The sequence below is a fragment of the Moschus berezovskii genome, chromosome 9 (assembly GCF_049115385.1).
Source record: "Moschus berezovskii isolate FMDL1 chromosome 9, NW_MosBer_1.0, whole genome shotgun sequence".
NCBI classification, from domain to species: domain Eukaryota; kingdom Metazoa; phylum Chordata; class Mammalia; order Artiodactyla; family Moschidae; genus Moschus; species Moschus berezovskii.
The window spans coordinates 80,158,516-80,230,604 of record NC_142468.1 but is presented as its reverse complement, the minus strand read 5'-3'; the positions used below and the strand labels follow the sequence as shown (position 1 = coordinate 80,230,604).

Genomic DNA, 72,089 nt, shown 5'->3' with positions numbered 1-72,089 from the left:
TCTCTTAGAAACAGACAGAAGTGCAAACATGAAATATTTTGCAGGTGACTTCAAGGAGCTCACGGACACTCTGGTGCCTTTGATGAGTGTCCTGGCTTGTGTCTCTAGATGAGTCACCTCAGCCCTCTGAGCCTCAGTCACTGCTCTAAAGTGGAGATAATGAGGCTGATCTCACAGGGTTGAGAGAAGATCCAACCAGTTCAGCACGAACACCCAGTGTTCAAATCCCGTCAGTTGCCATCCCCATCTCTACCTGAGCCACCTTGTGGCTGGGGTCCCAGGCCAGCTCATGTGACTCTCAGACCCTTATTTTCTATAAGCCCTGGTTGCCCCACCAGGGAAGATGTATTATTGCTCATTTAACAGAATGGATCAAGTGAGATAGTGAAAATCCTCAGGAAACACTAAAGCCCTGGAAATGTTTCCCAAGACATCTCTGAGTGCCATAAATTGCTTTACTGTTTCAATTTCGGCTATAAAGAACATTCTGCAGACCCAGGCCTAAGGAGTTCAAAGATAATGCAGGTCAAATCCCATTACGCCAAATCCTATTAGAGTGCCACCCTCTCATGTAGGAGGCTTCTCTCACTGCTGGCTTATGGCCTCCCTGGGGAGGTCAGGCCAACTTGCCTTGTCTCCTGCCAGTCCGGCACAGAGCCTGGCACATTGTGGGAGCTCCAGGACGAAAATCTCCTCTCACTTGCAGTCACGAACTTGTTGTCTGGTTCACAGGATTTCTGTTTTAATAAGATGCCAACATTTAATAGTTGAGAGAGTTCATAAACAAATTGAGGTTTTTGGCTTCTCTTGGAAAATGGATGCTTTATACCCTTAGGTCTAGTTTCCACATGTGGAGACAGTCAGCTGGGGATGAATTGCAGCTGCTCCTCATCTCTTCCAATGGCACCTGTCACGTGTCCTCTAGTCCCTGCAGCCCCCATAGTTCCTATGCATACACGGCATGTATGTCTAACTCCAGCCTCAAATCAACAGACATGCGAGCCAGGTCCCCTATTCTGTATCCCAGGAGCACTATAGAAAGCCCATCCCATGAACCAACTTCTATAGCCCATAAGAAAGTTCCATGAGCTAACTACTAACCACCCCATGGCACAGATGCTAAAAGGCTCCAAAAGACAAAGAAACCCACCCAAGACCACAAAGCTTTGATAAGAGATGAGAGACAATAAGATAGATATTTACAGACATATTTGAGACTCAACCATGAATTCCTATTAACTGAGGATAGAGTAACCTATAACAATGGTCCTGCTTATTGAAAGCAAAAGTCATTGCAACTATACTCTGCCCTAAAACTCTGAGCCAACCAGACCTGGTCTCGAACCTGAACTCTGCTGTATGCAACCACAAGACTTCACTTCCTCTATCTTGTGTCTCTCAAATGGAGCCTGGAAGAACTTCCTTTCAGGGTTCTTCCCTAAGCCTTCATGATCTTTGGTCAATGAATCCAGAAAATGCCACCCTGACCCAAGAATGGAATGAGAGTCAGCGTAAAGTTTTGGCTTGCTTTGGTTCTATACAGCCTCTCTGAGGAGCTGTAGAACAAAAGGCAGTTTCTTAAAAATCTTTGAGCCAGGCAGTCATAGTTGAAAATGAGGCCTAAAGAAGTTATTCGGAGTATCCTATCTGATTGGAATAATATGATGAGGGAACGGTAATTCTCTGGGACTTATACTGGTAGCCAGAACTCGTTGGGTTTCCCCAAGCCTTGTCTTCTTCCTCCTGGCCCCATGGGTAGGCTGCAGGTTCCAGACAGCTCCGTGCAGCTCAGTTACCAAGTTCAGGCCAGAGTAATGTGAGCAGAAGTTATGCATGTCACTTCTAGGACTGCCCACAAAGCCCTTCCCTGCATTGTCCCCCATGGCCTCCATGCTTTTTTGTGGCCTGCTGCAGGCAAGCATCTTGGAGGTCAGGCTTTGAAGCTGGTGGATGGTGGAGCCACTAAATGGCAGAAACCTAAGTCCCTGCACCAGCAGTTGAAGGAGAAATGTGCACCCATCAGAAATATCTATTCTGAACAAAAATAAACTGATTTTTTATGACCCATTTTATATGGGAGGGGGGCATGCTTGCTACAGAAGACAGTGTTGACCCAGACTAGTACAAAACCAATATTTCTGCTATGAAATGAGGAAGGTAAGAAGTCAACAACTGTCCCTCTGGGTTAGACCACAGACTGTGTGGCTTAAACAATAGGAATTTATTTCCTCTCAGTTCTAGAAGCTAGAAGTTCAAGATCAGGTGCCAGCAGGTCTGGTCTCCTCTGAGTCTCTCTCCTTGGCTTGCAGATGGCAGCCTCACAGTTTGCTCAGCGAGCGTCTTCCCTGTGTGCACGTTTCTGGTATTTCCTACTGTCCGCATCCTCACTGCCTTTCATTAAAACAATACCAGCCACATTGGGTCAGGGCCACTCATATGACCTTGTTTCACCTTCAGTTCAGTTCAGTTCAGTCACTCAGTCGTGTCCGACTCTCCGCGACCCCATGAATCACAGCACGCCAGGTCTCCCTGTCCATCACCAACTCCCGGAGTTCACCCAAACTCATGTCCACAGAGTCGGTGATGCCATCCAGCCATCTCATTCTCCGTCATCCCCTTCTCCTCCCACCCCCAACCCTTCCCAGCATCAGAGTCTTTTCCAGTGAGTCAACTCGTCGCATGAGGTGGCCAAAGTATTGGAGTTTCAGCTTTAGCATCAGTCCCTCCAATGAACACCCAGGATTGATCTCCTTGCAGTATAAGGGACTCTCAAGAGTCTTCTCCAACACCACAGTTCAAAAGCATCGATTCTTCGGCGATCAGCTTTCTTCACAGTCCAACTCTCACATCCATACATGACCACGGGAAAAACCATTGCCTTTACTAGATGGACCTTGGTTGGCAAAGTGATGTCTCTGCTTTTTAATATACTATCAAGGTTGGTCATAACTTTCCTTCCAAGGAGCAAGCGTCTTTTAATTTCATGGCTGCAAGCAGCATTTGCAGTGATTTTGGAGCCCAAAAAAACAAAGTCTGACACTGTTTCCACTGTTTTTCCATCTATTTCCCATGAAGTGATGGGACCAGATGCCATGATCTTTGTCTTCTGAATGTTGAGCTTCAAGCCAACCTTTTCACTCTCCTCTTTCACTTTCATCAAGAGGCTTTTGAGTTCCTCTTCACTTTCTGCCATAAGGGTAGTGTCATCTGCATATCTGAGGTTATTGATATTTCTCCCAGCAATCTTGATTCCAGCTTGTGCTTCTTCCAGCCCAGTGTTCCTCATGATGTACTCTGCATATCAGTTAAATAAGCAAGGTGACAATATACAACCTTGATGTACACCTTTTCCTATTTGTTTCACCTTAATTACTTCTTTAAAGGCCCTATCTCCTTCCTGAGGCACTAGGGTTTAGGGCTTCAACACATGAATTTGAGGATATCACAATTCAGCCCATAAAACCCTCCCAGACTGAATTTTTGGATACTAAGACACTTCACTATGATTCTCCATGGCTTACTTACTGTGTCATTCTAGGAAAGGGGAGGCCTCAGATGTAGACACTAGCCTTCCAGTCAGTATAAAGGACTATTTACCTTCTACCCCTGCCAAACAAAATACATTGACTTCTGATTTTTGTCAGACTTTTGTATAAATGTTTAGCCACCAAGATTCAGTTCTCCCAAATTTTATTAACTTTTGATTTACTAAAATGTCTAATCATTAGACACAGTAAGATTGGGTCTGAAGCACATACAAAGGCCTGGGGAACAACAGCATCTGTGGATTCAGGCAGATTTGAGGTCCAATCCTGACATCACCCCAAGCACGAGCTGTGTGAGTGTGGGTACATGCAAAACCCTCTCTGGGCCTCATGTCCTTCATCTGCAAAGGGAAAGAGTAGTTTCACTGGCTAGAACTTTAGTTAAAGTGACAAAATCCTAAGCTTATGAACTTGAGCAAAGATAAATTTCTGGCCTTTGGTAGGTTGACAAGGCTTTAAGGAGCATTCACTCACAATGACTAAGAGAACAGGAGAAGAAGTAATAGCAACCAAATCAGGGATGCTGGGAAGAAAGTGGGTTGATGACATTGATGATGACTGTCTTAGCAGACCAGAAGAAACAGCTTCTCCTCAATTGTGGGGGAATGCGTTCAGTTAGCACCATAATCTCTAGAAAAGCTCATGAATTGAAGGCACCAAGTACCTCAGACAAGGATGTGAAGGTAGCACTTACAACAGAGGATTGGTGGAAAGTCTGAGACAAAGATGGAATCAAATGATTAAACTTAGTACCACTAATAGTAGGACTTTCTGAGATTATTATAATAAAAGGACTTTCAGAAGAGGTACACAGATTATACTACCAAGTCTTCTTGCAATTATATTTAACATGAATCTAATAAACCTTTAGACTGAGCTTTCAGTCCACAGGGAATTCAGGAGAGAGAGGAACAAGTCAAGTAAGAATAATCAGCACACCTAGATTGTGGGATATTTTGCAACAAAGACAACTGGCCTGGCCTCTTCGGAAAGTCAATGTTCTAGATTTTAAAATCTAGATGACGAGTCGCCCGGCTCCGGCACAACCAACCACTTGCAGAATCGTGGCTGAGATGAGCTACCCCGCACCCAGGGTTAGGGCGGTGGCCGAAAGGAGCTGTACCACATCCAGGAGGCGGTGGCTGCTTGGGCACTGGAGGGCCGTGAGGAGCTAATCCACATTTGGGGCAGGAGGGGCGGCCTTGAGGAGATACCCCTCGTCCAAGGTAAGGTACAGCGGCTGCGCCTTGCTGGAGCAGCTGGAAAGAGATACTCCACGACCAAGTGGAATATAAGAATCCAGTGTTCTGGAGAGGAAGGAACAAGATGGTGGAGGGATAAGACGGCGAGACCACTTTCTCCACCACAAATTCATCAAAAGAACATTTGAACGCGGAGTAAAGTCCACAAAACAACTTCTGAATACTGGCAGAGGACATCAGGCTCCCAGAAAAGCAGCCCATTGTCTTCTAAAGGAGAGAGAAGAAATCCAGCTCCACCCATACATGCTTCCCTAACCAGGGAACCCGGACAAGTCACCCGTCCAACCCCACACACAGCGAAGAAACGACATAATAAAGAGAACTCCACAAACTGCAAGAAGAGGGAAAGGCCACCCCAAGCAAAGCAATATAAGCAAGATGAAGAGGCAGAGAAATACCCAGCAAGTAAAGGAACAAGATAATTGCCCACCAACACAAACAAAAGAAGAAGATATAGGGAATTTACCTGATAAAGAATTTCAAATTTTGATGGTGAAAATGATTCAAAATCTTGAAAGCAAAATGGAGTTACAGATAAATAACCTGGAGAAAAGGATTGAGAAGATGGAAGAAAGATTTAATAAGGACTTAGAAGAAATAAAAAAGAGTCAATATACAATGAATAATGCAATAGATGAGATCAGAAACACTCTGGAGGGAACAAACAGTAGAATAACAGAGGCAGAAGACAGGATAAGCGAACTAGAAGATAGAATTGTAGAAATAAATGAAACGGATAGGAAAAATATAAAAACGAATTAAAAGAAATGAGGACAATATTAGAGACCTCTGGGACAATGTTAAATGCTCCAACATTCAAATCATAGGCGTCCCAGAAGAAGAAGACAAAAATGAAAGGCCATGAGAGAATACTTGAGGAGATAATAGTTGAAAACTTCCCTAAAATGGGGAAAGAAATAATCACCCAAGTCCAAGAAACCCAGAGAGTCCCCAACAGGATAAACCCAAGGCGAAATACTCCAAGACACATATTAATCAAATTAACAAAGATCAAACACAAAGAACAAATATTAAAAGCAGCAAATAACACATAAGGGGATTCCCGTAAGGATAACAGCTGATCTTTCAACAGAAACTCTTCAGGCCAGAAGGGAGTGGCAAGACATACTTAAAGTGATGAAAGAAAATACCCTACAGCCCAGATTACTATACCCAGCAAGGATCTCATTCAAATATGAAGGAGAAATCAAAAGCTTTACAGACAAGCAAAAGCTGAGGGAATTCAGCATCACCAAACCAGCTCTCCAACAAATGCTAAAGGATCTTCTATAGACAGGAAACACAGAAAGAGTGTATAAACTTGAACCCAAAGCAATAAAGAAAATGGCTACGGGATCGTACTTATCAATAATTACCTTAAACGTAAATGGGTTGAAATTTTCAAAAAGGCTAGGAAACAATTCTCATAGCCATCAATAGTTCAGTGTTGAGTTCATGAATAGTTTTTAAAGTTTGGGACAAACTGTAGTATTTGCTATTTGAAGTACTATTTGTAATTGGCATATTACGATGTAACATTGGTCTTCATTTCCAACTTAAAACGCCTAAAAATGCCTAACAGGTTTTTAGATTTGTGAATCTTAGTTGAAACGTATTTTACGATGTTACTAAACCTGCAGAAATATTGAAATATTTCAGAGAACTTATTCACTGTACATTTAATTTATTTTATTTATAAAAGTTATGAACTGTAGAAAGTTTTACTTGTTGGGTCAAAGGCTTGTTGCTTCAAATGCTTGTTGCATTTGAAGTGCTAGTTACAAATACCTTCAATGTATAAATGCTATTAAGTTTTTAAAGGATTCTGGAGTATAAGTAAGTTTGTTTAAAGAAATTTAGTCTGTTCAACTTGAAAAAAATAAATAAATAAAATTGGATTATTTGATTTAAAAAAAAATAAAATAAAATCTAGATGACATATAAACATATATGACAACCAAATACCATGGATCCTGGTTTTTTAAAAATAGGCTGTAATTAAAAAGAATGAAATCATTCCATTCACAGCAACATGGATAGACCTGGAGATTGTCATACTGAATGAAGTTAAGTCCGAGAAGAATAAATATTGTATGACATCCCTTATATGTGGAATCTAAAAAGAAATTATATAAATGAACTTACAAAACACAAAAAGATTCATAGACTTAGAAAATGAACTTATGGTTGCCAAGGGGAAGGGATATTTAGGGAGCTTGGGATGGACATGCACACACTGCTATATTTAAACTGAATAACCAACAAGGGCCTATTGTATAGCACACAGAACACTGCTCAATGTTATGTGGCAGCCTGGATGGGATGGGAGTTTGGGGGAGAATGGATACATGTACATGTATGGCTGAGTCCCCTCAGTGTTCACCTGAAACTGTCACAACACTGTTAACTGGCTATACCCGAACACCAAATAAAACGTTTTAAAAAAAATAGGCTGTATGGAGAAGTTTGGGTACAGATTGAATATTAGATGATGAGGCAGTCAGCCTCCAAGACAGATCACAATGATCACTTCCTCTGCACCTTAATTAGGGGGCCCTAATGAAGTCCCCTTTCATATTATGCCAGGGTTGGTCTGGTGTCTAACACTATATTGCAGAAGGGACGTAAGTCACTGCCACAGTTAGGTTATAAAAGGTTACAGCTTCCATCCTGGGTGCTCTCTAGCACTCTCTGGCTCTAAGATCCCGTTTTGGGCAAAGCTAACTGCCATGCCATGAGGACACTTAGGTAGGCTATGGATGGGGCAATGAAGCAAGGACCTGAGGCACCCAGACCATGCAATGAGCTTAAACGTGGATTCTTCAGCATCATTCAAAAGTCTTGAGATGACTGCAGCTTCAACCAATAGGTTTACGGCAACTTCATGAGAGACTCTGAACCAGAACCACCCAGCTAAGCTACTCTCAAATTCCTAAATTTAGAAAACAGTTCCATTTATAATTGCATCAAGAATAAAGCAGGTAGGAATAAATTTAGCCAAGAAGGAAAAGACTGGTACACTAAAAACTATTAAATGTTGCTCAAAAAACAAAAGAAGACACAAATAAATGTAAAGACATGCCATGCTCATGGGTTAGAAGCTAATATTGTTAAGAGTACTACCAATGGTGATCTGTAGAGTCAATGTTTCTATATCAAAATCCCAAAGCCTTTTTTATAGAAGTAGAAAAATCTGTCCTAAAATCCATATAGACTCTCAGGGAGCTCCAAATATTCAAAAAAATCTTGAAAAAGAAAAAGGTGGATAATTAACACTTTCTGATTTCAAAACTTACTACAAATATATATATCAATTAAAATAGTGTGGTACTGGCATGTGTGTGTGTGTGTGTGTGTGTGTAGTCACTCAGTCGTGTACGACTCTTTGCAACCCCATGGACTGTAGCCTACCAGGCTTCTCCATCCATGGGGTTTTCCAGGCAAGAGTACTAGAGTGGGTTGCCATTTCCTTCTCCAGGGGATCTTCCCCACCCAGGGATCAAACCCAGGTCTCCCACATTGTAGGCAGACGCTTTACCATCTGAGCCACCAGGGAAGTCACTGTGGTACTGGCATAAATACAGACATATAGACCAGTGGAATAGAATAGATTGCCCAGAATAAATCCTCATATATATGATCAAATGATTTTTGACAAGGGAGCCAAGATTATTCAATGGGAAAAGTCTTTTTTTTAAAAAATGTTGGTAAAGTTGGATAGCTACGTGCAAAAAAAAAGAAAAATGAGGAAACTCTTAGAAGAAAACATAGAGGGCAATATTAATGACACTGGATTTGTCTGATTTCTTGCATGCATTACCTAAAACACAGGCAACAAAAATAAAAATAGGTAAAATGAATGACACCAAAAGTTAAAACTTCCATGCATCAAAAGACACAATCAGCAGACTGAAAAGCAACCTATGGATTGAGAGGAAATGTTTGTAAATCATACACATTATAAGACATTAATATCCAGAATATATAAAGAACATATGTCAATATAAAAAGGAAATATGTCAACAATAACAAATACAACAACCCACTTTAAAAATGAACAAAAAACTGTTATGGACTGAATTGTGTCCCACCCAAAATTTGTATGTGAAGTCCTAACTTCCAATGTGATTGTATATGGGAATGGGCTTTTAAAGAAAATAATTATGGTTAAATGAGGTCATAAAGTGGAGCCTTAATACAATGCAACTGGTATCACACACAGGAGAAGGGATGCAAGGACACCGTGAGAAGGTGACTATATTCAAGTCAAGAACAGAGTCTTCATCAAAAACTAAATTTTCTAGCACCTTGATCTTGGACTTCCAGCTTCCAGAACCACGAGAAAATAAATTTCTGTTGTTTAAACCACCCCGTCTGTGGTATTTTGTTATTGCAGTCTGAGCATATTAAAATAATTGACCTTCGAACAACACAGGCTTGAAGTGCATAGGTCCACTTTAACAGCATCATCTTTTACGATTTTAAATAGCTCCGCTGAAATTCTGTCACTTCCACTAGCTTTGTTCATAGTAATGCTTCCTGAGGCCCACTGGTTCTAGGTGAGTGATCACACCATCATGGTTATCCAGGTCATTAAGACTTTCCTAGTTCTGCGTATTCTTGCCACATCTTCTTAATCTCTTCTGCCTCTGTTAGGTGCTTATCATGTCTGTCCTTTATCATGCTCATCCTTGCATGAAATGGTCCCTTGAAATCTCTAATCTCTAGTCTTTCCCATTCTATAGTTTCCCTGCTTTTCTTTCCCATTCTATAGTTTTCCTGAAGTCCTTTGAAGAAGGCCTTCTTATCTCTCCTTGCTATTCTCTGCAACTCTGCATTCCGTTGGGTATATCTTTCCCTCTCTCCCTTGCCTTTTGCTTTTCTTCTTTCCTCAGCTATTTGTGAAGCCTCCTCAGACAACCACTTTGCCTTTTTGCATTTCTTTTTCTTTGGGATGGTTTTGGTCACTGCCTCCTATCAATTCAGTTCAGTTCAGTCACTCAGTCGTGTCCGACTCTCCGCGACCCCATGAATCACAGCACGCCAGGCCTCCCTGTCCATCACCAACTCCCGGAGTTCACTCAAACTCATGTCCACAGAGTCGGTGATGCCATCCAGCCATCTCATTTTCTGTTGTCCCTTTCTCCTCCCGCCGCCAATCCCTCCCAGCATCAGAGTCTTTTCCAGTGAGTCAACTCGTCGCATGAGGTGGCCAAAGTATTGGAGTTTCAGCTTTAGCATCAGTCCTTCCAATGAACACCCAGGATTGATCTCCTTTAGAATGGACTGGTTGGATCTCCTTGCAGTCCAAGGGAATCTCAAGAGTCTTCTCCAGCACTACAGTTCAAAAGCATCAATTCTTCGGCGATCAGCTTTCTTCATGGTCCAACTCTCACATCTGTACATGACCACTGGAAAGACCATAGCCTTGACTAGACAGACCTTTGTTGGCAAAGTAATGTCTCTGCTTTTTAATATGCTATCAAGGTTGGTCATAACTTTCCTTGCAAGGAGTAAGCATCTTTTAATTTCATGGCTGCAATCAGCATCTGCAGTGATTTTGGAGCCCCCAAAAATAAAGTCTAACACTGTTTCCACTGTTTTTCCATCTATTCCCCATGAAGTGATGGGACCAGATGCCATGATCTTAGTTTTCTGAATGTTGATCTTCAAGCCAACCTTTTCACTATCCTCTTTCACTTTCATCAAGAGGCTTTTTAGTTCCTCTTCACTTTCTGCCATAAGGGTGGTTCCATCTGCATATCTGAGGTTATTGATATTTCTCCAGGCAATCTTGATTCCATAAGAGCAAATAAAATATTGCAGAAATAAAGATTAGTAAACTCAAAGATATTGCAATATGAACTATCCAAAATAAAACACAGAAAGGAAAGGGGGAAAACATTAAGAGTATCAACAAATCTGTGCTGACAAAACTGATAACTCATATGAAATGCACCAATGTCATGAAAGACACAATCTATATTAACTCACTCAAACAAAAATAGATAATCTGAATAAGTCCAGAAGACTAACACACATATAATTTAAGTCACCAAAGGACTGGAGGATGTGAGGAAACAAAAATTATTTTGAAGAAACAACAAACAATTTTTTCCAAATTTGGTAAAACCTGTAAAACCACAAATTCAAGAAGTTCAAAGAGCTCATACACACACACACACCCTACGTCTGAAGAAAATTGCACCAATGTACATTATAATAAAATTGATCAAAACCAGTAAATAAGAGAACTATTTAAAGCAACTAGAGATAAAAGGCACACCATATTGCGAGGAACGAAGATAAGATGACAGATTTCTAATCAAAATTATGGCAACTAAGAAGACAGCAGAGCAACATCATTAAAGCCCTCAGGGATCTTGTCAACAAAGTCTATACCCAGTGAAAATATTTTTCAAAAATGAAGATGCATTAAAGACAAAAGCTGAAGGAATTCACCCCGGCAGACCCACACTACAGGAAAAGTTAAAGGAAGACTTTTAGGCAGAGAGAAATAATACCAGATGGAAATCTGAATCTACACAAGGGAATGAAGAGCAACAGAAATGATAACTATATGGGTAAATACAAAATATTTTTTTCTTATTTTTTAAATATCCTTAATAGATATTTTACTATTTAAACAGTAATAATAATATATTCTGGAGTTTAAAACATAAGCAAAAGTAAGATACATGACATTAATAGCATAAAGAATATGAAAGGAAAAGTGGAAGAACACTAATGTAAACGTTTTATACTATATGTGAAGTGGTATAATAGTACCTGAAGATAGACTGTAATAAGTTATACACACTGAAATAATCACTAAAGTAATAAAAAGTATAGCTAATAGCCCAGTAACGTGAACTATATAATTCGTTCATTTCACATTTGTGAATTATTTTAAAATTTATCCAAAAGAAGTAGGGGGGAAAAATGATAAAAGAACACATAAAAAACAGAAAGCAAATAGCAAGATGATGAACTCAAATGTAACCATATTAATAATCACACTCAAGTGTAAGTGGTCTAAAATTAAAATGCAGGGATTATCAGATTACATTTTATAAAAAGGCAGTCTAGACTACATGTTATCTACAAATAACACATTTTAAATATGAAGACACCAATAGGTTAAGAGTAAAAAGATAGAAAAGATACAGTATGCTAACACAGGTCAAAAGATACCTGAAGTGGCTATATTAATATCAGGCAAAGTAGATTTCATATCAAAGGATATTACAAGAGAAAAAGACCATTTAAAGTAAAGGGGCCAATTAATCAAAAGAACATAACCACCTCAAACAGTTATGCACCTAATGCCAGAGTTTTAAAATACATAGAATGAAAACTGATAGCACTGCAAGGAGAAATAAACAAATGCACACTCTTACTCAGAAACTGTAAGTCCATCAGTAACTAACGGGACAGTTAGACTGGAAACCGGTAAGAATGTAGAGGACTGAGCAACACTTAACAACTTGGCCTGATTAGCATTACAGAGCATGCCGCCCAAAACCACAGAACACACATCTTCTTAAGTGTGCATGCAACGCTTACCAAGGCAGACCACACGCTGGGCCATAATGCAGGTCTTAATAAATTTAAAAGGAATCGAGCTATAAAAAGTGTGTTTCCTCACCAAAGTAGAATAAATTAAAAATCAGTTATAAAAAGATCTCTGGGAAAAAACACCCCAAATATTTGGAAACAAAATATTCCATTTCTAGGTAACCCATGAATCAAAGAAGAAATCAGAAAGACATTAGAAAGTATTTTGAACTGAATGAAAATACACCATATCAAAATCTGTGCAAGGCTGCTAAATCACTATTTGGTGGGAAATTTATAGCACCTAATGCCTTTGTTAGGGAATAATAAAGATTAAATTAGTGAGTTCAACTTCCCCTGGTATAAAACTAGAATAAGAAGAAAAATTAAACCCAAAATAAGCAGAAGAAATGAAACAACAAAGAGTGGAAATCAATGAACTACAAAACAGAAAAAGAACAGAAAATAAAAGAAAAAACATTGGTAACTTCTAGCCAGATGAATTGGGGAAAAAATAAATAAAACAAAAATTACCAAACTTACAAAAGAGAGAGTTTAGATTATTATAGATTCCACAGGTATAGAAAGGATAGGAGAATAATTTTATAGCAATAAATCTGAAAACTTAGGTGAAAAAAACAAATTAATTGAAGGACACAAACACAAAAACTCAAGAAGAAACAGTTAAGAGAATAGCTTCCAATATATTTTATAAATTGAAATTATAGTTCAAAACTTCCCACAAAGAATACTCTAGGTCCACAGGGCTTCATTTGTGAATGTTATCAAACATTTACAGGGTAAAAAAATGCCAGTTCTATACGAACTTTTCCAAAAAATTGAAGAAGAGCAATGTTTTCCAATTCACTCCATGAAGCAAGCATTCAGTTCAGTTCAGTTCAGTCGCTCAGTTGTGTCCGACTCTTTGCAACCCCATGAATCACAGCACGCCAGGCCCCCCTGTCCATCACCAACTCCCGGAGTTCACTCAAACTCATGTCCATCGAGTCGGTGATGCCATCCAGCCATCTCATTCTCTGTCATCCCCTTCTCCTCCTGCCCCCAATCCCTCCCAGTATCAGAGTCTTTTCCAGTGAGTCAACTCGTTGCATGAGATGGCCAAAGTACTGGAGTTTCAGCTTTAGCATCAGTCCTTCCAATGAACACCCAGGATTGATCTCCTTTAGAATGGACTGGTTGGATCTCCTTGCAGTCCAAGGGACTCTCAAGAGTCTTCTCCAACACCACAGTTCAAAAGCATCAATTCTTCAGCGATCAGCTTTCTTCACAGTCCAACTCTCACGTCCAAACATGACCACTGGAAAAACCATAGCCTTGACTAGACGGACCTTGGTTGGCAAAGTAATGTCTCTGCTTTTTAATATGCTATCAAGGTTGGTCATAACTTTCCTTCCAAGGAGCAAGCGTCTTTTAATTTCATGGCTGCAATCAGCATCTGCAGTGATTTTGGAGCCCAAAAAAATAAAGTCAGACACTGTTTCCACTGTTTCCCCATTTATTTGCATGAAGTGATGGGACCAGATGCCATGATCTTAGTTTTCTGAATGTTGAGCTTTAAGCCAACTTTTTCATTCTCCTCTTTGACTTTCATCAGGAGGCTTTTTAGTTCCTCTTCACTTTCTGCCATAAGGGTGGTGACATCTGCATATCTGAGATTATTGATATTTCTCCCGGCAATCTTGATTCCAGCTTGTGCTTCTTCCAGCCCAGCATTCTTCATGATGTACTCTGCATATATGTTAAATAAGCAGGGTGATAGTATACAGCCTTGACGTTCTCCTTTTCCTATTTGGAACCAGTCTGATGTTCCATGTCCAGTTCTAACTGTTGCTTCCTGACCTGCATATAGGTTTCTCAAGAGGTAGGTCAGGTGGTCTGGTATTCCCATCTCTTTCAGAATTTTCCACAGTTTATTGTGATCCACACAGTCAAAGGTTTTGGCATAGTCAATAAAGCAGAAATAGATGTTTTTCTGGAACCCTCTTGCTTTCTTCATGATCCAGCGGATGTTGGCAATTTGATCTCTGGTGCCTCTGCCTTTTCTAAAACCAGCTTCAATATCTGGAAGTTCACGGTTCACGTATTGCAGAAGCCTGGCTTGGAGAATTTTGAGCATGACTTTACTAGCATGTGAGATGAGTGCAATTGTGTGGTACTTTGAGCATTCTTTGGCATTGCCTTTCTTTGGGATTAGAATGAAAACTGACCTTTTCCAGTCCTGTGGCCACTGCTGAGTTTTCCAAATCTGCTGGCATATTGAGTGCAGCACTTGCACAGCATCATCCTTCAGGATTTGAAATAGCATTACCAGACACCAAAACCAAAAAAAAAAGACACTATGAGGAAACTACAGACTGATAACTCTCAATAAGCACAAATTTTTTTAAAAGCCTAAACAAATTTTATCAATTTGAATCTAAGAATATACTAAATGGATAATATATTATAACCAAATGGATTTTATGCCAGGAATTCAAGGTGGGTTTAATGTTTAAAAAGCCAATCAATGTAACTCCCAATATTAACAAACAGAAAAACTGTTCCTCAACATTCAGTTATGGTCCTTAATTAATTCTCACTGAGACAGCTTGGTACAACCCATCTCTGGCAATTTCTTTAAAGGAGGAATGGATGTGCTGCGTGGCCTAGCCCAGACCAAGTGCTCCCCTCTGGAGTCAGGCTGTAGGGGTAGGCAGTGTTTTCAGAGTCACATAGCTCTCTAAATGAAAATCATGGCTTTGGGAAGGAAGAGAGGGAGATATGTCATTAGAACCTCCTATTTTCCTTTGCTTCTATCTGCATATCTGTTTAATTCTTTCAGTGTATCAGGCTGAAGAATGTGTCTTTCAGATTATAGTCAGATATTATGCTAAGAAGATAACAGAGTTGTCAGCTCCAGTTTTTTTTTTAATCCCAAGAAAAGGGGTGATTGCCCTGGTTTCGGTCACATGCTCATGCCCGGCACGAGCACTATTGCCAGGGAGGTGGGATACGTGCCTGGCACAGCTAGCACCAAATACCTACCCTGAGCCAGGAAAGGTGCTAGATTTACAGCATCTGCTTGGGTAGACAAGATAATAGGAGTCCAGTCGTTTAGACAAAGTCCATGAAGTCTCTTCTTTGGCAGCGTGTCTGTAATACCTAATTTCTTTCCCAACCTCCCAACCCTACCTTGCTCCAAGTTTGCCAAACTGAAGGGCAGACCTTGGGAAAAAAAATAAAACAAAAATCCTTGGGTGACTTCTGTGTAAGTGGGTTCTGATTCCCTCTTTATGTCGCTCATCTCTCTCATTTAAAATAAAGAAATCGAATCAGAAAGTGCTTAGGTGAGCTACCATATCCCTGAGACTCAGATTCCTCATCTGTCAGGTGGGGTTAGTAATAGTCCTCAACTCGGAAAGTAATTGTGCATGATATGAACTGAGTCAATGCATGTGAAACAGATTCTGAGCATACAATAGGCACTTAACAAATGGTAACTATTATGCTCCATTCCACACTTCAAAAAAAATTGTCAAAAGGGAATCTCACTAAAAATAAATTGCCCAAGAACATTCCAAAGTCTTCCCCAGGGCCAGGAAAAGACCACACCACTTTTTTTCCCAAGAAGCACCTGCCCCCAGGATGTTACCCTCTGCTGTCCCCACCTGCCCCTCTGAACACCCATGCTGACCCCCGCCCCCCAGTTTCTCAGAGCTCTGATCTCCACGTTTGCCTCCCACCACCTCCGTCCCCACCCTCCAATCATCTGTGCTGCCCACCCTGACAAGCTGTCTCCCTAACACCTCACCTACTCACGTCTTCATTACTTTATTCCTCTACCTTTATTTCTCACGCAGAGGAAGGTGGGAGCAGAGATGATCACACCAGTAGGAGGCCTGGGCACTGGCTGGGACGCACCCCTGGCCCTGGTGCCACACCCTCCACACACACCCTGTGGCCCTCTGGCACTCCCTTCTCCCCCCATCCCTCTCAGTCACCCTGTCTGGGAGGGTGCGTTAACTGGGAGACACAGTCCCCTTCTCTGAGGTGGGTCAAGGAGAGACGCAGTAGGAAAACCACTCACAGAATCCCTGACCCTCCCCTGCTCCCGGCTCATTAGCCCTGTGACCTTGATCCTACCTTTTTTTTTCTCCTCTTCCCCCAAAATACTTTAAAAAGTATAACAGTACCAGCCCTTACTTCACTGGCTCTGCTTCACCTCCTGGGAGCCCCGAGGGCAGCACTGTAGAGGAACGTGGCCTGATCTTTTATAGCCTGGGTGACTTTGGACAAGTCTCTTCACCTCGCTGAGGTGCAGTTCCCTCATCCGTGAAACGGGGATGACCTGACGCCCATCTCACTGGCTTGCTTTGAGGGTCAGAGCAATCGCAGGATGAGGAGAATACAGCCTGGTCACACTGTTTGCTGTGACAAAGGAAGACTGCCTCAAAGGAGGGTTTTGAAAGAAACAGAATAAAAACGTAATGGACACTTCTGCTTCCAGCCAGATGAGGTAATAGAACAGATTTACTCTCTCATCTGACACAACTGAAAAATAAAACCCCCAAAACATGGAACAACAGTTTTCAAGCCAGTAAGGGCGTAAGGCAACAAAGGATAATGACCTCCACGAGAGACAGAAAACAAAACGGAGTGAGCCCTGCAACTGCCCTGCCTCACGGCCTGGGGAGAGAGTCCAGGCTGCGGTGTGAGGAATGGGAAGGAAGGCAGAGGCTGGCAAACAGCTTGAGCTGAGAGGTAAGAGAGACTGGGGTGTCATCAGTACCCAGCACAGAATACCCACGAGGAGAAAGAGTGCCAGAAAGAGAACTCTTGAGGCCTCTGGAGCGTTTAGCAGAGCACTGAGCGGTGCCTGCAAGCACGTGAGGAAACTACGTGAGGCCAGGGAAGGAACGTCCAAGGGATGAAAGGGACAGCCCCGGCCACACGTGGGGTCATGGGGCTGGAAAGAGGGCTGTTCCTACCAGCCAGACTGTACAGCTTGCCTTTACAATGAGGAATGCTTAACCCTTCACTCTCCATGCTCTAGTCCCATGAAGCAAATCTGGAAAGCAAGACACACAAAAGAAACTAGTAATTTAGCTGCTTTCCAAAGTAAAGTTGAAGAATATTTTTTTGTTATTAAACTAGATTAAAATAGCCAGAAACCAACAAGGTAAAATTCACAGTGTTTGGCATCCAGCAAGAGGGTTAATAGGCATGAAAAGAGGTGGGAAAATATGACCCATAAACAGAAGAAAAATCAATTAAAACCAATCTGGAATTGACACAGCTGTTAAAATTAGCAAAGTGCCTCGAGAGTTCTCTTTCTGGCACTCTTTCTCCTCGTGGGTATTCTGTGCTGGGTACTGACGACACCCCAGTCTCTCTTAGCTCTCAGCTTGGTCTCTCAGCTCAATATATCACATTAGAATATATTTTAATATAATACCACATTATAATATATTATACTATATATTTAAAATATTCCATATTTTAAAAAGTTAACTGAAGCCATGTAAGATATATTTTTTAAAGAGACCCCAATTTTTAGAGATAAAAACTACAATGTCTAACATTAAAAATATACTGGTGGAATTAACAGCAAATTAGTTATTGCAGAAGCAAATATTAGTGAACTTGAAATAGCAACTGCCTAAAATTAAACACACAGAAAAAGAAATAAATTTTGAGAATTAAAAAAGTACCAGTAAACTACAGAACAACTGAAAAGGCCCTAATGTATATGCAGTTGGAGTTTCTGAAGAAGAAGGGGGAAGACAGAAAAATCGTTAAAGAAATGACATCCAAAACGTTCTAAATTTGATGAGAAGATAAGCTCACAGATTCAAGAAGCTCAACAAATGCTAAGAATAAGAAACAGCAAGAAAACTACCCCAGGATACATAATAAACTTGCTCAAAACCAGTAAACAAGACAGACTCTAACGGAGGAGGGGAAAAGCATATCGCATATGGAAGAACAAAGACAAGAATAACAACCCTTCTCATCAGGAATAATGCAGGCCAGGAGAAGGAGTGTGGGGCAATATATTTGAAGCAAAATACTAAACCTAAAAGTGGGCTTCCCTGGTGTCTCAGTTGGTAAAGAATCCTCCTGTAATGCAGGAGACCCTGATTCCATCCCAGAGTCGGGATGATCCCCTGGAAAAGGAAATGGCAACCCACGCCAGTGTTCTTGCCTGGAGAATCACATGGACAGAGGAGACTGATGAGATCCAGTACATGGGATTTCCCAGGGGTTGCAAAGAATCAGACACAACTGAGCGACTGAACCACCACCATCAAACCTAAAAATACACTTGTTGTTGGGTCAGAATACTTAATGTGATTAACATGTCAGTACTCCCCAGATTGATCCATATATTCAACACAAGCCAAACCAAAATGTCAAAAAGCTTTTTGTATAAACAGTCTACCTGATTCTAAACTTCATATGGAAATGCAAAGGAAATCCACACACACAACTCTGAAGAAAGAAGAACAAAGGTGAAGGGTAAGACCACCTGATTTCAATAATTATTATAAAACTGTATTAATCAGGAGGCTTCCCACGTGGCGCTAATGGTAAAGAACCTGTCTGCCAACGCAGGAGACCTAAGAAACACAAGCTCAATCCCTGGGTCAGGAAGATCCCCTGGAGAAGGGAGTGGCAACCCACTCCAGTATTCTTGCCTGGGAAATCCCATGGACAGAGGAGCCTGATGGGGTATAGTCCATGGGGTCACAAAGAGTCGGACATGACGGAAGCAATTTAGCATGCATGCATATTAATCAGGACAGTGTAGTATCAGCATCAGAGTAACCATACAGATCAGAGGAACACAAGAGAGGACTGAAAAATTGGCCCACACATATACAGGTTTTGACAAAAGTGTCAAGGAAATGCAGAGTAGAAAAAGACAGCCTTCTCGACAAGTGGTTCTGGGACAACTGGAAAGTCGTATGCAAAAACAAACAACAACAACAAAAAAACCTCTGGCTCCATACTTGTCACATCTATAAAAGTTAACTCAAAAATGTATTAAAAATTGAAATGTAAAGCCTGAAACTACAAAAATACCAGAAGAAAACATAAGAAAAGAAACTTTGTGGCCTTCGGTTGATAGCATATCAAAGACTTCTTAGAGCTGACACTGAAAGCATGACTTGTAAAAGAACAAATTGACAAGTTGGACTTCATCATAAGTAAACACTTCTGCTCTTTGAAAGACACTTTTAAGAAAATAAAACTAACAAACAACAAGTAAAAAACATTTGTGAAACATATTTCTGATAAAGGACACATCCAGAATAAAGAACTCTCAATACTCAACATCAAGAAAACAAACAATCCAATATTTTAAAACATAGGGAGAACATCTGAACAGACTTTTAACCAAAGACGATATCAAGATGGCAAAAAAGCACTTGCAAAGATGTTTTTCGGTCGCTAAGTCATATACAATGCTTTGCAACTCCATGAACTGCACATGCCAGACCAAGATGTTCATCATTAGTCATTAAAGGAATGTTCACCAGTCCAGATTCAACGAATGATACAGGATGCTTGGGGCTGGTGCACGGGGATGACCCAGAGGGAGGATAAGGGGAGGAGGGAGGTGGGAGGGGGATTCAGGAAGGGGAACTCATGTACACCCGGGGCGGATTCATGTCAATGCATGGCAAAACCAACCAATATAATACTGTAAAATAATTAGCCTCCAATAAAAAAAAAAAAAAACCACAATGAGGTACCACTACACACCCTTTAGAGGGGCTGAAATTAAAGGCTGACCATAGCAACTGTCGGTGGAAATATGGAGGAACCAGAACTCTAAGGCCAATGAAGTTAAACACATACTTAAACATACATTTACATATGATCCAGTCATTCTGCCTCTAGGTATTTTTTCCAAGAGAAAAGGAAATATATATCCATACAAAGACTTATATACAAATGTTCCTAGCAACTTTGATTCTAATAGCCAAAACCTGGAAATGATGCAAATGGCCACCTACAAGAAATGGATAAACAACTCATGGTATATTCATCTGATGAAGTACTATTTAGCAACAAAAAGGAAAATATTTATACAAGCAATATCATGGATGAATCCCAACATAATGCTTTTTGAATGAAGTAAGACAAAAAAGAGTATATGCTGTATGATTCTATTTATATGAAACTCTAGAAAATGCAGTCTAATCTACAGTGACGCAATAGATCAGTGATCACCTGGTTTGGGGGGAGGGGGGAGAAAGAGGATAAAGAGACATGAAGAAATGGTTGTAAGGGGTGAGTATGTTCACTGCTCTGATTGTGGGGATGGATCTCATGACAGACTGCATATACCAAAACTTACAAACCCATAGACTTTAAATATGTGTAGTTTATTATATGTCAATATGAACATCAAAAAAGCTATTTTAAAAAGGTGGATGAATCTAGAACCTATTATACAGAGTGAAGTGAGCCAGAAAGAGAAAGATAAATATCATATTCTAATGCATATGCATGGAATCTAGAAAAATGGTACCAAAGAATTTATTTGCAGGGCAGCAATAGAGAAAGAGACATAGAGAACAGACTGATGGACATGGGGAGAGGGGAGGAGAGCATGAGACATATAGAGAGAGTATCATGGAAGCTTACATTACCATGTGTAAAATAGACAGCCAATGGGAATTTGCCGTCTGGCTCAGGAAACTCAAACAGGGGCTCTGTATCAACCTAGAGGGGTGGGATGGGGTGGGAGGCGGGAGGGAGGTTCAAAAGGGAGGGGAAATATGTATACCTATCGCTAACTCCTTGGAAGGAAAGTTATGACCAACCTAGACAGCATATTAAAAAGCAGAGACATTACTTTGCCAACCAAGGTCCGTCTAGTCAAGGCTATGGCTTTTCCCATGGTCATGTATGGATGTGAGAGTTGGACTGTGAAGAAAGCTGATTGCTGAAGAATTGATGCTTTTGAACTGTGGTGCTGGAGAAGACTCTTGAGAGTCCCTTGGACTGCAAGGAGATCCAACCAGTCCATTCTAGAGGAGATCAATCCTGGGTGTTCATTGGAAGGACTGATGCTAAAGCTGAAACTCCAATACTTTGGCCACCTCATGAGACGAGTTGACTCACTGGAAAAGAGTCTGATGCTGGGAGGGATTGGGGGCGGGAGGAGAAGGGGACGACAGAGAATGAGATGGCTGGATGGCATCACCGACTCGATGGACATGAGTTTGAGTGAACTCCGGGAGTTGGTGATGGACAGGGAGGCCTGGCGTGCTGTGATTCATGGGGTCGTAAAGAGTCGGACACAACTGAGCGACTGAACTGAACTGAACTGATGGCTGATTCACGTTGAGGTTTGACAGAAAAAAACAAAAAAGCAATTATCCTTCAATAAAAAAGCAAATAATAATAATACAGATATTGCTTAAATGTGACAGGAATCTAGTCTATGAACCTCTGTCCTCCAATGAGGCACTTAGGCAGTTCTAGAAAAACAGGGTTTGATGAATAGAAGCCAGAAGTGAGTGTGCAATATTACACAGATGTGCCAGACAGGCAATTAATATAAATATTATGTTATTTTCTGAATTTTGTGATGTTTGTAACTATTGCTTTTTCCATTCTAAATAAATGGTCATTTTCATGCCTCAAATTAAAGGTATTGCTTATATTATGATGCATATGGTACAATCCACTTTAGGTCTTTTTCTTAACTTTTATTTTGAAATCATTTTACACTTCGGAAGGGTTGCAAAGACAGCACAGACAGTTTATAAATATCCACCACTTCACCGAGCTCTCCCTAATGTTAAGAACTTGAGTAGCCTGATACAATTACCAAAATCTGCAGTCAAATCCTCCCCTCCTCACTCTCTGGGACAGTTAGCTGCAGTCCGGCAGCCTTGTCCCCTCCAGTAAGCAGGTCTAAGCCCCAGCCTCTCTTCCGGCTTTATGTCTGCTGCTCTGTGTGCAACTGACACTCCACACTCGGGACTGCTCACCATGTCCACCCCCAGCTCCATCTCTCATGTAATGCATATGAGATCTTAAACTAACTGCACCCTACATGTCTAAAACTGAATATTTTATTTTCACAAAATCCCCTTCCTCCTATTATCCTGAACTCAGAAAATGGCATTGTCACCTGGCATCCAGTCAGACATCTCAAAGTCTTCTCTGATTCACCTCTCCCTCTGAAAGTCTACATGATAAGTCACCACTCAAGTTCTTTTCATTGTTCCTCCGTTTGTTGCTCAAATCCCACCCATAGGTCCCATGTCCACTGTCAACACCTTGATTTAGGCCATGATGTTAGGGCTGTTAGGACACATTTTAAACATTCCCGTACTTCTAGTCTCCTACTTCTGACCCAATTGCCCTGAGTGATCTTTCTAAAATGAACACTGGCCAAAATCACTTCCTTCTAAAAACACCACCACCAACGACAACTCTGCAATGGTTTCCACATGCCCAAAGGGTAACATTCTAGCTCCAGGTATTGTATCCAAAGTCCTTTTAAAAGAACCTTTGACGTCCTCTTCCCAGGTGGTAAACAACTGCCTGCCAACACAGGAGACGTTAGAGAAGCAGGTTCAATCCTGCATTGGGAATATCCCCTGGAGGAGGGCATGGCAACCCACTCCAGGATTCTTTCCCAGAGAATCCCATGGACAGAGGACCCTGTCCATAGGGTCGTGAAGAGTTGGACAAGACTGAAGCAATTCAGCACACATGCTCCTCTCTAATAACCATCAGGTCACTCCTAGAAGGAGTCATCAAGTGCAGTGGAACTCCTCTCCCTCCTGAGCCCACCAGATATCCTCATGCCTTTCCCCTGTTGTTCTCTCAGCCTAGGTCCTTTCCCATCTCTCCCACTGGAGACTCCTATACAAAGCGCAGCTCTGTTTTCACCCTCAGAATGAAGCTTTCTCAAAAATAAGAGGCAGAAGAGAAAGCCTACTTTTGTGTACAGAGCCCTGTACACATACCTTAGAGGAAGCTTTCTGTGTGCCTTCCTCCACAATAGGTGAAAACCTAAAGGGGAAAATTTTTACTTATCTTGGCCCCCAGCACCAGCCTAGGACTTCGGGCTTTATAGAGGCATTGATGACTGGATGAATAGATAAATAAGATGTATTCATGGATAGGTGGAAAGGGAAGTAGACTGATGAAAAGATGACTGAAGGACGGATGGATGGATGAAGAGATCGTAAGCAGTTCAAGGGCAAACAATTTTTCTTACTCATTTTCACATGCTCAGTACATAGGGTCTAGAATTACAGTAACAGATATTCAATATATATTATTGAAGGAGAGGATGAATGATTAAGGACCAGGTTATTGTGGTAAAAGTTTCAGACTGAGAGCCATAACACCTGATTTTCAGCTCTATTCATATACTCAAGATACCTACGTGAACATGAGCAACTTAACAAAGTATCTTCAAGTTACTCTAGTGTAAAATGGGTAGACTGGGTTAAATTATTTCTAAGGTCTTCTCCAAACACTCTTGTGTTCCCTGATTTGAAGCCATGCAAATCTAAGATAAGGCTATGGAATGGGAGGAGGGGCCACATTAGAGCAAATGTGTGTTTACTGACAACTTGTCCTAATGCAGAGCTGATACTCGATCTCTGCCAGCAATGGGGGAGAAGAGTTAACACACTCCAGATGAGATTCTGTTCAAATTGTCTGGCTGAAAGCCTGTGGTGGAAATGAAAGACAGGCTGAGAGGAGAGCCCGAGGGGTAATTAAGAGAGAAACATGAACCTCTGTGAGGCTGTACCCAGCCCAAGTTGAAAGGAAGGCGGGAAGGGCCAGGCTACAAAGCCTCCTGTACAAAGCCTCCCAGGGCTCTTGGCTGCTGGCCAAAGGCACCCTTTATCCAGAAGGATGGTTGTTTGTTCTCAGGGCACGTGGTCTCTCCTGCCAGAGATGCACCTGGACTCCTAGTGTGCTCTGGAGTAATAATCGTACTGAGAAGGCGTCTTTCATTAGTTACAGGACAATATGTGCCAGGCACTGTCTACACATCACATCATCACTTCTTCCAATAATGCTGGCAGGCAGGAATGATGACCTTCACTTCATCAGGGAGAAAAATATAGCTAGTAAGGGGTTGATTGAGGACTTGAATCCAGGGGGCTTTGGCTACCTGTGGACAGATGCCCTGGAACTGGTCAGGTAAAAAATCAGAGACTTCGGATTTCATTTACTTTTTCAGTTCAGTTCAGTCACTCAGTTGTGTTCAACTCTTTGTGTCCCCATGAACCGCAGCATACCAGGCCTCCCTGTCCATCACCAGCTCCCAGTGTTCACCCAAATTCATGTCCATTGAGTCAGTGATGCCATCCAACCATCTCATCCTCTGTCGTTCCCTTCTCCTCCTGCCCTCAATCTTTTTCAGCATCAGGGTCTTTTCAAATGAGTCAGCTCTTCACATCAGGTGGTCAAAGTACTGGAGTTTCAGTTTCAACATCAGTCCTTCCAATGAACACCCAGGACTGATCTTTAGGATGGACTTGTTAGATCGCCCTTCAGTCCAAAGGACTCTCAAGAGTCTTCTCCAACAGTTCAGTTCAGTTCAGTTCAGTCACTCAGTAGTGTCTGACTCTCCGCGACCCCATGAATCACAGCACGCCAGGCCTCCCTGTCCATCACCAACTCCCGGAGTTCACTCAAACTCATGTCCACAGAGTCGGTAATGCCATCCAGCCATCTCATTCTCGGTCGTCCCCTTCTCCTCCCACCCCCAACCTTTCCCAGCATCAGAGTCTTTTCCAGTGAGTCAACTCGTCGCATGAGGTGGCCAAAGTATTGCAGCTTCAGTTTGAGCATCAGTCCTTCCAATGAACACCCAGGATTGATCTCCTTTAGAATGGACTGGTTGGATCTCCTTGCAGTCCAAGGGACTCTCAAGAGTCTTCTCCAACACCACAATTCAAAAGCATCAATTCTTCGGCAATCAGCTTTCTTCACAGTCCAACTCTTCTCCAACACCACAGTTTAAAAGCATCAATTCTTCGGTGATCAGCTTTCTTTATAGTCCAACTCTCATCCATACACGACCACTGGAAAAACCATAGCCTTGACTAGACGGACCTTTGTTGACAAAGTAATGTCTCTGCTTTTTAATATGCTGTCTAGGTTGGTCATTACTTTCCTTCCAAGAAGTAAGCATCTTTTAATTTCATGGCTCCGATCAGCATCTGCAGTGATTTTGGAGCCCCCAAAAATAAAGTCTGACACTATTTCCACTGTTTCTCCATCTATTTGCCATGAAGTGATAGGACCAGATGCCATGATCTTAGTTTTCTGAATGTTGAGCTTTAAGCCAACTTTTTCACTCTCCTCTTTCACTTTCATCAAGAGGCTCTTTAGTTCTTCTTCACTTTCTGGCATAAGGGTGGTGTCATCTGCATATCTGAGGTTATTGGTATTTCTCCCAGCAATCTTGATTCCAGCTTGTGTTTCTTCCAGCCCAGTGTTTCTCATGCTTATAAGTTAAATAAGCAGGGTGACAGTATACAGCTTTGAAGTACTCCTTTTCCTGTTTGGAACCAGTCTGTTGTTTCATGTTCAGTTCTAACTGTTGCTTCCTGACCTGCATACAGGTTTCTCAAGAGGCAGGTCAGGTGGTCTGGTATTCCCGTCTCTTTCAGAATTTTCCACAGTTTATTGTGATCCACGCAGTCAAAGGCTTTGGCATAGTCAAAATTTACGTATATTTGACACTGGTTTTTCTGCCGTTTTAAAACCCAACTTGTACATCTGGAAGTTCTCAGTTCACATACTGAAGAAGTCTAGCTTGAAGGATTTTGAGCAGAACCTTACTAACAGGTGAAATGAGCCCAATTATGTGGTAGTTTGAACAGTTTGGCATTGCCCTTCTTTGGGATTGGAATGAAAACTCACCTTTTGCAGTCCCATGGCCACTGCTGAGTTTTCTAAATTTGGTGACATATTAAATGCAACATTTTAACAGCAACATCTGTTTGGGATTTGAAATAGCTCATCTTGTAATTCCATCACCTCCACTAGTTTTGTTTGTAGTAATGCTTCTTAAGGCCCATTTGACTTCACACTCCAGGATGTCTGGCTTTAGGTGAGTGACCACACCATCCTGCTTATCCCAGTTCTTAAGACCTTTTTTGTATAGTTCTGTATATTCTGGCCACCTCTTCTTAATCTCTTCTGCCTCTGTTAGGTCCATACCATTTTATGCCCACCCTTGCATGAAACGTTCCCTTGATATCTCCAAGATTCTTAAAGAGATCTCTAGTCTTTCCCATTCTGCTGTTTTCCTATATTTCTTCACATTGTTCATTGAAGGCCTTTTTCTCTCTCCTTACTATTCTCTGGAACTCTGCATTCAGTTGGGTGCATCTTTCCCTTTCTCCCTTGCTTTTCGCTTCTCTTCTCAGCTATTTGTAAAGCCTCCTCAGACAACCACTTTGCCTTCTTGAATTTATTTTTCTTAGGGATGGTTTTGGTCACTGCCTTCTGTGCAATGTTATAAACCTCTGTCCATAGGTTCTTCGGGCAATCTGTCTACCAGATCTAATCCCTTGAATCTATTTGTCACTTCCACTGTATAATCATAAGGGATTTGATTTAGGTCATAACCTGAATGATCTAGTGGTTTTCCCTACTTTCTTCAATTTAAGTCTGAATTTGGCAACAAGGAGTTCATGGTCTGAGCCACAGTCAGTTGCCAGTCTTATTTTTGCTGACTGTATACAGCTTCTCCATCTTCAGCTGCAAATAATATAATCAATCTGATTTCAGCATTGACCATCTGGGGATGTCAACGTGTAGATTCATCTCTGTGTTCTTGGAAAAGGATGTTTGACGTGGCCAATGTGTTCTCTTAACAAACACTGTTAGCCTTTGTCCTGCTTCATTTTGTACTCCAAGACCAAGCTTGCCTGTTACTCTAGTAATCTCTTAACTTCCTAATTTTGCATCCAATCCCCTATGGTGAAAAGGACATCGTTTTTGGTGTTAGTTCTAGAAGGAGTTGTAGGTCTTCATAGAACAAGTCAACTTCAGCTTTTTGGCTTCAGTGGTTGGAGCATAGACTTGGATTACTGCGATACTGAATGGTTTGCCTTAGAAATGAACCGAGATCAATCTGTCATTTTTGAGATTGCACCCAAGTACTTTGGGTGCAATTTCAGGCTTCTCTGTTGACTATGAGGGCTACTCCATTTCTTCTAAGGGATTCTTGACCACAATAGTATATATATAAAGGTCATCTGATTTAAATTCACCCATTCCAGTCCATTTCAGTTCACTGATTCCTAAGATGTCGATGTTCACTCTTGCCATCTCCTGCTTGACCATGTCCAATTTACCTTGATTAATGGGCCTAATATTCCAGGTTCCTATGCAGTATTGCTCTTTATAGAACTGGACTTTACTTTCACCAGAGATCAAATTGCCAACATTCGTTAGAACATAGAGAAAGCAAGGGAATTCCAGAAAAACATCTACTTTGGCTTCATTGACTACATGAAAGCCTTTTATTTTGTGGATCACAACAAACTGTGAAAAATTGTTAAAGAGATGGGAGTACCAGACCATCTTGCCTGTCTCCTGAGAAACCCGTATGCAGGACACAAAGCATCAGTTGGGAATGGACATGGAACAATTGACTGGTTTCAAAATGGGAAAGAAGTACAATGTTGTATATTGTCACCCTGCTTATTAAACTTATATGTAGAATTCAGTTCAGTTCAGTTCAATCACTCATGGACTACAGCATGCCAGACTTCCCTGTCTGTCACCAACTCCCAGAGCTTGCTCAAACTCATGTCCATCCAGTTGGTGATACCATCCAACCATCTCATCCTCTGTTATCTCCTTCTCCTGCCTTCAATCCTTCCCAGCATCAGAGTCTTTTCCAGTGAGTCAGTTCTTCTCATCAGGTGGTCAAACCATTGGAGTTTCAGCCTCAGCATCAGTCCTTCCAATGAACATTCAGGACTGATTTCCTTTAGGATTGACTGATTTGATCTCCTTGCAGTCCAAGGGACTCTCAAGAGTCCTCTCTAACACCACAGTTCAGTGCTCAGCTTTCTTTATAGTCCAACTCTCACATCCATATGTGACCACTGGAAAAACCATAGCTTTGACTAGACAGACCTTTGTCGGCAAAGTAATGTAGTACATCATACAAAATGCCAGGCTGGATGAATCACAAGCTGGAATCAAGACTGCCAGGAGAAATATCAACAACCTCAGATATGCAGATGACACCATTCTAATGGTAGAAAGAGAAGAGGAACTAAAGTGTCTCCTGACGATGGTGAAAGAGAAGAGTGAAAAGCCTGGCTTAAAACTCAGTATTCAAAAAACTAAGATCATGGCATCTGGTGTCATCCCTTTATGGCAAATAAAACGGGGAAAAGTGGAAGCAGTGACAGACTTTATTTTCTTGGGCTCCAAAATCACTGCAGGTGGTGATTGCAGTCATGAAATTAAAAGACACTTGCCCTTTGGAAGGAAAGCTATGACAAACCTAGACAGCATATTAAAAAGCAGAGATATCACGCTGCTGACAAAGGTCTGTATAGTCAAAGCTACGGTTTTTCCAGTAGTCATGTGTGGTTGTGAGAGTTGGACCATAAAAAAGGCTGAAGAACTGATGCTTTTGAACTGTGGGGTTGGAGAAGACTCTTGAGAGTCCCTTGGACTGCAAGGAGATCAAACCAGTCAATCCTAAAGGAAATCAACCCTAAATATTCATTGGAGGAACTAATGCTGAAGCTGAAGCTCCAATACTTTGGGCCACCTGATACGAAAAGCCGACTCATGGGAAAAGCCCCTGATGCTGGGGAAGACTGAAGGCCGGAGGAGAAGGGAGTGGGAGAAGATAAGATGGTGGGATGACATCATCAACTCAATGGACATCAATCTGAACAAACTTTGGGACATGAAGAATGACAGGGAAGCCTGGTGTGCTGCAGTCCATGGGGTCACAAAAAGTCAGACATGACTTAGCAACTGAACGACAATATAATTGGCATATAATATTACATCAGACATGACTTAGCAACTGAACAACCAAAACTGGCATATAATATTACGTTGACTTAAGGTGTGTTACATAATGATTCAATATTTGTATACATTGCAAAATCGTCACAAGTCTAGTTAACATGTCACAAAACATAGTTACAATTTTTTTTCCTTGTGATGAACTTTTAAGATCTACTCTGTTCAGTTCAGTTCAGTTGCTCAGTCGTGTCCAACTCTCCGCGACCCCATGAATCACAGCACGCCAGGCCTCCCTGTCCATCACCAACTCCCAGAGTTCACTCAAACTCATGTCCACAGAGTCGGTGATGCCATCCAGCCATCTCATTCTTGGTCGTCCCCTTCTCCTCCCACCCCCAACCTTTCCCAGCATCAGATTCTTTTCCAGTGAGTCAACTCGTCACATGAGGTGGCCAAAGTACTGTAGTTTCAGCTTTAGCATCAGTCCTTCCAATGAACACCCAGGATCGATCTCCCTTAGAATGGACTGGTTGGATCTCCTTGAGGTACAAGGGACTCTCAAGAGTCTTCTCCAACACCACAGTTCAAAAGCATCAATTCTTCGGCGATCAGCCTTCTTCACAGTCCAACTCTCACATCCATACATGACCACGGGAAAAACCATAGCCTTGACTAGATGGACCTTTTTTGGCAAAGTAATGTCTCTGCTTTTTAATATATTATCAAGGTTGGTCATAACTTTCCTTCCAAGGAGCAAGCGTCTTTTAATTTCATGGCTGCAATCACCATCTGCAGTGATTTTGGAGCCCAAAAAAATAAAGTCTGACACTCTTTCCACTGTTTTTCCATCTATTTCCCATGAAGTGATGGGACCAGATGCCATGATCTTAGTTTTCTGAATGTTGAGCTTCAAGCCAACCTTTTCACTCTCCTCTTTCACTTTCATCAAGAGGCTTTTGAGTTCCTCTTCACTTTCTGCCATAAGGGTAGTGTCATCTGCATATCTGAGGTTATTGATATTTCTCCCAGCAATCTTGATTCCAGCTTGTGCTTCTTCCAGCCCAGCTTTCCTCATGATGTACTCTGCATATAAGTTAAATAAGCAGGGTGACAATATACAGCCTTGACGCACTCCTTTTCCTATTTGGAACCAGTCTGTTGTTCCATGTCCAGTTCTGACTGTTGCTTCCTGACCTGCATACAGGTTTCTCAAGAGGCAGGTCAGGTGGTCTGGGATTCCCATCTCTTTCAGAATTTTCCACAGTTTATTGTGATCCACACAGTCAAAGGCTTTGGCATAGTCAATGAAGCAGAAACAGATGCTCTTCTGGAGCTCTCTTGCTTTCTCCATGATCCAGCGGATGTTGGCAATTTGATCTCTGGTGCCTCTGCCTTTTCTAAAACCTGCTTGAACACCTAGTTCACGGTTCACATATTGCCGAAGCCTGGCTTGGAGAATTTTGAGCATGACTTTACTCTACTCTGTTAGAAACATTCAAATATATAACACAGTGGTGTTAACTACAGTCACCATGGTGTGCATCACATTTCAGAGCTTATTTATTTCACAACTGAAAGTTTACACCTTGGACCCCCTTCAACCATCTGGCCCACTTCACCCACCCTCCACCTCTGATAACCACCAATCTGTTCTCTGTGTCTATGAGCTTGGTTTGTGGTGTATTTTTTGATTCCACGTATAAGTGAGACCGAACGATATTTGTGTTTCTCTGACTTATTTCATTTAGCATAATGCCCTCAAGTTTCATCCATGTTGTGGCAAATGCCAAGATTTCATTCTTCACTGTGGCTTAAATTCATTGCATATATAGTGTCTGTGTGTGTATACATATATACCACATTTCTTTACCCATTCATCCATCAGGGGACATTTAGACTATTTCCATATCCTGACTATTGTAAACAATGCTGCAGTGAACATGGGGTACAGATACCTTTCTGAGTTAGCATTTTCATTTCATTTCCTCTGATTAAATACCCGGAAGTTGATTTTCTGGATCAGAGACTTCAGACTTCATGCCACACCAAGTTGTAGCAACACATGCTGGGGCCTCCGCTGTGTGCTTTCACATTGGTTCAAGCCCACAGCGCTGGACCATCACCCCCAATTTGTAGATAGGGACACGGCGTCACAGACCGACAGGTGAAGTGACCTAGCCATGGTCACCCAGTCTGTAAATGGTGGAAGTAGGATTCTCTGGGAACTGGAGTGCCAAGCCAGGACTCTTAGCTGGTGGATTATTCTGTTCCCATGTGGCAGGCGTAGTGGTCATCTGTATATTTCATGGAAACATTGATTCTTTCTCCCTCTGGTGACTCCGTCTGAATTTTCTTTGGGGAGCCACACCTACCACAGCCCACCATCACCACCACAACCCATGTGATTTAGGCAACACTGATATGCCCTGTACTCTCCCCATCCTGTGCAGGGTAGACAGATGACCTCCCTGGTCACAGTGAACACACATGACCAAGGCTGTCCAGTGAGAATTTCCTTTCTACTTAAAGCAGTCAGAGCTGTGTCTTTCACCTGCACCTAAGGGGCTCCAAGTCAATACTGGTCCATCATGAGATTGAATTTTCATCACTTGTTTCCTGCTCACCCATTAGGCCCTGGTCATGTGAGGGCAGCAGAGACTGGCTGAAAGCAAACACTGTGCCTGATTTCAACCATCCCAGATGAATAGTTGTTGGATGAATAAAACTAAAACTTGATTCAATGGTCCTTTGTCGAAGTTGGAGACATATTGGGTTCAAGAAATCTGAATTCTCTAGCCCAGTTCACCCGTCCATCCTTCTTCTCCACCATCTTTCAAGGCCTAATTCAAAGTCTGTCTCCTCTGAAACTGGCCCCCAGCCCCATCCCCACTCCAAAAGTGCTCTCACCCCCATCAGAGCATCCATGGAATATTTCTGCCTTGTGAAATAAATTAGCATGCTGTCTGATTTCTCCTATTCCACTGAGAAGGCCTGAGGACAGGGTTCAAAATGGAGTCATTTATGTATCAAGCCAGCACCTGGCATCCTCCAGGGCTCAGAAAATATTTTTCTGAATCCAAGGGCTCATTTCACTCAATAAACACTTGCCAACCCCTATATGCCAGGCCGTGAGAATACAGAGGTGACTATGACATGATGGCTAAAAATGATGAGAAAAAGAGCTAACATTTACTGAGCTTTTACTTAGTACCAGGCAATAATCTAAGCATGTGTGTGTATGTCCATGGGCACATACGTGTTACGCACTCAATTCTGTCTGACTGTTTGCAACCCCATGGACTGCAGCCCGCCAGGCTCCTCTGTCCATGGAATTCTTCTGGCAAGAATACTGCAGTGGTTAGCCATTCCCTTCTCCAGGGGACTTTCTCAACTCGGGGATTGAACCCAAGTCTCCCGCATTGAAGACAGATTCGTTACCATCTGAGCCACCAGGGAAGCCCAGTCTAAGCAGTTACATGTATTAATTCATTTAACCCTCAGAGCAAGCTAATAAGGAGCTATTATTATTCTTCCCATTTTACAAATACTCAGATGTCAAAGAATTTGCCCAAGCAAGGTCATAGACATGGCAGGCAGCAGAGTTAGGATCTAAACTCTGGCAATCTGGTTTCATACCCATGTTCTTAACTAGTCCACTAGGTCATGAGGGGTCATAAGCTGTTTTGTCGTAAGCCTAACCTTCTCCTTCCTAAAACCTATACACCTCACTGCTAGAAAGAGGGGTTAAAAGTAGAATTGGCCAGGTCCAATACTGCTGACTGGAGAAGGAAATGGCAACCCACTCCAGTACTGTTGCCTGGAGAATCCTAAGGACAGAGGAGCCTGGAAGGCTACAGTCCATGGAGTCACAAAGAGGCGTACACAACTAAAGTTACTTAGCAATGCTGCTAACAAAACAGAGTTTGGATTTTGGAGTGAGATACACTGGTTTCAATTTCCCAGCATTGATCTTTGGATCTATGAATCCTTTTGTAACCTCTCCAAGTCTCAGTTTCTTCAGAATGAATACCCTGTGGGCAGTTATGAGGGTTGAAAGAACTAATGCATGAAAACCAACACAGAGCCAGGATGCTGTCACCGGTACCTTCTGTCATTCTCAAGGAATAAAGCTATTCATCTATGGATAGGGCTTGGTACAAGGTACATCATCAAATATTATAAACGCGCTTCCAGTATTTTTCCTTCCCTCACTATATTCTGTAACCTTGAAAGAGCACCCACACTTCTCTGAAATGATTCAACCAATGCTGCTTACCAGCCTTCAAAAATGGATTAAAGATTTGGAATTCCCTTTATTTCTCCACCCACAGGATCAAAGGGTGCAGACAAGGGCTGGGAAGCGGGGGTGGAAAGCAAGATGGAACAGGCCCCAAGTTCTGAACTGGCAGAAGAGCAACTGCGGTTCAAACTAGGCTCTGTTGAGCTGCAGGGTGCAGGCCAGCATGTTCTGCTCTGCCTTCGCCCTTGAGAAATAAACACAGCTGCCAGAAAGGGGGATGCTTCAGCCATGGCTAATCCTGGGCCACAAGATGAGCAAGCAATGAGAGGTGCCCTGCAATGCGAAGTGTTTTTCAAAAACGTCAGCAAGTACACAAACCAAGGAGAGAGGAGACAGTGCAATGCAAATACACAATTAGGCTTCAGGATAGGAATAAAGGTTGAATGCACAGATCCATGCCAGCCTTCCTGGCTCGCTGCCTTCCTTTTGCAGCCTTGGCTCCACTGCCCTCTAGTGGCCAGACAGGGACTAGCAGGCAGGTTTTAACCTAGAGTCCTAGCTCAGGGCTTCCCAGTTCAATCGGAGGTAAAGAATCCACCTGAAATGCAGGAGACCTCGCTTCGATCTCTGGGTCAAGAAAATCCCCTGGAGAAGGAAATGGCAAACCACTCCAGTATTCTCACCTGAGAATTACCATAGACAGAGAAGCCTGGTTGGTTACAGTTCATGGGGTTGCAAGTCAGTCCTGACTTAGCAATTAAACAAGTCGTAACTCACAGGGCTTGGAGCCTCTCAAAGAACCTAGATCCCCTCCTCTCCAGCCCTCAACCAGTGGCCTGGTGCAGCCCCTCCTTCAGCTCTCCTTTGTGCTTCTACAGCAGCCTCCTCATTGGTATTAGTAAAAATAAAACAACCTACTGAACGCTGACCACAGGCACTGTGCTAAGTGCTTACACACATTGTCTGACTGCATTCTGACAGCCACCTTGAAACTGGGTAGGATCACATTTACTGATGAGGAAACAGGCTCACACAGGTTATAGAGAAATGGCCAAGGCTACGTGGCCAGCTACATGTGGAAGATCTAAAGTTTACACCCAGCAGCACCCTGGGTCAGGCCCTACATACATGTACCTGCCAGGCTGAAAAGCAGCAGCAGTAGCATCCCCTAGGAACCTCCTAGAAACCCTAGGACTCTGATCCCTTGTAAGGGAATTAAAAACTCCAAGGATGGGAGCTAGGAATGTGTTTTAACAGACTGTACCCTCAGCAGCACTCAGCCCAGGCCTGACACAGGGTTGGGTACTCAGTGAATGGGTCTTTTTGCCCTTCATGTGTCATTTCAGTTCACTAAGCCAAACCTTCTCTTCTCTGGTCTCAGCATCATGACAACTTTGCACAAGGCTCCAGACGGGACCCCAATGTGGATGGATGAGTCTTCGAAGGCTCCCAAGCCTTCACATCGGAGTGGCTGTGAAGGCACACCTAGCCTGCACTGACCCTCAACTTCTGGGACTGTGGGCCCACATGCAGGGCATAGCGCAGTGGAAAACAGAAACTTCAAACTAGCGTGCCGAGCCGGTGACCCTGGGCAAGTTCCCTCACCTCCCTGCACCTCGGTTTTCATCTGAAAAATAGGTCCAAGGTACAGCTGTCTGATATTCCCTTGTCTTGTACCAGGCTCAGCACTCAGAGGAAGCTCCGACATTTGGTCAACCCGACAAAGATTCCTTCCCACACAGAAAACAAGGGGGCCTCCCTCTGCTCCGTGTTGATCACGGCACCTTAGCTGCCACTGCGGAGATGCAATGCATCAGAAATGTCCAATAAATCTTCACAGGCCTGGTCACCATCCACTGGAACTCCATGGTGACATCTCATTTCAGAGAGAAACTTTCCTCCAAGTTGACTTTAATCCCCACTCTGGGTACAGTGATGACCAGGGACAAATCAGCCTGTGCCCCGCCAGATCGCCTTTGGTCCTCCAGGAGATGTTCTGACAGATTCTGTGCTGTACCCACCACTGCCTGTCCTGTATCCCAGCAACTTTCTCAAGAAGGGAACGGGAAACAAAGTTTAGCAACTTGTTCCTGGCAAATGCATAGGGACCCCAGGGATGTTCCTGCCACTCCAGCCAAGGCGAGCTCCAGCCGGTGACTCTGTGCTGTGACACTGCTGGTCGGGCGAGCATGCTTTCACACTCTGCCTGCTGCTCCTAAGGGATGAGAGAAGAGATGCTGGATGCCTTGTGAAGTTCAACATCTTGTGGTTCCATGTCAGCAACAATTTCAAACATGTGCACTGCTAGTAAATTTGCAATCACTGGCTGAGCACATCTCAGTTTAGTGTCCCTAAATGTTAACAAAGGGCCTTAGTTCAAAAGTGGGTATTTTAAGGTTCGTTAAATATTCATTTTCTCCAAGTCCCTGCCCATCCAACCCCACCCTTTTTTTACAAAATGTGATGAGCTTAGGAGGCAAGAAAGCTCTGTATAGTACAAGGGTTTATACAGACGTGGTATTAATACCTACGTAACAACGGTAGCTACTTACTAAACATCTACAGTGTGCCAGGCATTCGACACAATTCATTTAACTCTTAGAAGCTGTACAGCCATTACGGATATACAAATGTAAGCAACTGCAGCTATGGAGGTGAAGCAATTTCACCAGTCTCCCAGTTAGTGGTAACAGAACAAGAACTTCCCCCAGCACCTATCAGACTCTGCCCTACTCATCAGGCCACACTACCAACCCGTCCAAATTGAAGTTATCCACCCTCCCTCTCCTCCCTAAAGGGAAAGGGAAAGTCGCCCAGTCGTGTCCGACTCTTTGTGGGTACCTTTCCCTTCTCCAGGGGATCTTCCCAACCCAGGGACTGAACTCAGGTCTCCCACGTTGCAAGCAGATTCTTTACCAGCTGAGCCACTAGGGCAGCCCAAGAATAGTGGAGTGGGTAGCCCATCCCTTCTCCAGGGGATCTTCCTGACCCAGGAATCAAATCAGGGTCTCCTGCATTGCAGATGGGTTCTTTACCAGCTGAGCTACCAGGGAAGCCCAAGCCCATCTCACATCCCACCAACCCACCCTACATCCCAGGACCCTGCCACCACCTCCAGCCCACAGCACCCCATCTCCCACATCCTCGGCCCAGTAGTCACACCCCCACAGTGAAGACTCGCACTGTGTGCACCTCCTCCCCGTCCAGTCCCTTCCAGAAGCCTCAGCTAACAGAGCGTTACCCTCCCTGCTCTTCCTTCACTGTCACACACGCAGTCCTCACTTCTGCTCCACTTGTCACAGGCACACACATCCATCAGGAGCCCCAACGGATGCCGCAGGAAGATCGAACATTTCTCCTCTGGACCTCCCGCCAGGCCCAGGGTGTGACAGATAAGCCTCCTCCCTGCCCAGCACCTACTCCTGGAAGGATGAACTGGCTGGCACAGCGCGGGCACTTAGAGCCGAGAAAGCTGACAGGCTGATGGCCTGTCTCTGCCAGCCAGGTGGCCTGTGTTCTCGTTAGAAGCTGCTCCTCCTCACAGGGCAGGGCTGTATGAAGCATCTCCACGGGCCAGGTGCTGCGCTCGGCGCTTCACAAACCCTTCACCTCCTCTCATTCTCCTAACAACCCAAGGAGAGGGGATCGATGGTCTCCACTTCATGGATGAGGGGCGTGGTTCAGATCAGTCCGTGCTGGAGCCGGGATCAGACCTCGTTCTGCGCAAGTGTGACGTCGCCTGATTTGCAGAGCAGCAGTCGGGGGAGGAAAGGAGGTGCTGTGTCACCTACGTGTGGGACTTCTGAGGGTCCGCTGCACCTGCACAGGTACACCCTCCACGCCTTCTAAAGACAGGTTTACGTCTTAATTCCATCTGTGTGCTTCTCTCCTTCCAATGAGGCCAACATCTCTTGGTCCCTTTTCTGACTAGAACTCTCCAAGAGTAGAAAACACACCTCTGACAGAAAAGAGCTTCAGTGTGTAAGGGGAACAGCTAGGAAGTCATTCCTGGCCCTTCTCAACTGAGCTCACCCACACATCATACACCAACCAGCTACATACACGAGCGCGCGCATCAGAACTGGCCTCTTCTGATCTGCCCTCTGGCCCTCCACATCTCAGTCTCCTGACTGGAGAGCACAGCCTGCTCCTGCCCGCCTGCTCCTTGGATCTAACCCTGCTCCAGCCTCCCAACACTCTGCCAGGAACCTGCCCACTCCCACCGCTCCCCCCCAACACAGCTCCTTGCACAACCCTCCCCCTCCACACATCAGGGTAGAGGGAACAATCCTCAAGGCACACACGCACACCTCACACAAGCTTCGGCACTTGGTAAATTCCATCCTTCCCTGGCTCTCATGCGACAGAAAATCCAGGATCTCAGCAAGAGACAACATAATCTCAATCTGACTTGTAATTCTAGTCTATTTAGCAATGTGTCATCAACACAGCAAATCTGAACTTCTTACACAATGAGGTGGCTAGTTGGTTTGAAACTAAAGAAACCATTTTCCAGGGAAGGTGGAGGCAGAGGCTGTTCCAGGCTGCAGGAAATACTACCGAGCCTGCAGATGGAGCTCAACTGATCATCTGCTAACCTGCGCCAAGACTTAACAGCTCAGAGCCAAGGTTTATTCGTCTGTCAAATGGGAAGCACAAATGGAACCAGAATAGCCATTGCAACAGAAGGTATATGGGCCTTTAAGCAAACCTAGATCTGAATGCTGCTGCTAAGTCACTTCAGTCGTGTCCGACTCTGTGTGACCCCATAGACGGAAGCCCACCAGGCTCCCCCTTCCCTGGGATTCTCCAGGCAAGAACACTGGAGTGGGTTGCCATTTCCTTCTCCAATGTGTGAAAGTGAAAAGTGAAAGTGAAGTCGCTCAGTCGTGTCCGACCCTTAGCGACCCCACAGACTGCAGCCCACCAGACTCCTCCATCCGTGAGATTTTCTAGGCAAGAGTACTGGAGTGGCTTGCTATTGCCTTCTCCGAATATTGTCACTTAATAAGTAACACTGAGTTGAATTCCCTGAGGCAGTAAAATGGTGATAACACCCAACTTCTGAAGGCTGTTGCAAAAATGGAGTGAAGTGATCATTACGATACCAGACACACAGGGTATGTCCAATAATTAAAAATGCCTATTAAGACTTGGTGATTTATACATTGCCAAACATGGTGCTGTGCACCTTGAATGCTTTTATCTGGTCATACTCAATTTGTCCACCGCTCAAGATTTTTATAAACATGTTTTTATATAAAAAACGTGAGTACAAGAAAACTTCTAGAAGGGTATATATAAAAATGCTTATTAGCAGAAAAATGGTTATCTCCTGGTGTTAGAAATATGAGTTTTCTTTTTGCTTACCGGCTTTTTCCAAATATTTCCACATCACTTTCTGAGGTATATTTGATTTGGTTTTTCTTTTCAAAGCTGAAATCCATTAAAACACAATGGCATCAAGATGCTGCTCACAGGTAAGAACCCCCTACATGAGCCATTTCTTCTGGTGGTAAGAGCTATTAAAAACTGTGCCTTCCCTGAGGGAGCTGGCATGTGCTTATTTTAATAAGAATTAGCTGACTTAGCCCCTTCTTCACGTTGCCACTGGGGAGTACAGAGCCAAATTTTAATTCAATCATTCAATTAGGTTCTTAATCCCTGCAGGTTTCTATTTTAACTCCCCCCAGTCTTGACTTCCTATTCTAATTTATAGGTCGTATCATAACTTTGTATTTCTTACTTATATTTTTAATATATAAAAATTAAATATTTTACTATTTTTCTTCAATGTTTATCATAAATCTGTGGCCTACAAATCTTTGCAGAATGAGGCCAGGTACACGTGGACATAAACAAGCTATGACTTAACATGTTATCAGAGTGCTATTGTTCATGCATTTCATGCTACAAACCACCAGTTCTTGCTTACATTAAATGATAGGATTCAGTTCAGTTCAGTTCAGTTCAGTCGCTCAGTCGTGTCCGACTCTCCGCGACCCCATGAATTACAGCACGCCAGGCTTCCCTGTCCATCACCAACTCCCGGAGTACACTCAAACTCATGTCCACAGAGTCGGTGATGCCATCCAGCCATCTCATTCTCGGTCGTCCCCTTCTCCTCCTGCCCCCAACCCTTCCCAGCATCAGAGTCTTTTCCAGTGAGTCAACTCGTCGCATGAGGTGGCCAAAGTATTGCAGTTTCAGCTTTAGCATCAGTCCCTCCAATGAACATCCAGGATTGATCTCCTTTAGAATGGACTGGTTGGATCTCCTTGCAGTCCAAGGGACTCTCAAGAGTCTTCTCCAACACCACAGTTCAAAAGCATCGATTCTTCGGCGATCAGCCTTCCTCACAGTCCAACTCTCACATCCATACATGACCACGGGAAAAACCATTGCCTTGACTAGACGGACCTTGGTTGGCAAAGTAATGTCTCTGGTTTTTAATATACTATCTAGGTTGGTCATAACTTTCCTTCCAAGGAGCAAACGTCTTTTAATTTCATGGCTGCAATGATAGGATTACAACCTTTAAATCCTATCTGAAACCTTTTTTTAAATACAGTACTACAATACCTCCCTATAATGACTTAAGAAAATAATAAGGATAATATTACCATAATTTTTACAGTCCTAGAAGTCCCATAATTAAAAAGTCAAGTTTTATTAAATGTTCAATTCTCAAAATTATTAATATGTACTTCTTTTTTATTATAAAAAATCTCCAACACCATCTCACCCTTCCTCACCTACGCCTCCCAAACTATGTACTGTCCAAGCAGAACTAAGCCCAACAAATTCCAGCACACGCCTACACCCAGGAAGACAGACGGTACCCAGAGGACAAGGTACACTGGTATCATCACTGCAAGGGGCAGGGAACGGAACAATACCAAACACAAAGGAAATTGGAATGGGCAGCCTAACAAAATACTGACACAATTCACACCAATTTATAAATACTTTAGGTGCCCACCAACCCCCAGAGAACAGACCAAACTAACTATACAATGGAAGCCTCTGCCATACACTGGGTCCTCCTATCAGGAATCATTGGGAAGCCCAAACAGCTTCACAGTTCCAGCTTCCCGACTGCTGTCATATTTGCCATCTTTGTCATCACAGGCAAACGCCAGCAGAGGCCTTTTGGGGTGCCAAGCCACGGTGAAGGTTGGGGACTCACACTGAACCTCCCACAGCTTGTCTCCTATAAAAATCAATATAAGGATATCAATCAGTATGTTAACAGTAGACCACACTCATTAAGTACTTACCTATGTTAACTCATTTAATCTGCATAATAGTCCTCTAGGATACGAACAATTCTATCCCATTTTACAGAGAACACTGAGGTACAGAGGGGTCACAAGGCAGTCAGGTGGTGGAGCAGGATCTGAACCTAACAGCCCATGCTCTGAGCCCTAGCCTACACTTCCTAAAAAAACTGCAATGTCAGCTCTTTGTTGAGTACTTCTTATGAATCAGATGCATTATACTTAATAAAGTATGATGACTTTAACCATCAATGCAAGTAATGGTTTTAAACCCCATTTTATAAAGAAATGGGTAACTGAACAGTTAAGTCACACCTCAAAGAAGCAGCAAGAGAAAAAAAGAGAGAGAAAAAACAGAGTCAGCACAGGAAGTCAGTCTGTCTGAAGTCACAGATCTTTCTACTCAACCATACTTGCCTTGCAAATAAAATTCTTTTTCCAAAATTTTTATCCTGCCTGCTTGCAGAAATTAAACATGGTTTTTCCAAAGCCACGTTTTTTAGCCGGATTAATGTAGTAAAGTGTTCATAGTGTGGTACTGATTTTAAAATGCAGGTTACACAGAATTATACACTTTAAATTGGTCAATTAGATTGTATGTGAATTTTTCGATAAAGTTATTTTTAGATATATTATTTATACACACACACACTTTCTTTGAAGTTTTCTATATAGTTTGAATTCTTTTACTAAAGTATCATGTATTTCCAAAAGCAATAAAGTTACATTAAAAATAAATGAAATACTTTTATAGAATGAATATTTGCCTCTCATTTTTCTATTTTCAAGTTCTGTTTTGTTGCTTTTTAAAACAAATCACATGTGCTTTGATAATTTCTTAAATTGTAAAACATATAAGTCAACATACAGGCAAAAGACAGAAAGAAATACACCATATTGCTAAAAGAGGCTGTATTTAAATGGTGGGATCACTCATACATCCATCCATCCATTCATTCTTCCTTTCTGTATTTTAAAACTTTTGGAAAAAAAGTATTATAATGGAAAAATTAAAAGTGAATAAAAAGAAAACTATTTTCTTTAATCACTTTCTTTCAGATCTGCCCCTCTCTTTCCTAAATCTTTGCTCCCTCATTACCTGACAACAATAGCTATAATAAACTCGCCTTAAGGAGGCAAATGCACTTATGCTAATACTGGCAAAGTAGTAAGGAACAGAGATGAAAACACACGATAGGAGTTCTCATGGCCAAGGATGAATAACAGAGGAGTCTTGTTAAGACAGTGAAGGTTTAGTTACCTGTCTCTACTTCAGCAATGTCAATGAAGTGATCTTCTGAGGCTGATGCCAACATTTTCCCATCATGGCTAAAACTGAGGGTCCTCACAGGCCAATCCAGCCTAGAGCAGAACAGAGGAGACATTAAAATAATCCAAAGAGGAGGGCCCAACATCACTCAAAATGAAATAAAATTAACTTACCCAACAAGCAAAATGCTAGCAGAGTTGCTTACCTGGAAAAGCAACGAACACACACTAACTCATCTACATCCCAAAGGCTGACCAAAGCATCTGCACTTCCTGTTGCAAAGTACTTCCCCATGGGGTCAAACTTGATACAGATACAGTTGGAAGGATGGGCGTTGATGGACTGCACAGGTTTCAGCTCTGGGTAGCTGAAAAACAAAACAGACACCAATCAAACTGGGGTAAGATGACTCTGGTACTAAGATAGAAATAAAGAAAACCTAAGACAACAGAATAAGTATCAAAGACTGTAAATCAAGGCTTTCCTGAAATAAAGATTTCAAAAATATACTGAAACAACACACTACGTACTTAGGAATATGAACCCAGACTAACCAACACAAAGACATTTTGTTGTTGTTCAGCAGCTAAGCAGTGTCCAACTCTGCAACCCCATGAACTGCAGCACATCAGGCTTCCCTATCCTTCACTATCTCCAAGAATTTGCTTAAACTCATGTCCACTGAGTTGGTGATGCCACCCAACCATCTCATCCTCTGTCATCCCCTTCTCCTCCTGCCCTCAATCTTTCCCAGCATCAAGGCCTTTTCCAATGAGTCAGCTCTTCCCATCAGGTGGCCAAAGAATTGGAGCTTCAGCATCAGTCCTTCCAAAGAATATTCAGGGTTGATTTCCTTCTGACTAGTTTGAGCTCTTTGCTGTTCAAGAGTCTCCTCCAGCACTACAGTTCAAAAGAATCAACTCTTCAGCCCTCAGCCTTCTTTATGGTCCAACTCACCCATCCATACATGACGGCTGGAAAAACCAGTTTTGACTATATGGACCTTTGTCAGCAAAGTGATATCTCTGCTTTTTAATATGCTGTCTAGGTTTGTCATAACTTTTCTTCCAAGGAGCAAGTGTCTTCTAATTTCATGGCTGCAGTCACCATCTGCAGTGATTTGAGATCCCAAGAAAAGAAAATCTGTCACTGTTTCCATTTCTCTACATCTATTTGCCACGAAGTGATGGGAAGGATACCATAATCTCAGAGTTTTGAATGCCAAGTTTTAAGCCAGCTTTTTCTCTCCTCTTTCACTTTCATCAAGAGGCTCTTTGGTTCCTCTTCACTTTCTGCCATTAGGATGGTATCATCTGCAAACCTAAGGTTGTTGATATTTCTCCCAGCCATCTTAATTCCAGCTTGAGATTCATCCAGCCCAGCATTTCACATGATGTACTCAGCATATAAATTAAACAAGCAGGGTGACAATATATAGCCTTGACATACTTCTTTTCCCATTTTGAGCCACTCCTTTGTTCCATGTCCGGTTCTAACTGTTGCTTCTTGACTTGCATACAGGTTCTCACGAGGCAGGTAAGTTCAGTTACTCAGTCGTGTCCAACTCTTTGCAACCCCATGGACTGAAGTACACCAGGCCTCCCTGTCCATCACCAACTTCCGGAGCTTGCTCAAACTCATGTCTATCCAGTTAGTGATGCCATCCAACCATCTCATCCTCTGTTGTCCCCTTCTTCTCCTGCCTTCAATCTTTCCCAGCATTAGGGTCTTTTCCAATTAGTCCGTCGTCCTTTGCATCAGGTGGCCAAAGTATTGGAGTTTCAGCTTCAACATCAGTCCCTCCAATTCAGGACTGATTTCCTTCAGGATTGATTGGTTTGATCTCCTTGCAGTCCAAGGGACTCTCAAGAGTCTTCTCCAACAGCACAGTTCAAAAGGATCAACTCTTTGGCGCTCAGCTTTCTTTATAGTCCACCTTTCACATTCATACTTGACTACTGGAACAACCATAGCTTTGATTAGATAGAAGAAGGTAAGGTGGTCTGGCACTCCTATCTCTTTAAGAATTTTTCACAGTTTGTTGTGAACCACACAGTGAAAGGCTTTGGCAGAGTCAACAAAACAGAAGTAGATGTTTTTCTGGAATTCTCGTTTTTCCTATGATTCAACAGATGTTGGCAATTTTATCTCTGGTTCTTCTACCTTTTCTATATTCAGCTCATATATCAGGAATTTCTCAGTTCACATACTGTTGAAGCCTAGCTTGAAGGATTTTGAGCATGACCTTGCTGGCATGTGAAATGAGTGCAACGATGTGGTAGTTATAAACATTCTTTGGTATTGCCCTTTCTTTGGGACCGAAATGAAAACTGACCATTTCCAGTACTGTAGCCACTGCTGAGTTTTCCAAATTTGCTGACATATTGACTGCAGCGCTTTAACAGCATCATCTTTTAGGGTTTGAAATAGTTCAGCTAGAATTCCATCACCTACACTAGCTTTGTTCATTGTAATGCTTCCTAAGGCCTACCTGACTTCACACTCTAGGATGTCTGACTCTAAGTGAATGACCACATCATCATAGTTATACAGGTCATTAAGGTCTTTTTTGTTTAATTTTTCTGTGTATTCTTGCCACTTCCTCTTACTCTCTTCTGCTTCTGTTTAGTCCTTGCCATTTCTGTCCTTTACTGTGCCCATCTTTTCATGAAACTGTTTCCTTCGTATTTCCAATTTTCCTGAAGATTCTCTAGTCTTTCCCATTCTATTATTTTCCTCTTTTTCTTTGCATGTTCACTTAAGAAGGCTTTCTAATCTCTCCTTGAACTCAGTTGGATATCTTTCCCTTTCCCCTTCGCCTTTCACTTCTCTTCTTTTCTCAGCTATTTGGAAGGCCTCCTCAGACAACCATTTTGCCATCTTGCATTTCTTTTTCTTTAAGATGGCTTTGGTCACTGCCTCCTGTAAAATGTTATGAACCTCTGTCCATAGATTTTTCAGGCACTCTATCGCATCTAATCTCTTCAATCTGTTTGTCACTTCCACTGTATAATCATAAGGGATTTGATTTAGGTCATACCCAAATAGCCTAGTGGTTTTCCCTACTTTCTTCAATTTAAGTTTGAATTTTGCAATAAGGAGCTGAAATTAATGGACTGTCAAAAACTTAGATTATCAGCAGACTTCTGACAGTAATACTTTATGCCAAAAGAAAATGGAGTAGCAAACTTAAGATACACAAGTAAGGAAATATGAATCAAAGTTTTTATATCTAGCAAAGCTATCAAGTGTTCAAAGAAGCAGCACAATATAAGTATCCGGCGTGCTGTAATTCATGGGGTCGCAGAGAGTCGGACACGACTGAGCAACTGAACTGAACTGAACTAAGTTTTATAAGTATATAAGTTATGATAAGTATGAACTCAGAAAACATTGCTCCCCTTGAACACTTTCTAAGGAATTGAAACTGGAGAGTAAGCTGTGACAATCAGTAACTGGAGACTTACCAGTCCAGGGTTGGTGATGAACATTAAATACATATAGTTTCTTGTAGAAATTATATATGTTTAAAAGTAATGTAATAACCATGTAATCTGACAACATGTATTAATAACTTTTTTTAATGGAGGAAGACATATTCTAAAAACAAAATTTACAATTTTAAGTAATCACGCTGGTGGTGGTAGTACTATTGTTATTCTGAGATATCTGTGTAGGTAACGTGAAATTCAAATTCTATAATCCCCTGCATCTCTGAGAATCAGAATACTTAGCTTGGAAGGAAAGAGATTTTTTAACTGGAAGCTGTGTGTATAAATTTACAAATTATTTTGTCTTTAAGTATATACATATACTTCCTAGCTCTGTCTACTGGAAAGGTCTAGAAATGGTCAACTCAACAATATGGACGTTCTGAGCTCCATTTATTTTCTAGTAAAAGGATCCAGGGATTCTCTGGGAATTTTCTAATGAAAGATTTGAGGCAGGAAATACACAGGACGAACTTGGCATATCTTATTATGAACCAACTTGAAGAGGATTTCATGAGCCAAAGATAAATTCAGCTTCAATAAGGACAATGATTATGACAGACTGAAACACATCTACTATGCTTAAATACATAGGTCCATAACAATCCTTCTTTAAAAAAAAAAAGTAGCAGATCATCTTTGGAAGTGATAGAGAACTAATTCATTACCTAATGACAAAGGGAAATTATCAAGCATTTATCATGCTTTCTCTAAACTTACTATACTACTGGGTAACCAAACTGATAAGACAAAGTGACTCTTAAATGAGCAAGCAGTCGGAATCAGCAAAATCCAGACTGAGACAAGCTCCCCAGGTTAACAGCCTGTTTTTTCAACAGTTAAGTTCTAAGTAAAACAAAGGGAAGGAGGGAGACTCCATAGTTTAACTGACTTAAAAGGCATATCACACTTTTTTAAATGGGCAGAATTAGAGTATCCAGAAATTCACACTTGGTAGCAAAACTGTAAAGAAATAATATAAAAATCAAGACAGTGCTTTCCGAGGAGGGAGTTTTGATTAGGACAAAGCCCATGGAAAGACTTCTGAGATGGCAAGCAAAATAATATTTCTTGACTTGGTGGGATTACACAGGTGTTATGCATATAATAGTTCATTAAGCCATATACTTGCATTTTGTGGTTTTCTACATCTGTTTTATTATCTAATACAAAAGCTCATAAAAAAAATTTAAAAAAAACAAAAACACTGCCTACAGAGTAAAATTCAAGTTACTAAGTTTAGACTTCCAGTCCCAAATAATCTGGTACCAAATTACACATCAACTTTATCTTCCTGTTTCAGAACCTCTCTTCAGATACTTTATCTGCCACCACTCCCAGCAGTTCTGATCTACTATCTTCCAAATAAGCCATGTTCATTCATACTTGTTTTTGTCCACTGTGCAGTTCCCTTTTGCTAATTCTTAAAATTCTGTTAATCTTTCGAGGTCAAGCTCAGAAGCTGCCTCGTTCAACTCCCAAGTCCCACAGTCAATCCTTGGGATTCCACAGCAAACTCCCAATCTCTCTATCGCAGAGCCTAGCACACTCTGCCTTGCAGTGTCCAACCAAGACAGCAGAAAGAACAGAATCAGACAGACCTCAACTTCAATTCCACAACTTCATTCATTTAGAGAATATTCACTAAGATCCTGACTATACGTAGCACGTACTGGGCTATGCACTAGGAATTCAACAGTAAACAAGTTAAATACAGCCCCTAATTCACAGAATTTAGTCTAATAGAAGACACAAAGAAATAAACATGCATTTATAATGTAGAATGAGAAATGCTTCCAAAAGAAGTAAATAAAATAAGCTTCTAACCTTGGGGATAAAGAGGGCTTCCCTGGAGGGAAAGTGATATTTAAGCTGAGACTTTGAAGGTACGAATTAGCTATACTTCAAGGTACATCCAGTTCAAGTGCTCACTAGCTAACTAGTCACTTAACCCCTCTGAGATCCCTGATCCTCATCTGTGAAATGGAAAGCATACCATTATCAACTCCCTAGGATTTCTCTGAAGACTCAGAAAAATATAAGGTACCGAGTTCAAAGGCACTCAAGAGAGATTAGAATTCCTTATAACTACAGTCAGTCTTTGAACAAAGTCAGGGGTCAATCTGACAGGGGTTGAACAAACACAGTCAAAAATTCATGTATAACTTACAACTGGTCCTCTGTATCCACAGTTCCTCTGTATCTGCGGCTATGCATCCCAGATTCAACCAATCTCAGATCATGTGGTACTGTAATATTTACTACTGAAAAAATCCATATGTAAGGGGACCTGGGTAGTTTAAATCCATGTTGTTCAACAGTCAATTGTTTGTCCTTCTGGCTCTTTCAGGATAGACTCGCATCTAATTCATCTCGGGATCCACTACAGCACCCAGTGCAAAGACATGACAGTCCCCTAAACTTAGAACCCCCTCACCTGAGTATGTTGATACAACCGTTGCCATTTGTCAGGAAGAACATGTTATTGTCATTGTTCCAGGAGATTTCATTGACCTCAAACTTGAACTGCTCCTCCGCTTTGGAGCGGTGCGTCTTGGCATCAATGAATGTCACCACATCATCCTTGTTGCCTACTGCGATGGTCTGCCCGTCAGGACTCCAGCAGATATTAATGTTCTCTCCTGGGAACCCAGATATGATCAGCAAGATACTGTTAGCCCACAGTACTCCAGAAGTTTATCTTGTTATCAAAGAAAGACTAGAGCTATCGCCAGAGTACATTCACTAAGGTCCTCATCAGTAGAAGGGAACTGCCACTTACAGATTAACCAGAAGTCCAGCACACTCATCTACACATTTCCCCCTTTAGTGCTCACATGTCTCTAAGGGACATTTTTCCTCCCCATTTTACAGATGAAAAACTGAAAGAGAGATGGGCCAAAGTATCAAAGTTATGAAGTAACAAATCTAAATGCACACTTGACACCCGAGCCTCTAATTCTCTCTTATACCTGCACTTCCCAAACTCCAGTCATTCACATGCCATTTTCACAATGTTTGAACTATTCATGTAATAGCTATACTTCTTCTTCCTTCAAGACTTTTATTAAAACTGACCCCTCCAAATTTTTAAATAGCTTCACTTCAGCAATAAATTCTATAAGCTAGTTCTTTTTTTCTAATAGACATTAAAATATATATACTATCAGTTTTTAATGTTCATCTACATACTTAAATCACTCACATATCACCAGCTATCTAGTTGGGGAAACCATATCATTCCACCTCCAGGTACAAGCCTTGCCAATAAAGTCCAGTAGCCCACAAATTTCATCAACTTTATTGATTCTAAGATGCATATTTTTTCACACTTTATTACCTGTAATGTATCTTAGAATGCATCAGTTCAAAATTTTTGGTGTATCATGATTGTCTAATAAAACTTTATCTTCTTTCCTAATGAAACAAAATATTGATGCATCTTATAATCAATAACATCTTAGCCAATATAATTTAATAAATGGCCTCAAGGTTTATATGGCAATATCTGGTGAAAAACAGTCTATAAATGTACTATACAACTTCCAGGTCATTTTCTCCCAAACTATCAAAGTCATTTATTCCAAGATCAGTCATTCCAGCCTATCAGCACTTTCCTGAGTTCTCCACTCCTTGGTACATGCTGTTCCCTGCTAGAGCTGCCTACCCACTACAAGGTGACCACTAAATCTATTTGGCTACCTTAAGGGTTTGTTCAAATTCTGTGAAGCCTTCCCTATCTTCCCCAGGCATACTTAAGTGTTTCCATTCTCAGTATCCACCTTGTAGACCTATCCATTACAGGATGACCATGTTATATTATGTTATTTTTTTTCAATACACATGTCTCTCCCTGCACTAAACTCTCAGGTCCTTGGAGCTGGCGACTGTCTTCTTCAGTTCAGGATGTCCCATACCAACAGAGAAGATATTTAAAATGAGTAACTATCAGTAGCTCATCTTCCTACTGCCCTCTGAACAGTTACCTTTAGTGTTCACTGTGGCAATGCATTTCGTAGTCCTCACATCCCAGATGCGAATGGTTTTGTCTCCAGACGCAGTGACAAAGAGATCAGGGTTACTTGGATGCCAACAGAGTTGGTCCACGCTATCCCCATGTCCCCTATAATTGTTTTCTTTGACCTGAAAGAACAAAATCCAGATACCACTTCACCCATATGTACCTGCCTATCCATGTAATTTCTTAACCTTATTCAAAACGATGTATCTGGCAACCAACATAAGTTTGGATGAGTAGAGAGTCCACTCCTTCTAAATCACTTCCCCAAAACCGTTCCCAATACCCTACTCTTCCGTCCTCCCCAATCAGTGTGAACAGTTCTGAGGACCGGGTCCACACCAATGTCCTTACTCTGTACCCCTCCCTGGCCTTCATCCTTTCTGGTTTTCTACCAAGGGTCCCAACTCGCTTCCTCAATTGCACGGAGGCCCTGTCATTTTCAGAATGACTCTCCCCATCAGCACAGGAGCCCACCACCACTGTCCCAGCCGCTCCTCACCACCACACAAGTGTCCCCGCCAGCCTCACCATCGGCCTTTCCTCTCCACGCGCACCTTCACCCCCGCTCATCTTCACGCCTCCTTACTATCACACCCCGCACACACCGTGCCCCCACCCCAACCACCAGCCCTCCCCAGCACCCCCATCTTCACCGCTCAGCGGTCCGCTCCCCGCTCCTCACCCCCACGCTTCTCCTCCGCGCCTCACACAGGCCCCTCTCCTCCACGCCCCTTCTTCCTCCTCCCTTCTCACCTCCGCTCTCCTCACGCCATTCTTCAACCTCGCCTTACCACACCCCCTCTCCCCCTAGCCTGGGCCGGGTCCCAGCGGCTCACCAACCGGTCCTTCTCCAGCAAGAAGACGCTGGCCGTCTTGTCGAAGGACCCCGAGGCCAGGCGACGCCCGTCGCAGCTCCAGGCCACGGAGTGCACCTTGGCGCTGTGCGCCGGGAACTCGCGCGTCTTACTGTGGCCGCGGAACAGCTCCTGCATCCCGAGCACGTAGCGCGTCGGGCCGCTTGACACTGAGCACCAGGGAGCCATCGAGCCGGGCCCGCTCTGGCCCAGCGCTGAGGGTCCCATGGACACTGGGGGAATCGCCATGCCGAACTCCCGGACGCCGGCTCGGTAAGCGTCTTCTAGGCGGCAATCAGCCCTGCCGCCGCCGCCGCACGCATGCGCGGGAGAGACCGCCCGCGCTTCCGCGCAGCCACACTGTGGACCACTCCCGGAAGAGACTACAAGTCCCAGCATGCAGCGCGCTCCCGCCTGCACCTTTTCCAGTGGTCGCGGTTCCGCTTGGAATTTCCGTCACTATTAACCATTGGGAGGTTTTTAGGGTCCTTAGTTTCTCCTTACGTACTGTTTGGTAGATATATTTGTATCCCTGTTTAATCGAAGAAATAACGCAATTCTTCTAAACCTCAGTTCGCTGTCGGTTAAAAACACCTTTTTTTCTGGGTTACTCCCAACTTTCAGTCCACTCACTTAGACCCGAAGGCTCTCTACTTCCTACTGCAGGAGGAGCTGGTGAACTTCTCTGGGGAAATAGGCTAGAGGTTTGGGGTTTCCCTGGTGGCTCAACTGGTAAAGAATCCGCCTGGTGATGCGGAAGACATGGTTTCGATTCCTGGGTTGGGAAGATCTCCTGGAGGAGGAACAGGCTACCCACTCCACTATTCTGGCCTGGAGAATTCCATTGACCGTATAGTCCGTGGGATACTACTGAGCGACTCTCGCTTTCACTTTTCTAGGGCGGCGGGAAGGGGAAAGGGAGAGGAGCCTGAAGCAAGGGCAAGAGCTGCTGGCCTATTGGGGATGATTTTCAGACAAATTCCTTATGTTTAGAATATATATGCGCATTATTATATATGCAAAAATATATGAAATACACAGAGTGAAGAGTAAATGCCTTTTCATGCCCCTTGGACTGGTCCCCACACCTCACACCCATACCTTAAACCACATGTCCAGCATTTTCTTACTGAAGAAAGGGGTGGCGAGTTGCCAGCGCCAGACAAGTCGCTTGAGAGGGGCCAGTGAGCTGGGGGCTGTGTTTCGGTGGTGAAAAATTGGCTGAAATTTTACATAAAACAAGTCGTTTTAAAAAGGTAGCACGTGCATTTGATAATAAATGTAGAAAAAATGAAAGGGAATAAAGTGGGAGAGTGAGATTACTTCTCTCTGATGTACCCAAATTCCCCTTACAAAAAAATACTGTGAAATTTCTTGTGAGGCCTTCCAGAGGTGGCTTTGGTACCAAATCACAAGTCCATGTATGCAACGGCAGAGCAAGGCCAATCAATACTAAAACATTAAGAGTTTGGAACAGAGAACGGCTTATTATTGGTTCATACAAGGAGATGGGTGGCTCATGCCCTAGGAACCCCGAAGTTACTAAAAGCTTTCAGCAAGCCCCTTTAAAAGCAAAAGGTGAGGGAGGGGCGTGGTAAGTTGTTGCAAACTTCTTGGTGCCAGAGCTTTTGGTCTTAAATTCAGGTCATGATCAGGTAACGATATTACTATAATCTCCTACCAAATGATGTTATTCTCCGTCTTGACAAGAAAGAGCAAGGTCCCAAGGCACAACTTTCACTCTCCAAGGTCTCAGTCCTGGCTAAAAGGAGGCAGATCTCAGTTGGCAGCTCCTGCAGGGTCAGGTTTCCACACTTTGCCCAGCTGTCATCTCTGAGGGAGCCAGACACCAAATCAAACTGGCCCTCAGTCTCCTCAGACCACCCAAATGGGAGAGACCAGGTCTCACAGACTGCGACCCAGGCAGACAGTCACTGCTATTAAGTCACAGAGACAGGGAAGGGGATTCACTGCTGTCTCAAGACCTGGGCCAAGGCTAGTGGAGGGCCTTAGTCAGGTCTCCAGAGCCCTGCAGGACATAGTCCCCAGCCTGTTCCCTGGGCCCTCCAGGAGAAGGCCTGAATCTGCCTCGTACCTCACTCTCCACCTGATGACCACTGACCCTTGGCTGAATCACTTCCATCATGGTCACTCACTGACAGTTGGTTGCTTGTGGGGGAGGGGACCCACTAAGGCACGGACCAGTGGCTAAGCGAGACCTGTTGCCTAGTTACAGGTTGCAGAGTAATGAGGCACAGCAACGGCTGCCTGCTAAGGGCTGTGCTCATCCTGCTCTGTTACAGTTGTTGTTTGGTCGCTCAGTCACATCTGAATCTTTGTGACCCCATGGGCTGCAGCACACCAGGCTTCCGTGTCCATCACCAACTCCCAGAGCTTGCTCAAACTCACGTCCATCGAGTCGGTGATGCCATCCAACCATCTCGTCCTCTGTCACCCCTTCTCCTGCCTTCAATCTTTCCCAGCAGCAGGCTCTTTTCCAGTGAGTCAGTTCTTTGCATCAGGTGGCCAGAGTATTGCAGCTTCAGCTTCAGCATTAGTCAATCCTTCCAAAGATATTCAAGGTTGATTTCCTTTAGGATTGACTGGTTTGATCTCCTTGCAGTCCAAGGGACTGTCAAGAATCTTCTCCAGCACCACGGTTTGAAAGCATCAATTCTTCGGCACTCAGTCTTCTTTATGGTCCAGCTGTCACATCCATACATGACTACTGGAAAAATCATAGCTTTGACTATACAGATCTTTGTCAGTAAAGTGACGTCTCTGCTTTTTCATACGCTGTCTAGGTTTGTTATAGCTTTTCTTCCAAGGAGCAAGCATCTTTTAATTTCATGGCCGTCACCATCCACAGTGATTTTGGAGCCCAAGAAAATAAAATCTGTCACTGTTTCCACTTTATCCCCTTGTATTTGCCATGAAGTAATGAGACCGGCTGCTATGATTTTAGTTTTTTGAAAGTTGAGTTTTAAGCCAGCTTTTTCACTCTCCACTTTCACCCTCATCAAGAGGCTCTTTAATTCCTCTTCACTTTCTGCCATTAGGATGGTATTATCTATGTATCTGAGGTTGTTGATATTTCTCCCAGCAATCTTGATTCCAGCTTGTGATTCATCCTGCCTGATATTTCACATGATGTACTCTGCATATCAGTTAAATAATCAGGGTGACAGTACACAGCCTTGATATACTCCTTTCCCAATTTTGAGCTAGTCCACTGTTCCATGTCTCCTTCTAACTGTTGCTTCTTGACCTGCATACAGATTTCTCAGGAGGCAGGTAAGGTGGTCTGGTATTGCCATCTCTTTAAGAATTTTCCGTTTGTTGTGATCCACACAGTAGTTTAAGTGTAAATTAATTGCCTTGGGAAAGGTAGACAGGTATGTGTGTATCCTACCCTCTCCCAACCCCCCAAAATGGTAGCATTCCTTACATAACTTGCTTTCTATTGTAAACACATATAAGAAATCATAAGTATATGCATATGTCTCATTCTTTTAATGGATACAGTCTTTAATATAGATGTATCATATAATAGTTTATTCAACTGATCACTTTGGTGGACATTTCATGTCCATGAATTTGCTTTTAGGACAGTACTGCTGTGAACACCCCCATACAAATTTCACTGTGCACATATGCACTTTTTATTTGAATAAGTATTGTCAAAACACCTGAAGTTCTAACATCTACATTTCTATCAGCAGCATGGGAGAGTGCCATGAGGTCTTAAATACTAAGTGAGTCTGCATATAACACACAAGGTTCTGAGAGGAGCCTTAGGCCCTTTTCTTTCCCCATTCACTTCCCTCCCCCTTTAAAGCTAGAAATTCTTGGAGACCTCAAAGCTTTTCAGACTGCAAAGAATACTGATGACATGACTAAGATCTTGGGGTCGGAGATTATTTGGTATCTAGTTTTCCCACCTTACCTTTCATTTTCAGGACTCTTCTTCATATTATTGCAGTGAAAAGGGAAAAGAGAGGAATGAATTTTTTTCTTTCCCTTTCCTGAGAAGAAGATAAAGAGAACAGTGAGCAGGCCTGAACACTCCTAGCTTTTTTTACTTCGCTCAGTGGCTCAGTCGTGTTCGACTCTTTGTGACCCCATGGACTATAGCCTGCCAGACTTCTCTGTCCATGGGATTTCCCAGGCAAGAATACTGGAGTGGGTTGCCCTTTCCTTCTCCAGGGGATCTTCCTGACCCAGGAATCTCATGTCTTTTGTGTCTCCTGAGTTGCAGGCAGACTCTTTATCACTGAGCCACCAGTGCTGCTCCTAACTCTGCATGTCTGTAACTAAGTTTGCTTTCCTGCCCCTTAACTCTGCAGGAGCTATAATTCACACCTATTTTCTTTTGACTGTACGCTAAATACATCCTGGATCTGGAGTTTACCCTTACAACACGCTTCTCCTTGTAGTTAAATATCAGAAAGAAGGCCGCAGGGCCACCGAACTGTCAGACTCAATCACTAGGTCACTGATGCCAGCCTATGACTGTCTTTGAAACAGTGAAAAAGGAAGAAATCAAGATCCTAACACCTTTGTTCCTCATCACTGACTCCTGACTATGAGCCCTCATCTTATATAAGCCCCTAGACTTCTCATGGGGGCGGGGGGCACAGTTCTTGAGGCGTAAGCCTACTGTGTTCCCCTCTCTGCTTGCTGAGAATTAAAGCCACCTTTCTATTTCCTCTGAACTCTGTCTCTGTAGTTTTTATTTGGCGTCAGTGGGCAGAGAAAGCCAAGATTTTGGCCAGCAACAATTTTGCTAGCACTTTTTTTCCTACATGCGCTGAGAATATATCTCCCGGTGCCGGATAAGGACACTAAGAACAAAGAGGTAAAATGTCCTGCTCCAGGTCACATGGCTGATGTTGATTAGACCTCTGGTTTTTCTGACTTTAAATTCTTCACTCTGATTCTTAGCATTTGAAACTTATAAATGTAATTCTTTCTATTTCTGTATTATTTCTGTGTTCTTGGTATATATTATGCTTTTTAATTCATTTTCCCTTGTGTTCTTTTTCTATATTCTGTACAGAACCTCAGCTGTGGTAAGTCTTACCCTCTGCTCTTCACTGAGACAGTTGTAGCACATTTTGGAGGGCTATGATACTGAAGTAAGAGTACTAAAGGAGAGATAAAATTCAGGGCAACAGAGGCATTAGCTGTTATTTAAAAAAAAAAAAACAACAACTTCATTTTGGAAAAAAGGAGACGGGGACGACAGAGAATGAGATGGCTGGATGACATCACCAGCTCAATGGACGTGAGTTTGAGTGAACTCTGGGAGTTGGTGATGGACAGGGAGGCCTGGCGTGCTGTGATTCATGGGGTCGCAAAGAGTCGGACACGACTGAGCGACTGAACTGAACTGAACTGAACTGAACAAATTTAGAGAAAAGCTGCAAGAATAGTAAGAGTGCTGCTATTCCTATGGCCCAGATTCGCCTAGTTTAGCATTTGTTCTGTTTTCTCTGTCTATACTTATACATGTCACTATTTTGCCTATTTGAGTAAGTTTAAGTTATTCGTTACACCTAAATATTTCAGTGAATATTTACTAAAAATAAGGATATTCTGTTTCGAATCCCCAGCATAGTTATAAACATAGCTATGTTTATAACCGTAACTATAGCTATAACTGTAATATAGAATTTAATCTACGATCTATTTCAATTGTGTCAGTTTAGCCACTAATATCCTTAGTGCATTCTTCCTCCAATACAAGGTCTAGTCTAGAATTTTATACTGTATTTAGTTATCATGTCTCTTTTGTCTCCTTGAATCTATAAAAATTCCCCAGCATTTCTGTGCTTCTATGACCTTCATATTTTTTTTAAATACCATTAATGGATCATTTTTTAAAATTAACTTTTTAAAATTTATTTATTTGGCTGTGCTGGGTCTTAACTGCTGTGTGGGCTTTTTTCTAGTTGCTGTGAGCGGGGTTCTCTAGTCCCCAGTTGTGGGCTTCTCATTGCTGTGACTTCTCTTGTTGGGGAGCACAGGCTCTAGGGCACTCAGGCTCAGCAGTCGTGGCTCCTGGGCTCCAGAGCACAGGTTCAACAGTTGTGCTGCCCGGGCTTAGTTGCCCCACGACAAGTGGGATCTTCCAAGGTGAGCAGTGGAAATTTTGTCTCCTGAATTGGCAGGTGGATTCTTTACCACTGAGCTGCCAAGGAAGCCCCAGATGGACCATTTTTATAGTCATTTCTGCTACCCAGAAATTCGAACTTGGAGCTGACCTGTGTTCAAACTCTGCAGGATGTTTATATATATGGGAGTCTTAGGAATGTAAGGTCATTCAGGGCAGAATCAGGTCAAACACAGTAAGGCCAGAGATGCCAGGATGTGTAGAAGGAATTTTCAGGAGCTGAGGCAAACAGGCTACAATGAAAGAAGAGTAGATAAGGATGGAGGGGGCTTGAAATAGAAGTCCTGTGTTGGTGGGAGCTTTGGAGAAGCTCTGGTTTCAAAAGAAAACAGGAAGGAGCTGCTTACTTCTGGCAAACCCTCAACATATAGTTGTGTATCAGTTCAACCAGAGAAGCGAACCAGTGAAAGATATATGTTAGAAAGATTGATTTCAACGAATTGGTTTACACCACTGTGGGGGTTACTAAGCAACTCTGAAATCCACAGAGCAGGCTGTCAGAGTGGGTAGGCTGGAACTCTCAGGCACTGACTGAAGGTAATTTCCAAAGACAGAATTGTTCTCTCAGGGAAGTAACGTGTGTGTGCAAAGACGTTTCAGTCGTGTTGACCCTGTATAGCCTTAAAGTTCTTTCAACTGTTGAACTCAGGCCCACCCAGATTATATAAAATTATCTGGTTTATATCAATAACCTCAGATATGCAGATGACACCACCCTTATGGCGGAAAGTGAAGAGGAACTCAAAAGCCTCTTGATGAAAGTGAAAGAGGAGAGTGAAAAAGTTGGCTTAAAGCTCAACATTCAGAAAACAAAGATCATGGCATCTGGCCCCCTATTTCATGGGAAATAGATGCAGAAACAGTGGAAACACAGTCAGAGTTTATTTTGGGGGGCTCCAAAATCACTGTGGATGCTGATTGCAGCCATGAAATTAAAAGACGCTTATTCCTTGGAAGGAAAGTTATGACCAATCTAGATAGTATATTAAAAAGCAGAGACATTACTTTGCCAACAAAGGTCCATCTAGTCAAGGCTATGGTTTTTCCAGTGGTCATGTATGGGTGTGAGAGTTGAACTGTGAAGAAAGCTGAGCACTGAAGAATTGATGCTTTTGAACTGTGGTGTTGGAGAAGACTCTGGAGAAGACTCTTGAGAGCCCCTTGGACTGCAAGGAGATCCAACCAGTCCATTCTAAAGGAGATCAATCCTGGGTGTTCATTGGAAGGACTGATGCTAAAGCTGAAACTCCAATATTTCGGCCACCTTGTGCGAAGAGTTGACTCACTGGAAAAGACTCTGATGCTGGGAGGGATTGGGGGCGGGAGGAGAAGGGGACAACAGAGAATGAGATGGCTGGATGGCATCACTGACTCGATGGACATGAGTTTGAGTGAACTCCGGGAGTTGGTGATGGACAGGGAGGCCTGGCATGCTGTGATTCATGGGTTCACAAAGAGTCGGACACAACTGAGCGACTGAACTGAATTGTGGAGCTCATCTATAAAACACCTTCACAGGAAATATATAGATTAGTGTCTGATTGACTAACTGGGGACTGTAGCCTAGCCAAGCTGACGCATCAAAAAGATCATTACAGGGTGGGGAGGTTTGAGTCTCCTGGGCAAGGTAGACTCATGACAATGGTCAGACAAGTGAGGAAAACAAACTAAGGAAAGGGTACGGAGGTTGATTTTAGCAGCTTAGATTTTTAATTATAAAACTGATAGTATTACAGTTCTAGGTATATATATATATATATATATATATATATATATATAGGTAATATTGGGAACTAAAGAAGGTATTCCTTCCCTTAAAAAAAATTGACCTTGTTATTATTGTAAGGATTGTTTAAGGAGAGTTCTGGAAGATGGCAGATTAGAAAGAACTAGGAATCTGTCTTCCCACATAGACAACAGTTGCACTAGAAGAATCTGTCTGATGTTAACTGTTTTGGAACTCTGGAGACAAATGAAGGCTTAAGGCTTGGACAGTAAAATTCCAGGTGATTTCAATTTCAGTTCTTAGCACAGTACCAGCTATGCATCTCCACCTCCAGGCCCATGGCATATAGCTGTGCCATGTGTTCTTCAAACAACCTGCACATAGCTTGCTGAGGTCAAGTGAGCAGAAAGGACCCTATCCTTTAAATACTGGAGATCTGTGCTGTGATTGCTGATATCTACTTCTGATCACAGAGATGCAGACAAAAAGGAAGGCAGCCATTATACCTCCCTCCTCCTCCACCCCATCTTGTTGTAAGGCCGTCTTCCTCTGGCCGAAGTGACTTTCAGGGAATTTAAAATGCCAGCCCCTCTTTTCATTTTTCTCCATTTCCCTTTTTGAGAGTTAGATATTAAAAACTAGGACATTCAGAAAACAACTGCATATACAGAGAAACTTGGAAAATAAATGCCGTGCTCAGGGAAAAGCTGAGAAAAGACCTGAGAAGATCTTATTCATACTTTAGGCTGATTGTCTGCACGGAGAGAGCTGACAACAATGAAAACCAGAAGTAATGAATAAAAACAATAACAAAAGCCAACAAATCCTGAGAAAAGGGGAGAATCTGATTTCTATAATTACCATTTTATTAGATTCAAAATTTCTAATTTTCAAGAATAAAAAATCACAAGCCATTCAAAGAAACCAAAAAATATGGCCTATTCAAAGAAAAAATAGATGTATCAACAGAAACTGTCCCCCAAAAACATCTGATGACAGATATACTAGCCAAAGACTTTAAACAACTATCTTAAAAATGTTTGAAAAATTAAAGGAAGATATGGAGAAAGTCAAGAGGAAAACAATATATAAACAATATATTAAACCTAATATAGAAAATATAGAAAACCTAAAAAAGAAACCAACAAGAAATTGTGGAACTAACAATTAGAACTGAAATGAAAAATTCACTACAGGGATTCAAAGAAAGACTTAGATAAGATTGTGTGTGTGTGTGTGCACGCGTGCTGTGCTTAGTCAGTCTTGTCTGACTCTGTGCAACACCACGGACTGTAGCCCGCCAGGCTCCTCTGTCCATGGGGATTCTATAGGTAAGAATACTGGAGTGGGTTGCCATTTCCTTCTCCAGGGGATCCTCTCAACCCAGGGATAGAATCCAGGTCTCCCACATTGCAGGTGGATTCTTTACTGTCTGAGACATCAGGGCGGCCCCTAAAGATAAGATTATGGAAATTATCAAATCTGAGTAACAGTGAAAAAAAATTGATTGAAAAAAAGTGAACAGAGCCTGAGGAAATTGTGGAACACTATCAAGTGTACCAACATATGGCAGGGAGGGGGAAGGTGTCCCAGAGGGATTAGAAAGAGTTAAAAGGGCAGAGAACATATTTGAATAAATAAATGATTGAAAACTTCCTAAATTCAATGAAAGATAAATATCCAAAGAGCTTAACAAACTTCAAGTAAGATGATCTCCAAGAGATCCATGCTTGAGACACATTAAAATCAAACTTTCAGAATGGATAAAAGCAACTAGAGAGGGGAGAGGGATAAATTAGGAATTTGGGGTTAACAAGTACACACTACTATATATATAATAAATAAACAACAAGGACTAATTCAATATCTTGTAAAAACCTATAATGGAAAGAATCTGAAAATAATTTATATATGTTTACATATATATATATATGTATCACTTTGCTGCACACATGAAACACTGTAAATCAACAACATTTCAATTTAAAAAATTTTAAGAAAAATAAAAAACAGAACCATGGAAGCTTCAGGAGAAAAGCAATCAGCGCATACAAGGAACTGTCAATAAGATTATAAGCAGATTTCTCATTAGAAATTCATAGTCCAGAAGACTATAGATTGCACTGTTGCACTGTTGTCAATATGCTCAAAGTGCTAAACAAAAAATTGTGTACAAAGACTCCTATATCCAGCAAAATCCTACATCCATTTTCCTTGAAAATGGTGGAGAAATTAAAACATCCCTAGATAACCAAAAGCTGAACAAATTTGCTGCCACTAGACCTTCCCTGCAAGAAATTTTCAAGAAAATCCTATAGGATGAAAGGAAAGAACAACAAGAAATAACACAAAACTGTATGAAGAAATAAAGATATCAACAAAGGAAAATACAGGGACAACTATAAGAGCTATTATTGTAACAACAGTTTGCAACTCTATATTTTCTTTTCTACATGACTTGAGACTAGTATACTTTTAAAAGTTATAAATCTAAAAGTTAGAATTGTAATGTTTTTGTAACTCCACATTTAGTTTCTACATAATTTAAGAGTGTAATGTACTCAAAAGAACTATAAGGTAATGTTTTGGGGCATATAATGTATAATGATGTAATTTTGAAACATCAACAACCAAAAGGGATGAGAACAGAGCTATTAATACTAAAGGAGAAGTTGTTTATATGTTCAGTTCAGTTCAGTTCAGTCGCTCAGTCGTGTCCGACTCTTTGCCACCCATGAATCACAGCACACCAGGCCTCCCTGTCCATCACCAACTCCCGGAGTTCACTCAAACTCATTTCCATCGAGTCGGTGATGCCATCCAGCCATCTCATTCTCTGTCGTCCCCTTCTCCTCCCACGCCCAATCCCTCCCAACATCAGAGTCTTTTCCAGTGAGTCAACTTGTCGCGTGACGTGGCCGAAGTATTGGAGTTTCAGCTTCAGCATCAGTCCTTCCAATGAACACCCAGGATTGATCTCCTTTAGAATGGACTGGTTGGATCTCCTATTACCGAGGATAAATTGGTTCAGTTCAGTTCAGTTTAGTTCAGTCGCTCAGTCGTGTCCGACTCTTTGCGACCCATGAATCACAGCATGCCAGGCCTCCCTGTCCATCACCAACTCCCAGAGTTCACTCAAACTCATGTCCATCGAGTCGGTGATGCCATCCAGCCATCTCATCCTCTGTCGTCCCCTTCTCCTCCCGCCCCCAATCCTTCCCAGCATCAGAGTCTTTTCCAGTGAGTCAACTCTTCGCATGAGGTGGCCAAAGTATTGGAGTTTCAGCTTTAGCATCAGTCTATTTTCTTTGTGAGTACTGTGGGAATTACATGAACAGACTGATGCCAAATTGGTATATATTCCAATTAATGTGTTATAATTTTAGGATTTTAAATGTAATTCCCACAGTACTCACAAAGAAAATAGCTATAGAACATCACAGGAGCGGCAGAGGGAGCTACCCCATGTCCAAGGTCAGGAGCAGTGGCTGCGCTTTGCTGGAGCAGCCGTGAAGACATACCCCATGTCCAAGGTAAAAGAAACCCAAGTAAGATGGTAGGAGCTAAGAGAGGGCACAAGAATCAGACAGACTGAAACCACATTCACAGACAAGTAGCCAATCTGATCACATGGGCCACAGCCTTGTCTAACTCAATGAAACTAAGCCATGCCATGTAGGGCCACCCAAGATGGATGGGTCATGGTGGAGAGGTCTGACAGAATGTGGTCCACTGGAGAAGGGAATGCAAACCACTTCAGTATTCTTGCCTTGAGAATCCCATGAATAGTATGAAAGACAAAAAGATAGGACACTGAAAGATGAACTCCCCAGGTCGATAGGTGCCCAGTGTGTTACTAGAGATCAGTGGAGAAATAACTCCAGAAAGAATGAAGGGATGGAGCCAAAGCAAAAACAACACCCAGTTGTGGATGTGACTCGTGACAGAAGCATGATCCGATGCTGTAAAGAAATATATTGCATAGGAACCTGGAATGTTAGGTCCATGAATCAAGGCAAACTGGAAGTGGTCAAACAGGAGATGGCAAGAGTGAACGTCGACATTCTAGGAATCAGAGAACTAAAATGGATTGGAATGGGTGAATTTAACTCAGATGACCATCATATCTACTACTGTGGGCAAGAATCCCTTAGAAGAAATGGAGTAGCCATCATAGTCAACAGAAGAGTCTGAAATTCTGTACTGGGATGCAGTCTCAAAAACAACAAATTGATCTCTGTTCATTTCCAAGGCAAGCCATTCAATATCATGGTAATCTAAGTCTATGCCCTGACCAGTAACTCCAAAGAAGTTGAAGTTGAACAGTTCTATGAAGACCTACAAGACCTTTTAGAACTAACACCCAAAAAACATGCCCTTTTCATTATAGGGGCCTGGAATGCAAAAGTAGGAAATCAAGAAACAACTGGAGTAACAGGCAAATTTGGCCTTGGAGCACGGAATGAAGCAGGGCAAAGCTAATAGAGTTTTGCCGAGAGAATGCACTGGTCATAGCAAACATCCTCTTCCAACAACACAAGAGAAGACTCTACACATGGACATCACCAGATGGCCAACACCAAAATCATATTGATTATATTCTTTGCAGCCAAAGATGGAAAATCTCTATACAGTCAGCAAAAACAAGACCGGGAGCTGACTGTGGCTCAGATCATGAACTCCTTATTAATAAATTCAGACTTAAATTGAAGAAAGTGGGAAAACCACTAGACCATTCAGGTATGACCTAAATCAAAACCCTTATGATTATACAGTGGGAGTGAGAAATAGATTTAAGGGACTAGATCTGATGGACAGAGTGCCTGATGAACTATGGACTGAGGTTTGTGACATTGTACAAGAGACAGGGATCAAGATCATCTCCAAGAAAAAGAAATGCGAAAAAGGGAAAAGGCTGTCTGAGGAGGCCTGACAAATAGCTGTGAAAAGAAGATAAATGAAAGGCAAAGGAGAAAAGGAAAGATACAAGCATCTGAATGCAGAGTTCCGAAGAATAGCAAGGAGAGATAAGAAAGCCTTCTTCAGTGATCAATGCAAAGAAATAGAGGAAAACAATAGAATGGGAAAGACTAGAGATCTCTTCAAGAAAATTAGAGATTCCAAGTGAACATTTCATGCAAAGATGGGCTCGATAAAGGGCAGAAATGGTATGGACCTAATAGAAGCAGAAGATATTAAGAAGAGGTGGCAAGAATACACAGAACTGCACAAAAAAGATCTTCATGACCTGGATAATCACTATGGTGTGATCACTCACCTAGAGCCAGACATCCTGGAATGTGAAGTCAAGTAGGCCTTAGGAAGCATCCCTATGAACAAAGCTAATGGAGGTGATGGAATTCCAATGGAGCTATTTCAAATCCTAAAAGATGATGCTGTGAAAGTGCTGCACTCAAAATGCCAGCAAATTTGGAAAACTCAGCAGTGGCCACAGGACTGGAAAAGGTCAGTTTTCATTCCAATCCCAAAGAAAGGCAATGCTAAAGAATGCTCAAACTACCACACAATTGTACTCATCTCACATGCTAGTAAAGTAATGCTCAAAATTCTCCAATCCATGCTTCAGCAATACGTGAACCATAAACTTCCAGATGTTCAAACTGGTTTTAGAAAAGGCAGAGGCACCAGAGATCAAATTGCCAACATCCGCTGGATCATGGAAAAAGCAAGAGAATTCCAGAAAACATCTATTTCTGCTTTATTGACTATGCCAAAATTTTTGACTGTGTGGATCACAATAAACTGTAGAAAATTCTGAAAGAGATGGGAATACCAGACCACCTGACCTGCCTCTTGAGAAACATGTACGCAGGTCAGGAAGCAACAGTTAGAACTGGTTCCAAATAGGAAAAGGAGTACGTCAAGGCTGTATATTGTCACCGCTTATACACAAAGTACATCAAGAGAAACACTGGGCTGGATGAAGCACAAGCTGGAATCAGGTTTGCCAGGAGAAATATCAATAACCTCAGACGTGCAGATGACACCACCCTTATGGCAGAAAGTGAAGAGGAACTAAAAAGCCTCTTGATGAAAGTGAAAGAGGAGAGTGAAAAAGTTGGCTTGAAGCTCAACATTCAGAAAACTAAGATCATGGCATCTTGTCCCATCACTTCATGGCAAGTAGATGGGGAAACAGTGGAAACAGTGACAGACTTTATTTTGGGGGGCTCCAAAATCACTGCAGATGGTGATTGCAGCCATGAAATTAAAAGTTGCTTACTCCTTGGAAGGAAAGTTATGACCAACCTAGACAGCATATTAAAAAGCAGAGACATTACTTTGCCAACAAATGTCCATCTAGTCAAGGCTATGGGTTTTCCAGTAGTCATGTATGGATGTGAGAGTTAGACTATAAAGAAAGCTGAGTGCAGAAGAATTGATGCTTTTGAACTGTGGTGTTGGAGAAGACTCTTGAGAGTCCCTTAGATTTCAGTGAGATCCAACCAGTCCATCCTAAAGGAGATCAGTCCTGGGTGTTCACTGGAAAGACTGATGTTTAAGCTGAGACTCCATTACTTTGGCCACCTGATGCAAGAGCTACCTCATTTGAAAAGACCCTGATGCTGGGAAAGATTGAGGGCAGGAGGAGAAGGGGACAACAGAAGATGAGATGGTTGGATGGCATCACCTATTCAATGGACATAGGTTTGGTTGAACTCCAGGAGTTGGTGATGGACAGGGAGGCCTGGCGTGCTGTGGTTCTCGGGGCCGCAAAGAGTTAGATACAACTGAGTGACTGAACTGAAACCAAAAAAGAAAGAAAATTAGAAAGGAATTTAAACATTTTACTGCAAAAATCGTAAACATGAAAGAAGACAGTAATGCAGGAAACGAGGGGTTAAAAAGGGATAACACATATAGAAAATTGATAGCACAATGACACAAGTAATCCCTTCTTCTAAATAATTACTTTAAATCAAATGGACTAAACTCTCCAAGCAAAAGACAAAGACTAGCAAAATGGATCAAAACACATGTGCCAACTATATGCCATCTATAAGATACTTTACAGCCAGAGACCAAAAGAGATTGAAAGTGAAAGGATGGGTAAAGATATCCCATGCAAATAACCAAAAGAAAGTAAGGGTAGCTATATTAATATCAGAGAATATAGACTTTAAATTTTTTAAAAAGGTCATAAGAGCAAAGAAGGACATTATATTAGAGAAAATATTTGCAAAGAAAGCAATTGACAAAAGATTAATCTCCAAAATATGCAAGCGACTCATGTAGCTCAATTAAAAAAAAAATGGACAGGGACTTCCCTTATAGTCCAGTGGGTAAGACTTCAAGCCCCCAGTGCAAAGGGCTTGGGTTTAATCCCTGGTCAGAGAACTAGATCCCACATGCTGCAACTAAAGATCCTGTATGCTCAACAAAGACCCGTCATAGCCAGATATATATATATTTTAAACAGGCAGAAGACATACTTCTCCAAAGAAGACATATAAATGGCCAACAAACACATGAAAAGATGCTCAACATTGCTCATTATTAGAGAAATGCAAATCAAAATCAAAACCACAATGAGGTATCACCTCACATTGATCAGAATGGCCATCATCAAAAAATCTACAAAAAATAAATGGTGGAGAGGATGTGGAGAAAGGGAATTCCTCTTGCACTGTTGTTGGGAATGTAAATTGATAACAACCACTATGGATAAAAGTATGGAGGTTCCTTTAAAAACTAAAGATAAAGATACCATATGACCCAACAATCCCACTATTGGGCATATACCCTGAGAAAACCATAATTCAAAAAGACGCATGTGGGACTTCCTTGGCATCCAGTGGTTAAGACTTGCCTTCCAATGGAGCGAGTGCAAGTTCGATCCATGGTTCAGAAACTAGGAGCCCACATGCCGAATGGCCAAAATACCAAAACATGAACAACAGAAGCAATATTGTAAGAAGTTCAATAAAGATTAAAAATAAAAGACACATGTGCCCCAGTGTTTATCTCAGTTTATTGTAAATAACAATAGCCAAGACATGAAAGCAACATAAATGTCCATCAACAGATGAATGGATAAAGAAGATGTGATATATATATATACATATATGTATATATATGTATATATATATACACACATAATGGAATATTACTCAGCCACAAAAGGGAACACTGTTGGATCACTTGTAGTGATATGGATGAACCTAGAGTCTGTCATACAGAATAAAGTAAGTCAGAAAGGAAACCAAATATCGTGTATTAATGCACATACATGGAATCTAGAAAAACAGTACTGATGAATCGATTTGCAGGGCAGGATAGAGACAGGGATGTAGAGAATAGACTTGTGGATGAAGTGTGGGGAAGGAGAGGTTGGGAAGAATTGAGAGGGTAGCGTTGACACATATACACCACCATGTGCAAAACAGATAGCTAGTGGGAAGCTGCTGTGTAGCACAGGGAGCTCAGCTGGGAGTGCTGTGATGACCTAGAGGGATGCGGGGGCAGGGGCAGAAATGGGAGGGAAGCCTAAGAAGGAGTGGGTATATTTATACATATAGCTGATTCATGTTGTTGTAACAGCAGAAACTAACACATGGTAAAGCAATCATACTCCAATTTTAAAATAAAAAGTAAATAAATAAATTGGGAATGTTCACATACAAATCAAAGCTCCAGCTTCCCATGGGGAAAGGAAGTTGCTATTGCATAGTCAAAACAAGCATAATGCATAAGATATAGTATTTAATATTGTGTTTGATATCAGTCTTCAATACCTTGTTCTCTTCTCTCATTCCTCTCCAAATATGCCAAGCTGACGACAGACACCCCACACACACACATGAGTGCAGTTCAGTGAGGCTCCAGCTCCTTACATCTCTCTCATTAAAAACAAAAATAGAGCATAGGATGCTTGAGTGAGCCACCACCTGCTTGACCCTCAAATTCTGTACCTGTGAAATGGAATGAATAATAGCAGCTAGTATAAGGTGATATGAAATGGGTTGATGCATGTGAAGCGGGTTCTGAGCATATAATAGGCACTGAGTAAATGAAAACCATCACGTTCCACTCCATTCCACACTTTAAAAGATTCTAAGAAGAACCTCACTTTAAAGAAACAACATGAGAATGTCCAAAAGTCTTCCCTATGACCAGGAAAATGTTATATAGCCTTCTTCCCAAGGAGCTTTTGTCCCTGGGATATCACCATCCAGTGTCCCCACCTGCAACTCTGCACACCCAGGCTGACCCCCCATCATCCAGTTTCTCAGAGCTCATATCTGCACATTTGCTCCTACCACCTCCCTCCCCACCCTCCAGGCATTTGTGCTGCCCACCCTAGCAAGCTGTCTCCCTAACACCTCACCTACTCACAGTTTCATTATTTTATTCCCTACCTCTTTCACTCAGAAGAAGGGGAGAAGCAGGGAGAATCATACAAGCCAGGAGATGGGTGGAAAGGGATAGGGAGCCAGCTGCACCTATAACCCCCACTTCAGCACCCTCAACCCACAGCTTTCACAAGTCCACGCTTGGCCATCTGGTGCTCCTGCCTCCCCTTCACCCACACACACCCTGCTACTGAGCAGCCAATAACACTCTCTTTTTCTAGAGGGTTTAGACCCCCAACTCCACAGCTCTTTAAAGAGGCCCAATTCTCCTATCTGGCTAGAAGACATACTCCCTTCCTTGGAAGTGAGTCAAGGTTAAGTGCAGTTAGAAGATGACTCACTGAGACCCTTAACGCTCTCTAAGTACCAGGCTCATTAGCTCTGTGATCTGGAAAATATTATTCTGAGTCCACCTATTTATCTCTCCCACCAAACACTTTAAAAAAATATAACAAAGACAAGCCTTACTTCCTGTGGCTCTATTGACCCTCCTGGGAACTACAAGAGCAACACAGTGTCGTGGGGACATAAGCTTACTCATTTATAGACCACGTGACTTTGGACAAGTCCCTTAACCTCTCTGAGGCTTGGTTTCCATATCTGTAAAATGGGGATGATGTGACAACACCTCAGATCATCAGGTAAGATCGGGTACTCTTCTAAGCCCTTTGTGAACTCAGGTACTGTTCTCACTCTTCCTTTTAGACAATTTCTCTTTCATCTCTGGTAGTTTCCTCATACATGTGCAACCGATCCGTTCTTTGAGAAGAACCTGCTTTGAGAAGCAAAGTAATCAAAGGGTTATGGAACACACTTTGTCAAGCTGTTGGTTTTTATGGGGAAAGATTGCTCCTATGGTGAGTTTTAAAAGAAGAATAACAGAATGAAAAGGTAATGGACACTTCTGCTTCCAGCCAGATGAAGTAATGGAACAGATTCAACCTCCCATCTGACACAACAGAAAAGAAAAACAGAAAAAGTATGAAACAGCAGTTCTCAAAAGAGTGGACCTCAATAATGGTAATGAACCAGATAAGACAGAAGACAGTCAAGGTGAGCTCTATGACTGCCCTAGCTTACTGCCTTGAGCACTGTCCAGGCACAGGGAGAAGGAAACAAGAAGGAATAGTTGGTTCTTGGAGTTGGGGAGACAGAGTTGAGCAGCTGGGGATACAAAAGCAGCTAGTGTTCACAAGACAGAATAACAGACAGGACAAAGTTGGAAAGAAATCTCCAGACATCAGTGGAGCATCTGTCTTGGGAATAAGGCAGAGAACTGATCAGTCGCACATGTATAAGGAAACTACCAGAGATGAAAGGGAAACTGTCTAAAAGGAAGAGTGAGAACAGTGCCTGAGTTCACAGAAGGCTGAGAACAGTACCTGATCCTACCAGTCAGATTCGAAAACCTAACAATTCATGGGGCCCTGGGTAGTATAAGTAAAAAGGTCTTGCCTCAGTAGTGGAGACTGATTAGCCCTAGAAAAAATAGTACTCCTATCACACCTAAAAAATCTTGAGAGTAAGACCTGAAAGAATCAATGTTTTTCTAAGAAACTTAGCTTCATCCCCAAACAAAGCTTTAGAATATTTATGGAAGAACTTAAAAATCTTGCAAAGAGCAAGGTAAAATTCACATCTGGCATCTAATCTGATTAACACCATAGAAAGCATCAGGAAAAGATAACCAATAATGAGGAGAAAAATTGGTCAATCTAAACAGACCCTGAAATGACAGAAAAAGCTGATAAAAACGTCAAATAGCTATGATAACCGTAAGAATACTCCATAGACCCAAAAAAGTTAAGACATGGATGATATGGTTATATTTTTAAAAGACCCAAACTAAACTTCTAGAAATGAAACTACAATGTCTAAGACATAAAATGCAATAGAGAAGATGAGGAATGCTGGGCTGGAAGAAGCACAAGCTGGAATTAAGATTGCCGGGAGAAATATCAATAACCTCAGATATGCAGATGACACCACCCTTATGGCAGAAAGTGAAGAGGAACTCAAAAGCCTCTTGATGAAAGTGAAAGAGGATAGTGAAAATGTTGGCTTGAAGATCATGGCATCTGGTCCCATCACTTCATGGGAAATAGATGGAAAAACAGTGGAAACAGTGTCAGACTTTATTTTTTGGCGGTCCAAAATCACTGCAGATGCTGATTGCAGCCATGAGATTAAAAGATGCTTACTCCTTGGAAGGAAAGTTATGACCAACCTAGATAGTATATTAAAAAGCAGAGACATTACTTTGCCAACCCTGGTCCATCTAGTCAAGGCTATGGTTTTTCCCGTGGTCATGTATGGATGTGAGAGTTGGACTGTGAAGAAAGCTGATCGCTGAAGAATTGATGCTTTTGAACTATGGTGTTGGAGAAGATGCTTGAGAGTCCCTTGGACTGCAAGGAGATCCAACCAGTCCATTCTAAAGGAGATCAATCCTGGGTGTTCATTGGAAGGACTGATGCTAAAGCTGAAACTCCAATACTCTGGCCACCTCATGCGACGAGTTGACTCACTGGAAAAGACTCTGATGCTGGGAGGGATTGGGGGCGGGGGGAGAAGGGGACGACAGAGAATGAGATGGCTGGATGGCATCACCGACTGGATGGACATGAGTTTGAGTAAACTCCGGGAGTTGGTGATGGACAGGGAGGCCTGGAGTGCTGTGATTCATGGGGTCGCAAGGAGTCGAACACAACTGAGTGGCTGAACTGAACTGAACTGAGACACTGCAGAAGAAAAAGTAAACTTGAAGATATAGCAATATTTATTATCTAAAATAAAACAGAAAGAGGAAAATATTGTTTAAGAGCACCAGTAAGCTGTGCGACAACTTTAAGGAGCCTAATAGAATCACCCTTTAGTATCTTCAGGGGATTAGTTCCAGGACCACCTGCAGGATGCTTGGGTCCCTTCCAGTTAGCCCTCCACTTCCACAGATTCATCATCATGGATTCAACCAACCTCAGTTGAATAGTATTTTCAATCCATGGTTGGTTGAATCTATAGCCACAGAACCTGAAGATATGGAGGCCAACTGTACATGTGTAAACAGAGCACCTGATGGAGGACAGAAAAATTACTAAAAATTTTTCAAATTTGATCAAATTTATAGACTCATAGATCCAGGAAGATCAATAAAACCCAAGCACAAATAATGAAGAAAACTAAACCAAGGTCCATGGTAATAAAAATACAAAATCAGTAATTAAGAGAAAAATGTTAAAGTAACCAGAGGGGGAAAAAGACATTATACAGAGAGAAACAAAGAAGAAGATGACAGCATATTGCCCATCATAAACAAACAGGTGAGGAGAGAATGACACTTATGCCTAAAGTACTGAAAGAAACAAAAACTATCAGTGTAGAATTCTATATCCACTATAAATACCTTTCCAAACCCAATGAGAAATACTTTATCATACAAAGAAATGCTGAAATAATTTAGTACCAACTGGTCTGTACTATAAGAAATGCTAAAGGAAGTCCTTCAGGCAGAAGCAAAATGACACTATATGGAAATACAAATCTACATAAAGGAATGAAGAGCCCCAGAAGTGATAACTACATAAGTATGTATGATTGCTTTCTTATTATTTAAATATTTTAAAAGCTAGTTTATGTAAACAAAAATAACAATATACTGTGGGGTTTACAATATGCGTATAAGTAAAATATATGGCAATAATACCATATAGTCTGAGAAGGAAGAAATAAAACTATAATACAGCAAGATTCTTATATATGAATGTTATAATGTCACTTGTAGGTAGACTGTGATAAGCTAAAAATATATACTATAAACCCTAAAACAACCATTTAAATAACAACAGATGGAAATAAGAAAAAAAAGTAGCAGGATGATAAACTCAATCCTAACCACATGAACAATCACATTAAATGTAAATAGTCTTTTTGTTGTTGTTCAGCCATTAGGTCATGTCCGATTCTTTGTGACCCCATGGACTGCAGCATGCCAAGCTTCCCTGTCCTTTACTATCTCTCAGAGTTTGTTCAAATTCATGTCCATTGAGTCAGTGATGCTATCCTACCATCTAATGCTCTTCCGTCCCCTTCTCCTCCTACCCTCAATCTTTCTCAGCATCAGGGTCTTTTCCAAAGAGTCAACTCTCAAAAGTAGAAAGTCAATACAGTGGAGAAAGCAATCTTTCAGCAAATAGTGGTAAAATAACTGGATGCTGCTGCTGCTGCAAAGTCACTTCAGTCGTGTCTGACTCTCCGCGACCCCATGAATCACAGCATGCCAGG

General features: G+C 42.1%; 1 protein-coding gene across 1 annotated transcript; it reads right to left on the bottom strand.

The window, feature by feature from the left end:
* Positions 1-39,392: 39,392 nt before the first annotated feature.
* Positions 39,393-50,855, bottom strand: THOC3 (THO complex subunit 3). Its single transcript, XM_055436828.2, has 6 exons — positions 50,516-50,855; positions 49,645-49,801; positions 48,096-48,300; positions 42,373-42,534; positions 42,159-42,259; positions 39,393-40,830 (listed from the first exon to the last, which is right to left on the bottom strand). Exons 1-6 carry the CDS (start codon positions 50,780-50,782, stop codon positions 40,667-40,669), a joined length of 1,056 nt encoding a protein of 351 aa, XP_055292803.1. The 5' UTR covers positions 50,783-50,855; the 3' UTR covers positions 39,393-40,666.
* Between the last annotated feature and the right edge of the window lie 21,234 nt (positions 50,856-72,089).

What these genes read in the sequence shown, in the direction of transcription:
- THOC3 (XM_055436828.2), bottom strand. Translation starts at nt 50,782, where the DNA reads ATGGCGATTCCCCCAGTGTCCATGGGACCCTCAGCGCTGGGCCAGAGC. An exon ending in TGCTGGAGAAGGACCGGTTG is followed by an intron (nt 49,802 to 50,515) that starts GTGAGCCGCTGG and finishes TTGTTCTTTCAG; the next exon opens with GTCAAAGAAAACAATTATAG. An exon ending in CATTGCTGAAGTAGAGACAG is followed by an intron (nt 40,831 to 42,158) that starts GTAACTAAACCT and finishes TGATTTTTATAG; the next exon opens with GAGACAAGCTGTGGGAGGTT.